The following is a 72,089-nucleotide window of genomic DNA, read 5'->3' on the forward strand; positions in this document are numbered from 1 at the left end:
GTTTTTTATTTATTGTTTATGGTTGAATAGTTTTTTTTCCAGTTTGGGTATAGTTCGTTAAGTTGCTCGGTTAAACGTTCGCTTGGTCAGTCTACACGGTGGGTTTGTTTGCGTGAGTTTCGTTGCTCGCGGTAGCCACTTTGCTTTGTTGATCGAGTTACAGCGGTTGGCTCCGAGTTGGATTTGATGTTGGGTCGATTCGGATTAAGTTTGTTGGGTTGCTTAGTTGAGTTTCTTGTCCGATTGGTTGCGTTCGCCGATTAGTTTCGTCGCTCGGGTTAGTTAGTTGCGCATTGTGTTCGTTAAGTCGCTTGTTTTGATTGCGTGGGCTGCCTGGTGAGGCTATCGTTGCGTCTGCTGTTCGAGTTTGATGATTTGCGATGCCGGGTTCGACGGGGCTGAGTTGATCTGCGTTGGTTGCTTGGGAAGGTTAGTTTGGGTTGGTTATTGGGGTTTATCGATTGGTAAGCTCGGGATAGTTGGTTGCTTTGACAGGCTGCTTGTCTGGAGTAGTTGACTCCGTTAGATTTGATGGTGGATTTGGTTGCTCGGTTAAGTTGCTTGGCTGATATTACTGCCTCGTTGTGTCGGCTCCATTCTGTCGCTTGCTTGCTCAGTTGCTCGGCTGGTGAGGAGACGTCTATCTGGCGTCCTTGATCTGTTAGTTGGGTCGTTGCTTGTCGTTCAGGTTGCCTGCCTCGTTATCTTGCGCCGTCTGGGTTGCTTTGGCTGGTCCGGTCACGTGTTTGTTGGTTAGGTGCAATGTTGAAGCGTGGTTATCATAAGGGGGGGGGGCGGTGTGATATTCATTGAGTGCCCACCCCCCCCCCCATTATCCAATGTCCGCCCTTCCATTTCGTAGCCCGATGCCGTTCCGGCCTGTGGGTCTCAACGCAGTTGCACCGCCTGCGTACCCGAGAGCCGCCCCACTGACTGGGTGGTTGGTTGTGTTGTTTGGTGGTGGTTAGCGATGTGGTTGTTCGTGGTTGAGAGCCATGGAGCAGGTGAGGGGTGGTTGGTGGTGGTTGTGTAGCGGGTGAGGTTGGTGAGTGGTAGTGGTTGTGTAGGGGGCGAGGTTGGTGAGTGGTGGTGGTTGTGTAGGGGGCGCGGTTGGTGAGTGGTGGTGGTTGTGTAGGGGGTGAGGTGAGGTGGTGGTGGTGGCTGTGTAGCGGGCGATGTTGGTGAGTGTACGAGTTGCGGTGTGCACGCGGCTCTCAGCTGCACCTCCTCCTTCCACCCACCCCGCCTGGCGAGCGCAGACATTGTTCGTGGCGTCGCGTACGCTGTAGTCACAACCTTGCAAACCTGCATTGGGGACACGCAAGGTCGTACCTACAGGGTAGGCGAGCCAAAACCACAGCGGGTGGCGGGCGGGGGGCCGGTGGTGGCGAGGAGGAGGAGGACGAGGATGACGAGGAGGAGGGTGTACGCCAGGAAGGAAGCCGAGGGAGGGTGGTGGTGGTTGGGAGGCACGGGGACAGATGGCCACCGTGCGGACCCCCATCACAATCACGTCGCGTCCTGGTTCCTCTCGTACTCACTTCGCCAATGTTTCCGCGACGTCGTCTCACGGACGTTGTCTCACGACGACGACGACGGCGACGATGATGGTGGTGACGATGTTGAGCGCGCTATCGGATTTGCGGCCGGACACACGCGGCCTGCTGGAGTCGGGGACTAATCACGAAGACCCCCACCACCTCCTCGTGAGATGGCTTCTGGGTATCGAGAGATAGAACGGCAAGATGTACTACTGTACACTGTATGTTGAACTTCTTTCGCGCCGTACGTAGCCCACGGTGCTCATCTGAGGCGGCGGGCGAATTTGGTGGGTCACAATACAGATTATTTTTTTTTAATTGCACACAGAGAGACGGCAGCCTCTTAACACTTCAACCGCGAATCGGTTTAGCCACCCCCCCCCCGCCGTCCCGAACGTTCGAAGCTGTGGACAAACACGAAACGCGCTGTCCCGCGCCAGATCCATTTTCTTTGCGGACGGCTGCCTGCTAACCTCGACCCGGCCGTCCTGACGTGCCCGCCACGCATCCACCGAGCTCCTGTACACGTCATTTGTCTTTAGAGAGAGAGAGAGGAAAAAAAATACGTGCGAGCCCGTTTTCTCCCCGTCGTTCGAGAAACACCCCCCCACCCACCCCACCGCCCCACATCTAGACAATCGATTTTCGTTGCTCGATGCACGCGATTTTCTTTCTACAGCGACACGCACCGATATAGAAAGTCGAGTTAAACCCGTGATGACGAAAAAAGATGAGCGTCGCGGTCGTGGCGTGCGGACTGCGAGGGCCACGCAGCAGAGAATTCGTCGCTGCGTGGTGCCCCGGCGGCTTGCGCACAGGCGCGCGCTATTCGGGACTGCGTAGCGGGGAGCCGTACCTCGAGCGACCCCGGATCCCACCGCGCGCGCTTCGGCCACCACCAAATAGCCCCTCCACACCACCACCACCACCAAATCGCCCCTCCACACGACCACCACTACCAGCAACCCTCTAAGCCCCCACCTCCATCTCCACCTCCCCCCCCGGCCCGAAAACCTCCGCACTGCGGAAAAACCACGTCAGTCGCGCCAACCACGTGACCCTTCCCTTTATGCGCGCATTTATTAATTATTTTACGGCGAGTAGCCGGAGGTGAATACATTACATTGTTTAATTGATCCGGCTGAATTTTTTGTGTTAATTTTCCGCAGCTTAACTGCAAGTTTGTCCTTTTAAATAATAATTAAAACTACGACGCCAGACGGTACATTTTTTCTTAATTTCAAGTATCGGTGCCGAACATTTTTTTCAGAAGTTAACAACAAAAAGCAGCATTTTCTTTTGCAATTACTTGTGGCCGGATTTTCAAGGACACGCGATTGCTTAGGGAGGAGGCGTTGTTAACTCACTCAAGCAATACGCAAACATTATTGGCACACACATCCACACTCTCCCAAAATACGTCTGACATTCTTTCTCACCGTTTTTTTCCCCGCTGTAATATTTAATTTCGCCTGATTTGATTGGACCCCTGCCAAACGATGCATCTGAAAAATAAGTGAATACCTCGATGCGCTTCGACTGGTAGGATGGCGATGTTTAAGCGTAATTCGTATGTGTTTGGGCGATGTGTTTGCCTTTGCTGGAATTTGCACGACGATCGCTTTTTTATATTGTTTGTTATTGTAACGGTCTTACCAGCCCCTTACTAAACATCTGTGAAACACAGCTTCACAGCTTATCGGATTCCTCCAGTATAAATATACATTTTAATTCTGATTCAAAGGTATAGAACATGTAACTTCATCATCGCCTTTGCGCGGACCGTAACTTGCATATTTCCTTCAGATGTGACGTGCACTCCTACCGCGAGAGCAAGCGTTCTCGACAGCAAATGAAACCACACGCACAAACGCACGCAAAACGGCACCGATGAAAACTTAATATCCGGGTGAATTATACTCGACTTGGTGAAGATAAGTAATGCGCTCGATAGACAGTAGCAGCAGCAGCATCAGCAGCAACACGACCCGATAGGTTACCGGACACTGACATGAGCAGCGAGCCAACATGACATTCCCAAACGCGCGTCACTCATCGGCGCTGCGCGTCCTCTATTCAGAAAATGGCTCCCGCCGTGTTACACAGCTGATGAATGGCAATAACGGTGGCAAGCATATATCCTACTATATGTGTACAACAAAAATTCCTTTCGTTTCAACACTGCGTATCCGCAAAAGAAGCGACAAGACCACCGATTATTATCTTCACAAACTTTAACAACAACAAACAAACGCAGTCTCAGAGGGCTCTATTTTCGCGCTACAGCGCTTTTACGCGACTCCTCGTGTGGTACGGGGTGTGCTGGTGGTGGTGGGGGGGATGCACCAGTTAACGGATGCCGCATAGGGATGTGTAAATAATTATATAATATCACTTTTGACACACGTGTGGGTGCGTGTGTGCGTGTAGCGGCTAGCGTACTGACGCACCCGGCCACCCGAGTTCGGTTCCCGCTCGCGACCGATAAACTTCGGTAGATATTTGAGCCGATCCTGGGCCTCTCCTAGATCGACACGGCAGTAGATTGAGCAAACAACCCGGCGCGGTGTGTAAATACCAGCACTGGAGAGACAAAGGCGGCCGGGCATGGTGTTGTCCACCCCCCACCCCCTTTCGTAAGTCGCTAACATTTGTCCGTATCTCGAGTGGCAATTGGTCAACAATGCCCAGGTCGCACGTAGTTTTTTTTTGTCGCCCGCAGGCCCCCAACAATTGCCTGGCTAAGTGGCGCGGACGTTTCACGCGATGGATCGTAGGGGGCAAATATGTAGTTCGCGACGAGCGATGGAATTGGCACTCGAACGTGTACGCGCGCGCGTGCGTGTCTGTCTGTCTGGGCTGGCCACCCACACCCCCTCGTGTGCCGTGCCAGCCTTGATAGGTGCTCGCTAACAGCACTTGCCCACCGCTGTCTGATATTTGTCTTACGCGGAGAGGCAGAGAGGCTTGCTAAATCGCGCTTGTTCTACCAGTCTACAAGGTTATTCGGGTGATCCTAGTCTTTGTGAGTAGGTATAGATGCTTGCTAACAGCACTTGCCCGTCTAACAACAGCCTGTGCAGTTGGCTATACGGGGGCATCGTTGTCTTATCTATGTTATACGTGTATGTCTGTAGTAACGTGTACGTAGTAACGTGAACGTAGTAAATTGTATTCAACCTTATTACAACAGCTACACCGCGGTCAATTGCGCGAGGCACGTACACATATAGACTACTTACGTGAGTGTGTCTGCGTGCTGCAGATATAGATTGGCATTCATATCGACAGGCAGCGCAAAGATAAAGCATGAATAGGCTGCTGGGGCCAGTGCTGTTAGCGAGCACCTATGAAGGACCGGAACGGCACACGAGAGGCTGGGTGGCCAGCACCACGTCCGGCCGCCTTTGTCTCCCTCGTGGCAGATGTTTACACATCGCACCAGGTACTCGTTTGAGACTGAGTTGACATAGGGAGCGGGGGGGGGGCAGGACCGGTTCAGATATTCGCCACTGTTATTGGTCGTGAGTGGGAACCAAATTCGGGTTGGCCATGTTCGTAGCGCAGTGCGCAAACCGCTGCGCCACCGCTCCCCACACAGGCAGCGTCACACACAAAGACAAAAGATCCTCCGAATAGCCTGAACCGACTTTTGGGGCAAGTGCTGTTAGCGAGCACCTATGAAGGTCGGCACGGCACACGAAGGGGTGCTTGGCCAGTAGCACACACACAGACAAGACAAGACACAGACAGACACAGACCAGACAATACACAGACGTACACCGAGATTTAATTAAATTCGCGGACGCGAATCTGGTCGAGTCGAGACGTCCTTTGATCGCTCTTCCCCCCTCTCTCTCTCTCGCGTTGGAGCCTCGCTCCGTCCGTCCGTCCGTTCCGCGGCGCCGCGATTCGAGCCTCGCAGTTGGACGCCGCGAGCGGCTCTCCTCGCCCGCCCAAAAACGCGATCACCGCTCCGGTGAGCACCGGGCACGGAGTACCGCATCAACTGCTCCGCGTCTCTCGCGTCCGAGCCGCGGACACGCCGATGTGACTCTGCCGTCACCCGTCTCTCGTCGTCATCATCATCACCGCCACCGCCGCCGCCGGCATCATCACTCATCAACACCATCAATAATAATAATAACATTGAGTGTTAATAATACATCAAATCGGCGCACGCACGGACGTTGCAACTGGCACGCGCGCGGGTGATGTTCTCCGTGGCGTCTTCGCGCGCAGCCGACCGTCTCTTCACCCCCCCCACGTCACTCCACATCATCAACCAACATTTCCACCACCGCCGTCGTTATCAATAATCGCAACGGCAATACATATTTATGAATAACCACAACGATGAATAGGCCTCGCACCCGACGCGCACTGCACGCGCGCAATCAAATAAAGAGCGCGCGCCGGGCGGATTTGAAGGCGGCCCCGGCGGTCGTGGATGGATGATGCATCCCTCCTCCGTGCCGTGCCGTGCGTACGCGCGCGCGTGAGTACACTGCCGTATACACGTGTGCGGTGTTTTTGTGTGCGCGTGCATTGCGTACGCGTGCGTACTTTAACTTACCCCCGGGGGTTTCGCTGCGGTAGGGAAGATCGCCCCACCGGGGGCGGGGGGGGGGACCCCCGAAAAACCCCCTCGGCTGGGCCCCGGTGACACCGCGGGGCTCGGGACGACGGCGGTCGGAAGAGGCTCGTGAGGTCTCTTGGTGGCTGCTGTTGCCTCTCTCGCTCTCTAAGGGAGATCGGATGTCTCTGTCACGGGGCTCCGAGAGACACTCGGCCCAGGCGCCGTTGCCACCTTTCGTTTTGGAGTTTTAAGCTGAAATGTTTTTCTCTTGAGCGCCAACGCGGTCCATTCAACTCGGCAAAACGCCACCTCGCTCCGCCTCCTGTTGCCCCTATAAGCCTCGGCCATTATGAACCGCGCGCGCTAAAACCGTAATGTTTCTGGATTGGGGGGGGGAGAGTGGGTGGTGATGGTGGCGGTGTTGGTGTTAAGCTCAGGGATTGTTCCTACCTAGACGGAGGTTTCGGCTAAAATGCATAAAATAATTGCTGTGAAATTCATAAAAAAAAAGTTCATGTTCATTGCTCCGTTCCACATGGCCGGGCTTGGCCAATGGGAGAAACGCTCGCGTCGTAAAGTTGTTCCACAAAGTTGTAAATTGTCATAAACCATCGTCAAATTTACTGTGTTTCTAGTGACGCGCAGAGAGGACAGAAGGAAGACGCCGCCATTTTGGACCGGGCGAGAGTCGCGGATTTGGCGCTTGCCAAGAGACAGAGGGCGGGGGGGGGGGCGAACATTTAAACGAAAAACATTTAATAAAAAAACACATTTAACAAAAAACTAATAATAAAATGGAATATTATGGCGACTCAAAACTAAACAAAACCCACAAAGTTTGAGCGATTTTTTGCTTCAAACAGGAAAAAAAAAACATATAACCGACCGCGTCGCGAGCAATACCGCCATCAAACAATCAACTACCGCACAGAAATAACAACAACAACAAAGATGATAGCGATCGTGACTTCGGCGTCCGTACCTCTGTGTACATAGCCTGGCACTGCGAGTAACAACACCTGCGCCTGAGCGAGGTGTGTAGATACGAACTGTGATAATGTGACGGCGGACGGCGAGAAACGTACAGAATATAAGTGCACTTTGTGTGTGCGAGATTGTGTGCGTGTGCTTACACATATATACTACGTCTAGTTAATTTGCGATAAATATAACGATGTAAATATATATTTGAATAATAATAATAATGTCGACGAGATAGCGAGATGTTGAGATGTGTTTGCGCAGCGAATATAAACGCCACGCGTCGAGCGCGCGTGTTATGGCCGTGTAATAATACTAACACGAACAACAGAGCCCCTTACGCGATAACAATAAGTCGAGATAAAATTATAAAATATTGATACAATTTTTATTTTCGTGTATATAAATGAAATAGAGTATATTGAAGAGCTAAACTTAAAAATCGTACGAATACACGCTGCTTCCCACGGCCCTATATGACTGTTGTCCATGCGGGTTTTTGTAGCCGTTATGTCTGGTTTCACGATACTGGAAAGGTATACTTATAGATTGTTATAATTGCAATGATCTGATAATTGCAGGGATTATGTTCGTATGCATATATATTTCGTTTGAAAGAAAAGGTCGTTTGCAAATGGATGTTAAAAGATCAGACTACTGAGTCTCAGCTTTCCGCTTTTGTCAAACACTAATAATGTCTGCAATTATTCGGGCGTGTAGTAGTGGTAGTAGTAGAATAGTTCTTCCCTCTTTAACTTGTCGCGCTTAAAACAATTAAATACGGTCGCCTATTCTGGACATCCTCGTGGTTTCACAACAGTGTAAATGTTATATATATATGTGTACATATATCAATTATTAGATGAAATCGTGACCTAAAGCTTTCGTGACTGCAGGAATTCATACTCTTTGGGTCTTTCGGTAAAGTCACGTAGATAGAACAATAATAATACTAAATTAAGTTTGTACGAAGATCCACATATAGGCATATTATCGCGAAATACGTTGTAGAATTACTTTAATTCGTTTATTTATTTAATGATATACACTGTTTATATAAATGCATGGTATTTATGCAACAGCAATTGGTTTATATATATATAATTCAGGATGGTGCGCCGCTGTTTGTAAAATAAATGAGAATATTTAACCGTGGGAGTTTGTCGTTGTATTATATGCGAACGGTCAGAAGATTCAAAACATTTTTGGGGACAAAAAAAAATTCCGTACGATTTTTTTTGAGTCGGCGAAATCGTACCGACAGTTGACCGAGCGACTTCGTGTCCCTCTCCAGGCAACTTGGCAACGAATCGTCCGTTCTGAGTGATGCCCCCCCCCCCTCCATCTCGAGCCATCGGGAATCTGTGCTCAAATTTTTTTTGATAAGTTTTTTTTTGGGATAATTGTCGATTGCGAGACAAATAACTCCTCTGACCCATATTTGGGCTCTCCACGTTCAACCCACCGGGCCAGCGACACGGTCTCTTCGATAAGGCGCCGTCTCGTCAGCTTGTATCAGCAAGTATTGGTTCAACACAAGCAAATAGTAAAAAACAAAACTAAAACTTGCACCGGCTTCTGACGTTCCGTGTCACATCAGCAGTCAGGCTGAGCTCGAACCAATCGGGCGATGCTGCTGATGCATTTGCCCGATGTCGATTTCACCAAACCAAGACGCCGTGCGGATAGAATTGAGACATACATCACGAATATGAGCACGCGATTCATTTTCTCACGACGTGTCTCGTGCCGTTGTCTTCTGCGCGAAGGGATACACGAACATAGACGCGGTGGAGGGGGGGGGGGGTGATGCGGTTGTTCATGCATTGCCTTTGTGCGCTCACCGAGCGTGAAAAGTCCGCGCACCGGCGGCGGAGACTGCCTAATGACGGCACTACTTTATTGCGCGCTCGTAACGTCGTCCTGTTTGCACGTGCTACTAATAATGACAATACACTGAACACACAAAATAATGATGAATGTCATTTTCAAACTAAGAGTGTCTTAATTGGGGTGAGTGTGTTTAATCAGCACAGTGCTATAACCGCTCAAGTCGAGCGATCGTTTGTTCATTGTTACCTGTGGTGTGACGCACAGAGCACGCACGATGTTTTTTTTTTTAAATGTTGTTTGTGAATAATCGCAGTAGTGAAGAATAATAAAATAATCACAGTACATTATCACATGCAATGAAAATAAATAACTACCGCCCGAATTTGGAGTTCACTTAAAATAATCTATTTGCCCAAGTTCGTAGCTACCTATAGACATAGCCTTGCTCAATTCAAGTAAGCGTTTCTGTTTTGTATAACAACTTTAAATCGTGCCGGTTGTCGCGAGCCGTGACACGTGTACATAGCGTATACATATAATGTGTGTATCGATGTTGATGCAGTCGAGATGGCACCACGTCTCAAGAACGCTGTGAAGAAACCGCGGCTAATGTGTCTTGTAGAGTCCAGGGGACGGCAACCTGGGGCACCGCAGCCGCATGCGGCTCTTTAAGGACTGTTCCGTGACATTATACACATTGCATTGAGGCTCTTTAAATATTGAGTTTTTATTTTAACTCGAATTCAATTTAAAAAAACTGGTCTTCTTGGTATTTTGGTTTGCCTTACCCAAGGGTCAGACAGAGGCAGCATCAGTCACAAGCCGTCGAGACAAAACATGTTTTGAATCTGGACTGTTGAAACATATAAGACCCCTCCCTATGTGTAACAATAATTGTGAACATTGTCATATATTTGTAATTTATTTAGGATACGAATGTGAACAATCGGCAAATACGGTGACGTACTTGCCGTTTTTGCGACAAACTAATCCCACTATCGGCTCCATATCACTGCGATGAATAAGTATACAAAAAGAATGCGCGGTACTGATCTTTAAAGACGCGTGTGGGTGATTCAATGAATATTCGATCGACTAAAAGAGATTGCAGGTGGAGCGGTGGGGCAGTGGTTATGCGCACGAAATTGCAAAACACAGCAGAAACACCTCCGTTGAGATCACGAGACCATCACGGCGACCAACGTGATTGCCGTCTCGTCTCCGTACACACGAAACCCGCACCAAACAGTTGCTGTGGAATAAACGCGTGGCCGAACGTCCCCCGAACTCGTGACCCTGTCCTCCAACAGTGGACTTACCAAGGGCTGTGGACATTGGCGTTTTACAAATAAATTATCTTATAATTATTGATATTTTTACGGGCGTAATAAATGTAATTTCATGGCGTCAGTCGCATAGCATACGCGCGCTGTTAAAACGACATTGCAGATCGTGTCCTGTGCATTTAACACAAACACCCACAACTCAACACACTCGTCAGCAACAATGTGGCATGTTCAATAGTAAAATATATTTAATCGGGGACGTTTCGGGCAATGGCCCTTCTTCATGGCACACAAAACCAACTAAAAACCGAACCAAACTGCTTTATGTGCTGTCAGGCAGGGTCATTGCCCGAAACGTCGCCAATTAAATGTATATTTTCTCATTTCAAAGCCACGGCGTTGTTGCTATTGAGCGAGTTGTTGTTGTTGAGTGTATTGTAGTCGACCGCCACTGCCAACGAAGTAGTCAAATACAATCGCATGCGCCGTAATAATATCACGCACGCACACCGCTCGTACTGAATTACAAAAAAACACGTCAACAGTTGCCTTGAAGATGCAGTATATAACTTAGATCGCCGTGAGTGGTGTGGACACATTTTAATCTGAACGCGACAAGCTGTACTTTTTAAGTTTTGCATTCGAGATACGAAACGTTATCATTTGTATTTTGTTTATGCAATGCACGCACTGCGTAACATTACAGCGCCTCTTGATAAGAAACATCATTTTAGAATACAAAATAAAAACATGATTATCAGCTCTGTGTCAATCCACTGCTGGATGAAGGCCTTGTTTACCCATACTTTCACCACGCCGATGATGGTGGCGGCGGAGTTAGGATCGGTTCAGATACGATAGACATTTGTGTTAGGTGTGTTTAATAATGCACGTTCAAGCCGACTATTATCTATCATGCGTCACGATATGATCTGCTAATTCCTATGGCCTACATCTCGTTCTGAACGGAGCTCGTGAACTTACAATGTGTGTTTACGCACACATCTATGCACAGCGCTACCAGTAGCTGTATGGGTTTACCACTATACGCCTTTAACAGACTGTTGGGCCACGCGCTGTTAGCGAGAGGCACCTATGAAGGCCGCCTCGGGACACGATTGGTGGTGCTGTGGTCAGAACCACGCTCGCCAGGCCGTGTCTCCCCAAGTGATGATGCTCAATGCACACCGCACGAGGTACTCGTTTAAAGGCCGCAAGGGAGACAAAGACGGACAGGCTTGACGCGTGACCACACCACCCCGTCGTGTGCCGTGACACCCTCCACAGGTCCTCGCTAACAGCACTTGCCCCAACAGTCTGTTAAACGCTATACGGGGGATCTTCGCTTTTTGGTGATGTGATCGCGCTACGCGAAGCTCGCTGTCTGACCAGTGCTATCGTCCAAACGAGACCGAATACACGACACGGACCCCCATATATGGGAATGCTAATCACGAAAACACCGCAATGGAATATGGCTTTACGCTCGAAGACGCGGTAGAATTTGTTTTTTGTATTATTACTTTATTTTGATAACACTCTTAGCAAAAAAAGGAGGAAAATGATCAAGAAACATGCACACGCACACTCAACTACTTGACATCTTGGGCCACAGCTCTGTCGCGGACGCGTGAGAACAGACACGCCTTGATGATACACACGCAGCAGACAAAGTGGAAGAACAAAAAACCCCAACAACAACAATAACGACGACAACACACATGCCTTGTAAAATCTTGTCAAAAAAGTCACGTATATGTAATAAATATTACAAGCACACGAATTGAATCTGTATCATCTGTTGTAATTTTCACATTTGGGAGTATAATCCTATATACGTCACACTATTGGTAAATCATATAAAGTACAGACACGCAAGGTTATATGGTGGGTGGCTAGCTTACAAGAAGGTAGTGTACACGTGTGTGGGTTATATATATATAAAGGTAATCCCTACGTTTCGAGAGGTAACCATTACTCAGGGTAAGTAAGAAAGACAAACGCTCCGTACACACACACGCGCGCGCAATATATCTACACAACACTAACGTCATAGTTGCTATGTGTATATATTCATATGCGTATCGTTAACCAGATCTGTCAACGGGGATATTGTATTTTTTGTTAAACGAGTCACAGCTGTAACAAAACACCCTTTGCTGTTTAATCACGACGGTGTGTGTGTACACTCTGCACGTGTATATACTGGTAGTAATTCATAGGTAGCATCATTAAAGTACTGGCTTTGCTCGAGTCTAGGTAGTTATTTTCTTGATCTATTTTTGAAAGCTAATACCTCTAAGCAGGCCCAGAGTATTGCTATCATTATTATTCAATAGTTTTGCATGAAACTAATTTATGTAGCCTATCGAGTACAGTACTTATAGTTTACTCCGCGAGGAAACACCTGGAGTGTTAAACATAATTATAATAATATCGTAGTAGTAATTCATGCTCAAATGAGCAGCTTTGAGGCGGTATTTAAAGCCCTGAGCCAGTGGCGGGAAATTCCACATTCCTATGACGGCGGCGGCGACGACTCAATCTATATCCGTAAGACAACCACTGTGGACATCGCCACAAAGTGGTAGTAATTTTATCGACCCCCCCCCACACCACCGACTTGGGAGTCACTCGCTCTACAGCTGAGACACCAGGCTGGTTAAAACATTATTAAAACACAATTAAGACGGCGTATATATTGAACATTCCAGATAGTGGTTCACCGAGCGTGCAAAAACGGGGAGTTAAAATTGCGGTTTATGATTTACAAGAGATTGAAAAAAGCGACTCCGTGTATTGTATGTTATAACATGCCAACACACACACATACACCGGGGTGTGCGTGTCAGGCACGACGCGTGGACGGCTCAGATCACTCAAGAATGCGTTTGATGATCGCTGGGTTATAAAGCATGGCGACTTCCACTCACCGACCCACCAACAATCGTCACCATCGCCGTCATTATCGTCAATCGGTTGAAGAAAAACGGGACGGCGTGGGCCAAGCAAATTACCATAATCATCAGCACCATCGTCGTCACCACCATCATCGTTATCACGAGATGCACTCTTGTACAAGACCTAATAACACCATCATCAGTGGGTTAATGTAAAATGCACGCCATGGGTCGCACAATACAACATCACCACCACCGCCACAATCACCATGAAACCACACCCACCATCACCGTGACCACCGGCATCATCATCATCATCACCACCACCATAATCATCATCTTCACCAATCATCGGTTGAACCTAAAATGCACATCTCGGGATGGACAAAATCATAGCATCATTCTTACGACCGTCGCTCTCATCATTATCATCATCATTCGGCCTTCTTCTCCTCTTCCTCCTCCTCCTCCTCGTCGTCGTCTTCCTCCTCGTGAGCCTCCTCGGGCGATGGGTTCGGACCCCTGTTCTCCTTCTTCCACTTCATGCGCCGGTTCTGGAACCAGATCTTGATCTGTCGCTCGGTGAGGCACAGCGAGTGGGCGATCTCGACGCGGCGCCTCCTCGTCAGGTAGCGGTTGAAGTGGAACTCCTTCTCCAGCTCCAGCGTCTGGTAGCGCGAGTAGGTCTGCCGGCCTCGCTTGCCATCGTGGCCTCCTGCGTGGTGCAAGAGAGAGAGTGTGTGTGTGTGGGGCACACGTTACAACGATAATGATCGTGACGATAAGTACAGCAATCATCGCTCAAAGACGTCAACACGATCTCCTCCGCTTCCAAATGACTGTCGTGCAATTGGCGGCGATCTCCCGTTCAGGGCACTGAGCCAGTTGGTTGACGTTACAGATTCGATTGCCGGGGGCGAGCCGTGGGAGGTGGAGGAAGCTTTCAGAGGCCTTAATGCAGCAGTGGATTGATGCTGCTGCTGCTGCTGATAGTGAGAGTCGAAACGCGACGGCCTCTGGAGTATTACAGCGAGCATCGTTGTTTCACGGAGAGCGAGACGGAAAAAAAAAATGAAACTCGAGCCGGGACGAGAATAGAGGCAGGGCGTCGAGAGCACGGAGGGCTGTCGTAAGGGAATTCCGGCTGATGCGGGGGCAGCGGAGGAGAATGTGCGACCTCCCAGCGGGCGAAGGGTGGGCTGGGAGCCGACAGGACGCCTTGGTTGCCGGAGTGGAGAGAGGGTGCATGGAGAAGGGGAGTAAAGAAACATGAGAGTGTCGGGGGGGGGTGCAGAACAGTGCCTGGAGTGAGATGAGAGAGGAGAGGGAGCTGGGGAACGACGAGGGGGAGGGGAGTACAGCGTGGTCCATATGTATTGTGACCCGCCAATTAAATTACCCCTAACATTATTTTTCCTTTGCATATTTTCTTTTTTATAACAATTAAATGGCGGGGGGGGGGGGGGGACGTCACAAGACATCTGGACCACCCTGCACATGGAGGACCTGTAAGACGGTGCGATCTTGACATTGATCCGCGATTGGATTGGGAGACATTGGACGGATTGGAGTATTGGATGATGTGCCAGGTGATTACTGGTCGGGCGACTTTTGCCAAACTGGAAATTAAACTGGCAAAGCAATTAACAGACAAATAGTCAGATCAAGTAATGAATTAAAACCAGGTGAAAGCCGCTAGCGAGATGTTAACTACCTCGTCTGGTATGCATGAGGTCGTGGGCTCGATCCTGATCCTGACCCTGACGCCTGCTGCTGTATATTTGGGGTTTGCATGTTCTCTCTCCCCATGGATTTTTCTCCCTCCACATTTAGAATGAACATGCGTTTGGAGTATTTGGGCTGCTCTAAATGTCCACGTGATAAGCCACTTCTCGTTGGGCTATACGGCATAGTGGGCCTTAGCTCGAAAAATGTCATAACAAAAGTTTCGTTTTAGTTTCGAGACTGAATGCTACCGGACGTTTAAAGCGAGACGAGAGTGACGAAAGATTATAGTTACACGTAACCCTCATTAAGATACAGGCGCGCAGGCACTCGTGAGATAACACGCTGGCACGGAGCCCAGATTTGTCTCGCGAGTGAGACTCTCTCGGTCTCAGTGGAGACTCTCTCGGTGTGGCCGCACCTCACGGGGTGGGCCGCGTGCGGGTTCCCAATCATTCAGAGCCCTGCTCAAAAAAATCGTCTGGATACACTCGGTGATGCGCTTGCGGAGCAAAACGGTTCGTTGAGAGCGAGATTGGGGAGAATGGTACGTGCGGTTATGGGAAAGAGAGAAACATAATGGAACGGAACACACCGCTGTGCGTACAGAGGGGAGTATTGTCTGTGAGGCCACAAAAACGATCACGGAGGTAAGAAAAAAACAAAACGCCGAAGATTTCGGAACAAAAGCAAAGTAGATCAAACGACGCACTGAGATACAGGAGACGGAAAGGAATGGAATCACAGAACAAACGCAGAGCGTACACAACGACGCATTCACTGGTGAAGGGAAAAGTTCGCGGGCTAAGCGCAGGGACTCGTCACTGGTGGCCGGTGGGCGAGACTGGTGACGGAATGGCAGTCGAAGGAGGGAAACGCCACCGCGGCGATTGAGCCATTCATATCGACTCGTGTGAACAGCGGCTCGTGTGAACAGGGGCTCGTGTGAACAGGGGTTCTCGTGTGAACAGGGGCTCGTGTGAACAGGGGCTCGTGTGAACAGGGGCTCGTGTGAACAGGGGCTCGTGTGAACAGGGGCTCGTGTGAACAGGGGTTCGTGTGAACAGGGGCTCGTGTGAATAGGGGTTCGTGTGAACAGGGGCTCGTGTGAACAGGGGTTCGTGTGAACAGGGCTCTCGCGTGAACAGGGGTTCGTGTGAACAGGGGTTCGTGTGAACAGGGGCTCGTGTGAACAGGGGCTCGCGTGAACAGGGGTTCGTGTGAACAGGGGCTCGCGTGAACAGGGGTTCGTGTGAACAGGGGCTCGTGTGAACAGGGGCTCGCGTGAACAGGGATTCGCGTTAACAGGGGGTCGCGTGAACAGGCTGCTCGCGTAAACAGGGGCTCGCGTGAACAGGGGCTCGTGTGAACAGGAGGTCGTGTGAACAGGGGATCGCGTGAACAGGGGCTTGTGTGAACAGGGGCTCGTGTGAACAGGGGCTCGCGTGAACAGGGGCTCGCGTGAACAGGGGCTCGTGTGAACAGGGGCTCGTGTGAACAGGGCTCGTGTGAACAGGGGCTCGCGTGAACAGGGGCTCGCGTGAACAGGGGCTACACGGCTGAGGATGCTGTTCCTACGCTAAGAGCGGCATCGTGGGGAGGTCTTCATCCAGCAGTTGAGAGACCATGGCTGATGGCAATCACGATGATCTCCATCATTGCTGGAATATTTATACCATGAGTGACGTGGCGGAAGATCGTGAAGGGATGTGCGTACAGTATTGCTAGAGGTCAGGGTGTCCACATGGTTTAGTATATACATTACTGTACGGCACGCACGCACGCATATACGAAGGGGCTGAAGGTGGCTGATGGACCTACATCAATTTTTCGTCTGTTAATAAAATGTTTACGTCGACAGGCAGACACGTGTGTGTTTCATATATTACTGCATGCGTTTAGATACGTAATAACGTTGGCATTCGCTGGTAGAGTAAGACCTATTTTGGAATCGAACGCGTCAGTTAGGCGTGCGAAACGTGGAATGCATGGGGGGGGGCTACCTTATCCGTCTGATTAATTATAAGACGCACCGACACCCCTGTACTTATTTGTAAACAAAATTGGAGGATGCGACTTGTGATCCGGTGTGTGTGTGTGTCCATGTGCGGTCGTGCGTTTGAGAGATGTGGAGCGGTGGCGTAGCGGTCAGCGCTACGCTGCGCTACGAACCCGGCGACCAGAGTTCGATTCCCGCTCACGGCCAACGCCAGTGACGATTATCTGAACCGGTCCTCGGCCTCACCTAGGTCGACTCAGCCTCAAATTAGTACCTGGTGCGGTGCGTAAATAATCGCCACTGGGGAGACAAAGGCGGCCGGGCGTGGTGCTGGCCACCCACCCCCTCGTGTGCCGTTCCGCCCTTCACGGGTGCCGCTAACAGCACTTGCCCCAACAGTCCGTCAAGGCTACACGGGGGGATCTTTGTCTTTGGTTGTGCGTGTGAGAGACCAGTTTTGTACAACTTTATTGACACCAGGTATACGTTTGGGTGCGCGTGTCTTTTTTTCTCTCCCTCCAGAGCATCTTCTAGTCGGGTAAATACGGTCGGTGGAGGCATCGTTAAACGCCAGGCCTTGCGACCCAGCCACGGTTACAGGGCCCTTTTGTCCACGTGTACCGGTTCAAAGACTAAGCTCGCTCCGCACGCTGCACGAACCCGATGATTGGTCAACAATACGTCGAGTCGACTTTGCTGTGCACATTTACAACGCTGAACATGCCGTGGGTTGAATGCGTATCAAGCACGGATAACAAAGACTGCCCCCCCCCCCCCGTAAAGCCTTTGCGTGAGGCACCTATGAAGGCCGGCACTGCACACCATGGGGGTGGGTGGCCAGCACCACTCCCGGCCGCCTTTGTCTCCCCAGTGCTGATGCTTACACACCGCACCAGGTATTCATTTGAGGCCGAGTTGATCTAGGGGAGGCCCGGAACCGGTTCGAGATAATAGATTTTTTTTTTCTTTCTGCACAGCCCCATGTATATGATGTTGTCCACACAACGTAACTTCGCGGCAGAAATATACTCGCGTTGTACAAGTTAGTCGCCCTCCCAAGCAACGGTGGCAAGCTGTTATCTAGCTCGACTGATGCACACAGTTCGTTTACGACCCTAATTCCTGTGTATTTGGAGTTTGCATCTCTTTGTCTCTCCCCGTGGTCGCTTGGATTTTTCTCCGGGCCCTTCAGTTTTTTCCTCCACATTTAGAAACGTGCGTTTAGACTATTGGGCTGTAATACATTTCCACGTGATAAGCCACTTTGTTGAGCTGTAATTTGTGGCCAGGTTGCTTCTGAAAAGGAGATACAATATATAGTTGAGTGGGCCTTACCTCGTAAAATAAAAAAAATGTTTAGTTTTAGTTCAGTCATATAACTAGGCGTAAACCAGCTTAGCTTCCCAAATCTGATTTGAGCACATTAATATTACCACTATTCTATCTCGGATTGACAACGATTTTGTGTTTTTATTAATTTACACCTGTTTACCCGGGAAACCTTTACCGAGTATCAAGATGTATTTGCAGGAGGATCCTCTCAAGTATTCACAGTTTCGGAGGTGCAATGCTGCTGCTTCTGTGTGCGTTCCCAAAATTAGTGATTTTCAGGGTCGCTTTGTTAAGCTTTGGGTTGAAAGATATCAGTTGTTCATCAAGGGAAGAAAAAAAACCTCACTGAGTTTCACGATTGGGATGTTTGGCCCAGTACGATAAACAAGATCGTCAGTAAAATTAAACTATTTAACAAGATATCATCACACACACACTAGACAAATATAAAGATCAACCGATTAGCTTTATGGGTCCCGGGCTTACTGCAGGGCTGTCGGTGAGCACCAATTAAGTCCGTCAGGATACACGAGGGGGTGATGCCACGAAACGTGCCAAGATCGTATAAGGTTGAGTCGACCGAGGAGGAGGCCAAGCACAAGTGAGCCCGATATCGCCAGATGTCGTGAGCCAAAGCAGGGGTGTGTTGACCGTGGCTAGTAGTGGCACTGGGAGACGACTGTCTGGGAGAGACTAATAACAGGTGTTACAGACTTGATTCTGAGACGTAGGCACGAGATGGCAGTCCGGCAATGGGCTGAATCCATCTGTGAGAAGCTTTGAGCGTCAAGTGCTATCACCCTCACATTTATGGGTTTTCTCCGGGCACTCTGAAACGTTCTCTCATCGGCCAAACACACATTCATGGAAATGATCAACCGTGTTAAAGCATGAAACTCATGCGAGTTAGTCGAGAGCAGTGTTCTTCACGAACTTTCAGAGGAGAGGCCACTTCTGCCGATAAGACATCAGCGTCATGGCGGTCACACATTTGACACCACTGTTGGGCTTGACGGCACGTGATGTGTGACGTCACGTGTCGTGTGTTGTCACGTGCTGTGTGTTGTCACGTGCTATGTGTTGTCAGTCACGTGTTGTGTTGTCACGTGTTGTGTGACGTCACGTATTGTGTGTTGTCAGTCACGTGTTGTGTTGTCACGTGTTGTGTGACGTCACATGCTGTGTGACGTCACGTGCTGTGTGACGTCACGTGCTGTGTGTTGTCACGTGCTGTGTGTTGTCACGTGCCGCACGTCAGGGGCCGCACTGAAGGCCGTGGGTCCTGAAATTGAGAACACTGGCCCAGAGACTCAGCGAGGCTGTCTGATAAATGTATGCATTCTAATCATCGGTCACATTGCCGGCAATTGAACCCAGGTGGCTGGCAACTGAGCGTAGAGCACGAACCACAGCACGGCCACTCCCAACTCGGTATACATACAAACACTGTACACACACAAAGACTGTAGGGACAAGTGCTGTTAACGAGGTCCTATGAAGGCCGGCACGGCACACGAGGGCGTGGGTGGCCAATACCATCCCCATTCGCCTTTGTATCCCCAGTGCTGTTTGCTACACACTGCCCCAGGTGCGCATTTAAGGCTGAATTGACCTAGGGGAGGCCCAGGACCGATTCAAATATTCGCTGTTATTGGTCGTGAGCGGGATTTGAACTCGGGTCGCCTGGTGTGTAGCGCAGTGCACTAACCCCTACTCTACCGCTCCCTACACATACACAACATACTCTACACTCAGCAGCATGCACACCCACACACACAGGCATGCGTGCATACACGCACCCACAAAACGCACTCTAATATTAAAGTAAACATGCCAAATGTTTTACACACTGTACATACAAAGACAAAGATCCCTCGAATAGCCTTCACGTACTGTTGGGGCAAGTGCTGTTAACGTTGACCTATGAAGGCCAACACGGCACACGGAGGGGAGGTGTGACCAGCACCACGCCGGGTCGCCTTTGTCTCCCCAGTTGCGATGTTTACACATCACATCGCACCAGGCACTCATTTGAGGCCGAGTCGACCTGGCAGAGGGCTCAGGACCGGTTTCAGATCATCGTCCCTGGTGTTGGTGACCGTGAGCGGGCATCGAACTGGGGACGGGTGGGTGAGGGGGTGCTGGTGATGGGGGGGGGTCGTAGCACAATGGTTCAGCGCTAAGCGCTGCGCCACCGCTCTCCGTACGCACGCAACGCCCTCACACAGACAGAGACGCACGCGCCCATTGCCCAGCAGCAGCGAGAGAGAGAGGGGGGCGGGGCGGGCGGGGGGTGAAGAGTTCGTGACATCGCGAGTGGAGCTGGCCGCCGTGTGGCCAAGTCGAGCGCTGCGCGAAGCGCTCGCGCCGTATTCACGGGAAACTCTGCGCGTCGCGTTACGCCGCGAGGCGTTTTCCTCGTGGCGATTCAAGGTGGGGGGGGGGGAATAACAAAAAATAGACGAAAGGGAAATGGAGATTTTTTTTTACTCGGGAACGCATTTTAGTGGAAATACCTCTCCCCTACATCACCCCGCCGCCCTCCCCTAAAAAACACCGCTGGTGGTCTATGAGTAGGCGAGTGAATTCTGCGTGGCGTAATGTCATCGCCGTTGAAGCCAGATCTCCATTGGCCTGCGGGTTGCTGCTCAACGTTGTGGGGCGCAGGCTGCGGCACGGATACCGTGCAGGTAGACGTTGTCGAATGTGGGAAATGTCAGCGTGCCACGTTGCAAAACAAGATGGGGGGGTGGAGGGGTTGGGGATAGTGCACACACACACACAACATGAAACGAATGGCCTGCTCTAACACCGCGGTGACTGGAGGCGTGAGCACGCGATCTCTCTCGGTAACGTGGCCTTAGTAACCTCACTTGTGCTTGTGGGGCGGGCGGGGGAGAGATGGGGGAGGGATGCCGCCATAACAAAACCACTGTCATGGGTCTATACCAGTCCGCAACACTGTTGCTGGGGGAATTATGTAACCCCCCCCCCCCCACATCTATAATGCCATATAGAATATGGGGTATAATAGTATTGAAGAATATTACACACAAGTAGAGAGCACTCAGCCAGGCACATGGGAGAATCACCGTTGGCAAAGTACGGTGCGAAAGAAGCTCGACATCCATAACACATGCGTACCGAAGACTCCAGTGGTAGTGCCTTACGCCGACATCGACGCGTAAAACGATCGAGACCCCCCGCACCGGAGCACGCGATAGGAGATGGATACAGCCAGTGGCTTGCTACGTAACACCGGCCATCATCATATCGCCGCGCTAACGCAACTCAAATGATGCTAGAGCCGTCAATTATTGATGCTGCGCGTAACATTCGGAGGCGACGGGGCCTGGGCGAACATTACGGGACATCGTCGCATTTGACGTTGGTTGGTTGCGTTGTGTTCGTGGCACGGAGTGTCCCAGTTAACTCGAGTAAAAGCGTACACCGAATTCAGTTCAATCGCGAGAATGAAACGTCAACGGGTCCACACTTTATCGCCGACGGTCGTTCTCGATCGCTCATTGTGGTACACCAGGAACGAGGGCAGAGAGTGGAGCGGCCGCATTAAATACCGCGCAGGGATTTTGTGTTTAGTTTGTAACAAAAGCGGCTGCCTCTCTTTGTGGTCAGCACAGACTGTTGGGGGGGAGGGGGGTGGTCAGGTGATGTAACAAAAAACGCGACGACCTTATTAAGGCCGGACAACCACGAGGCCGCCTTTGTCTCTCCACTCGTAGTTCGGGTTCACAACAATCTCGTCGCTGGTGTTTTGGAACGCCGTGAGCGGGAATCGAACTCCCGGGAGACGCCGGGTTCGCAGCACAATGCGCGCTCAACCACGGCGCCACCAACTTCCTCGCATCGAAATCGATACGCAGCTTGTGTTGTGGATGTACTCACAGCACACACAGCACACACACTCACGCACACACACTCACGCACACACACTCACGCACACACACTCACGCACACACACACACTCACGCACACACACACACTCACGCACACACACACACACAGCACACACACACAGCACACACACTCACGCACACACACTCGCACACACTCACGCACACACAGCACACACTCACACACAGCACACACACACACAGCACACACACACAGCACACACACACAGCACACACACACAGCACACACACACAGCACACACACACAGCACACACACACAGCACACACACACAGCACACACAGCACACACACACACAGCGCACACACACAGCGCACACACACAGCGCACACACACACAGCACACACACACAGCACACACACACAGCACACACACACAGCACACACACACAGCACACACACACAGCACACACACACAGCACACACACACAGCACACACACACAGCACACACACACAGCACACACACACAGCACACACACACAGCACACACACACAGCACACACACTCACGCACACACAGCACACACTCACGCACACACAGCACACACTCACGCACACACACGCACACACTCACACACGCACACACAGCACACGTCCATACACCGTCGAGTCTGATAGACCTTTTGGGACAAGCGCTATTAGCGTGCGCTTTATTGCAGCCGGCACGGCACACGAGAGGGGGGGGGGGCGGTGGCCAAAACAACGCCCGGCCGCCTTTGTCTCCCTTTGTGGGGATGTGTACACACCGCGATAGGTACTCGTTTGAGGCTGAGTCGACCTAGGAGACGCTCAGCACGGGTTCAGATAATTGTCACTGGTGGTGGCCGACACAAAGACATACACATACACGCGCGCGCATGACAAAATCCTTCATGTCGTCTTCGACTACTGAAACTAATAATCGCACTTCCTATTAGCACGGTTGGCTACGTACGGTGCGAAAGAAGTTCAACATGCAAATACTGTTGCCAATCAGCTACAACGCACACAGTATAGACTTGTTATATACTGCACTGTAGACAAAGTCCTCTCGTGCAGACCGCACATCGTCAGTGACGGCCTATTGCTGCTACAAAAACACACACCAACCACCAACACCACCATACCAACCACCACAACCACGACACCAACCACCAACACCAGCATACCAACCACCACAACCACCACACCATCCACCACAACCACCACACCAACCACCACCAGCAGCAATGTTCGCTCGTCCTCTAGCGGGTGCCGATGCACCAACAACGTCGTCTCCCTGTCGCGTCGACGACGTGAACACAAATCGCAGGCGGACGTCTCCCGCACAGATGTCGCACTGCCTGCGCTTCCGCTAACAATGGCCATAGACGCGCGGCGAGAGAGGGGAGAACGCGGGGAGTAGGGGGACAAGCTGGGGAGGGAGACGCGGGGAGGGAGACGCGGGGAGGGAGACGCGGGGAGGGGAGCCGGCGGCGCGCAAGGCAAAACAAAGGCGAACGACGGCGCGGCCTCCCCCGCCCGGTCTCTCGGCCTCCCCCCGGGACGGTCTCTCGGTCTCTCGATCTGCCCCCCGACCGGTCGCTCGACTCGGGTCTCTCGCTGCCGCTTGTAGCCGGAATCACAACAACAAAAGCAAACACAAACAATAACAACAAATACCTGTACTGCGCATCCACGGGTAAATGGGCACTCCGCTGGGCAGCCCAGCATGGTGCTGGTGCAGCTGCAGATGCTGCTGCTGCTGCTGGTGGAGCTGCTGGTGGTGCTTGCCCGCCACCGGGGTCCCCACCACCTCGACGTCGCCGCGTTTTGCCGCCGGGTCCCCCCCGTAGGCGGCGGCCGCGGCGTGGAGAGCCCCGTGCTCGTAGGCGAACTGCAAGCCGTGCAGCGAGGCGGCGGCCGCCGCTCCCAGACGCTCGAGACCGAAGCCCGACGACGCGTACAGGGAGGCTGGGTGGTGATGGTGATGTGGCTGTTGCGGATGATGATGATGATGTTGCTGCTGCTGCTGCTGTTGGTGGTGGTGGTAGAGCGCGCTGGCTGCTGCGTAAGGAGAGGTAGAGGATGAGGACGAGGATGATGATGATGACGAGGAGGAGGTGGTGGTGGATGAGGCGGCTGAGGGTGCCGAGATGGCGTTCGCAGTCGGGCAGCTCTCGCCCGGGTAGGCTCCTCCGCAGGGCGCTTCGGGTAAACCTCCGGCGGACAAATACGCGGAGTTTTCCGACGCATATTTAGAAAACAGAGCGTTCATGTAATATGCAGAATTCATATTTTGGCCCTAATGATTTGCATGCAGAAACGTTTTTTTTTATTTCTCGGGAAAAAACTCGGGAGAAATCCGTGAATTACGACGACATAAATCCACAGATTTACAACTGCACGGCTCTCTCGCTGGTACGGCGAGGTCACGTGGCAGCGCCATGTGGTATGCGGTTAGCCAATACACGCGGGCAAAGCGAAAGGCGCATCAGTCATCTCGACTCTGTTAAAGCCATTTAAATAGGGGGCCTTTTTGTGCTGTTGTTAAACAATGGTCAAGCGGGAGCGTTTTCTACCAAAACGAGTTCATATTGTTGTTGTTGTTATTATTAGTAAGCGACCCGCCTTTTTTATTTATTTCGTGGGCAAACGGAACGAATACAATAATTTGAAGACGGGTACGACGGATCTATTATCCGGTCTTTATTAATCGAGCGGACGTCGCTTTTTGTTTAATGTTTGTTGGTTCGGCCGTGTTTTGTGGGGGCGGGGGGGTTTGCGTGGGGCTACGACGAGAGGTGGCGTGGTTGGTTTATCGCGCTATCATACATATGCAGTGCGTACGTACCTGGCCCGTATCGCACGCACGCACGCACACATGATTATTATTATTTCCACGGACGATTTCAAGAGAGAGAGAGGACAGACAGAAAGGGGAATTATTCGGGCGGCCTGTCTGCCTGCCGAAGCATTTTCATTACAGACGTCGCAGTTTACGATCGAGTGAGAGAGTGCGTGGTCGTGCGCGTGTGTGTGTGTGTCTGAGTGTGTGTGTGTCTGAGTGCGCGTGTGTCTGAGTGAGTGTGTGTGTCTGAGTGAGTGTGTGTCTGAGTGAGTGTGTGTCTGAGTAAGTGTGTGTGTGTCTGAGTGAGTGAGTGTGTGTCTGAGTGAGTGTGTATCTGAGCGCGCGTGTGTCTGAGTGAGTGTGTGTGTCTGAGTGTGTGTCTGAGTGCGCGTGTGTGTCTGAGTGAGTGTGTGTCTGAGTGAGTGTGTCTGAGTGCGTGTGTGTCTGAGCGCGCGTGTGTGTCTGAGTGAGTGTGTGTCTGAGTGAGTGTGTGTCTGAGTTTGTGTGTCTGAGTGAGTGTGTGTCTGAGCGCGCGTGTGTCTGAGTGAGTGTGTGTGTCTGAGTGAGTGTGTGTGTCTGAGTGAGTGTGTGTGTGTCTGAGTGAGTGTGTATCTGAGCGCGCGTGTGTCTGAGTGAGTGTGTGTGTCTGAGTGAGTGTGTGTCTGAGTGCGCGTGTGTGTCTGAGTGAGTGTGTGTCTGAGTGAGTGTGTCTGAGTGCGTGTGTGTCTGAGTGAGTGTGTGTGTCTGAGTGAGTGTGTGTCTGAGTGCGTGTGTGTCTGAGTGAGTGTGTGTGTCTGAGCGCGCGTGTGTGTCTGAGTGAGTGTGTGTCTGAGTGAGTGTGTGTCTGAGTTTGTGTGTCTGAGTGAGTGTGTGTCTGAGTGTGTGTCTGAGTGAGTGTGTGTCTGAGTGCGTGTGTGTGTCTGAGTGAGTGAGTGTCTGAGTGAGTGTGTGTGTCTGAGTGAGTGTGTGTCTGAGTGTGTGTCTGAGTGAGTGTGTGTCTGAGTGAGTGTGTGTCTGAGTTTGTGTGTCTGAGTTTGTGTGTCTGAGTGAGTGTGTGTCTGAGTGTGTGTCTGAGTGAGTGTGTGTCTGAGTGAGTGTGTGTCTGAGTGCGCGTGTGTGTCTGAGTGCGCGTGTGTGTGTGTCTGAGTGAGTGCGTGTGTGTCTGAGTGAGTGTGTCTGAGTGAGTGTGTCTGAGTGAGTGTGTGTCTGAGTGCGTGTGTCTGAGTGAGTGTGTGTCTGAGTGAGTGTGTGTCTGAGTGAGTGTGTGTGTCTGAGCGCGCGTGTGTGTCTGAGTAAGTGTGTGTCTGAGTGAGTGTGTGTCTGAGTGAGTGTGTGTGTCTGAGTGCGTGTGTTTGTCTGAGTGAGTGTGTGTCTGAGTGCGTGTGTGTCTGAGTGTGTGTGTGTGTCTGAGCGCGCATGTGTGTCTGAGTGAGTGTGTGTCTGAGTGAGTGTGTGTGTCTGAGTGCGCGTGTGAGTCTGAGTGAGTGTGTGTCTGAGTGAGTGTGTGTCTGAGTTTGTGTGTCTGAGTGAGTGTGTGTCTGAGTGAGTGTGTGTCTGAGTGTGTGTGTCTGAGTGAGTGTGTGTCTGAGTGTGTGTCTGAGTGAGTGTGTGTCTGAGTGCGTGTGTGTGTCTGAGTGCGTGTGTCTGAGTGAGTGTGTGTCTGAGTGAGTGTGTGTGTCTGAGTGCGCGTGTGAGTCTGAGTGAGTGTGTGTCTGAGTGAGTGTGTGTCTGAGTGTGTGTCTGAGTGAGTGTGTGTCTGAGTGCGTGTGTGTGTCTGAGTGCGTGTGTCTGAGTGAGTGTGTGTCTGAGTGTGTGTCTGAGGGCGCGTGTGTGTCTGAGTGCACGTTTGTGTCTGAGTGAGTGTGTGTCTGAGTGCGCGTGTGTGTCTGAGTGCGTGTGTCTGAGTGAGTGTGTGTGTGTGAGTAAGCGCGTGTGTGTCTGAGTGAGTGTGTGTCTGAGTGCGCGCGTGTGTCTGAACGTCTTCCCCGTCAATAACAACATCGGCGGGCGGGGTAGCTGGCCATGTGTTGGGAGCGGGACAAGCGTGACACTCGGTGGAGATTTCGACGTCCCAGACGACGCTCTCGCTCGACCATGAGCGGGTGCCATTTGTGCACCCCCCCCCCCCACTTTATATTACGCAGAGAGCAAATCTGATATCATTCACGAGCCAACCACTGGCCGAGTCTGTTATGGCTCTGGTGGTCGTACGCACAAAGCAATCGCGATACGAATTATCCACGGTATTCAATTGCATGCCCCCCCCCACGTCAAGCCAGCCCCTCCCCTCGTCTAAAAACCAGCCGGGGGTGGGGGGTTGCAGACGGTGGGGGTGAGCCTAGACTTGACACAAAAGGGCAGTGGGAATGTGTCGCATTGTATACACACGAGGGCGGTGAACGCGCCTTAAGAACAACAACAACAACACGTGAATTAAAAGAACGAGCAACATACACATTTAGGATTTTATTTTTTTCTCAATTGTCGTCATATCCCCCCCCCCCCCAGCCTTCCCCAACCTTGACATCAACGCGCCTGTAAAATGTCCTTGTTCGTCTGTTTGCGATTGAATACATTTGGTGAAGTATGGTCACATACATCTCCACGACCCGCAATGACGTTGTAGATGGAATCCCCTGTCGTGCAGTCTCAGCGGGTGCGACTGACGATCTGGAGCGTGCGTGTACTGTATAGATGGATGTGCTGGATATGAATGGATATTCGTCGCTTCGTCGTAATCGTTACATGGGCAAGCTGTTGGCTCTGCTGTTGTCGTTGCTTCGGCTGTCTTAGTTCTCAAGACGTTCGCTTGACCGCCTCTTGACTCGATTTCGTCGTGTATGTTGAACTTCTTTCGTACGTGTTCAGCCGTGCTCACCGGAGGTGCGGAATACATTTGATTCGGTGGTGGTGGTGATGCTGATGGCGTTGTTGGTGCGTTGGTAGTATTGCTGTGCGCAAGCACACTTAACAACAATACCGGCAACGAGAAACACAACACATTCGTTAACAACACCGTTGGCCTTAAAGTATATACAAATATATGATAGGCGACGTTTTGGGCAATGGTCCTTTTTCATGGCACATGAAAGAAGAAGGGAACATTTCCTGAAACGTTGCCTATTGTGTACAGTGGATGTGTATATATAGTACATATATTTATTTTAAGGCCACAATGTTGTCATTGAGAAATGCGTTTAGATGTTTGTTGTAATATTGTGCGTTTGCATGGGCGCAAACACCACGTGAGAGTGGAGGAATTTTGCATCTGTGCGGTGTTGTCATTTAATATATTTCGTCCTTTCACGGTTACATAAGTAACTTAAATACCCTCTTCTGTTGCACCACGCGTGACACAAAATATAATGGGACAGCGACGCGTCTTTTTGTTGTTATCCTCCTTGCTGAAAAACGAAACGCGAAATAATTTCATACAAAAGCAAACCGACAGCGTGTGTTGGTGTGTGTGAGAGATATAATACGCGAAAAATACGAAGATTTCACTTTTAGAACGCACCACGAATGCATCTCACTAAACATTACATAGTCACGCGCGCGCGCGCACGCGTTTTAACACGGGTATAATCGTACACAACATAGCGTAATCACACATGCATTTCAATACGCTGTTGCTTTAATATAAAATACCAATATACACGTATAAGTGAAGAATGACAAGGTAGCTCATGTTGTTGGGCAATACTGCACCCTTATTATTATTATTCTTCCGTAGTTGCTCCTTCGACCCGTGATATTTGTTGACTGCAACTCCACACGGACATCATCACATGCACTGTGTTTCTCGTGGTCGACTCGACAACCCCCCCCCCCCACACACACACAAAAATACACGAATCTCGAGTGAAGCTTAAATCGCGCGGGTCAGGCTAAGACTTCTGTTCCAACTAATCTGCGGTGACTGACGGAGGCAATAATGCCGCTGAACTGGCAACGCAAGCAGTGTCGCAGTCGACTACTTGTCGACTTACTTGTTAACTTAACTTTACCCCGTATAGCCCTGCTGTCACCTGGTCAACTAACTTGTTAACCTCACCCCGTATAGCCCTGGTATCTACTGGTTGACTTACTTGTTAACCTCACCCCCTCTAGCCCTGCTATCTGCTGGTCAACTTGTTAACCTCACCCCCTCTACCCCTGTTGCCTACTGGTTTACTTACTTGTTAATCTTACCCCCTCTACCCCTATTGCCTACTGGTTTACTTACTTGTTAATCTCACCCCCTCTAGCCCTACTGACTACTGGTCGACTTGTTAACCTCACCCCCTCTAGCCCTGCTATGTACTTGTGGGTGGTCGGGGGGGGGGGCTGAACTACTTTTTGTTGATTCACCGCAGCAGCACCACCAACCACCACCGCCCCCCCTCTCGTTCATATCATCATCATCATCATCTCCATCATTACCATCACTACCACCATCATCATCATCATCTCCATCATTACCATCACTACCACCATCATCATCATCCCACTTCCTCCATTCTTCCCTCTGCCTCCCAAAATCCTTTCTCCACTCTCGCCTCCGCCTGGCTCCTCGCCCGCATTGCAAGATAGTGAACAAGATAGTGAACAAGATGGTGAACAGAATAAAACGTGGACGTTTTCGGGGAGATGTGGGGGGTGGGGGTGCGGAGGCGGCGGAATTCGTAACTGGAGGGATCAGCGGGAGGGGCGACCCTCTGTGGGTCCTTCACAAGCCACAGACAACACCTCGCGCCCTCGTAAACAAATCCATTCGCTCATCGCAGAGACCCCCCCACTCCGCTTCCCCTTTCTGGCGGGCGGCGCTCGGAGCGAGAGAGAAGAGCAAGGTTGAGCTGAACCTTGCTCAAACATTTCCATCCGGAGAGAAGTTATCCTGACGCATCGGATCGTCTCGCTCACGGAACATTACTGGAACCATGTTTTTTTTTGTTGAAATTCATCCCGACACACACACACCATCCCCTTTCTCCCTCCCGTCTCCCCCCTTCGCATCCCTTCCCCCCCCCCCCAGCAATCACATCCCGACAGACCATCTTAGCGTTTAGGCGTTCGAAAACTCCCCCGTGTCTTTTTTTTTTGGCCTTCAAACGCGTTGTTCGCGTTTACTCAGATCAACAACAAAAAAACGTCGCCTTGTTCTATTAGTGCACGGGTGCAAGTTTTGACATTTATATAGGACGCGGCAACCACCGCCTCATCCTCTTAAATCCTCTCCGGCACTTGGCACCACCCCCCCCTCCTCCTCCTCCTCTCGCTCCTGATCTCTTTTCCGTGTCCCTTGCGGTGTCCTCCCCCCGCCCCTCCCCGCACCGCCCCCCCCCCGGCGCCCCCTTCACTCCTTGGAGGTGCCTTGCGACTCCTCGTCGCCCGAGTTTTCTTCCGCCTTCTTCGCGGGCTCTTCAATGTCCTCCTTCCTGGCCGGGAACTTGTCTTTGTTGTTTTCCTTCTTCCACTTCATGCGCCGGTTCTGGAACCAGATTTTGACCTGGCGCTCGGTGAGGCCCAGCGCGTGCGACACCTCGATGCGCCGCTTGCGCGTCAGGTACGGGTTGAAGAGGAACTCCTTCTCCAGCTCCAGCGTCTGGAAGCGCGAGTAGGTCTGCCGGCCCCGTCGCCTGCCCGGCCCCACTGGGAGCAGCAAAACAACAACAACAACAGAGAACACGTCACGACAACAGCAGCAAAAAAGACAACAGCAATGAACAAAAAAAATGCAACACGAGGTCATCATCGTAGCGCGTGAGCTACAGCATAGCGTGTGTTGGCCGCAGTATCGATTGCGAGCTATATCATAGCGTGCAGTGTGTAATAACGTGTGGGCCACATCATAGCATGTGGACTGCATCATCGCGTGCAGGTTACATCATGACGTGCGGGTTACATCATAGCGTGTGGGCGAGTGGCTAGCGCAACACAAGAGCACGTGCACAAACAAAGATCCCCCGTATAGCCTTAACAGACTGTAGGGGCAAGTGCTGTTAGGGAGCACCTATGAAGGCCGGAACGGTACACGAGGGGGTGGGTGTGGCCAGCACCACGCCCGATCGCCTTTGTCTCCCCAGTGGCAATGTTTACACACCGCACCAGGTACTCATTTGAGGCTGAGTCGACCTAGGGGAGGCCCGGGACCGGTTCAGATAATCGTCACTGGTGGTGGCCGTGAGCGGGAGTCGAACCCGTGTCGCCGGGTTCATAGCGCAGCGCGCTGACCGCTACACTACCGCACAAACACACACACGCACACACGTGTCCTAAAGACAATACCATGACCTTACCAAAGAGCAAACACGGATCGTAGTCCAGGTATTTGCTATGACAACCCATACGTACAATGTGTACACGTCACAATGCAATTTGTCCATGTCATCGTCTGGATGCGACCCCATCTAGAAACGCTGTACACGCACAAAGGCACACATATGGAAGACAAAGGAGACGTCACCCCCTTGTGGACCCTTTAACAGACTGTTGGGGGCAAGTGTTGTCAGCGAGCACCTATTGAAGCCGGCCTGGCGCGTGTGGGAGTCGGGCCTTGACGGAACCATTCCCGGACGCCTTTGTCTCCCCGTTGGAGAACTTTAAAAGCCGTGCGCCAGCTACTAATTCAATATCAGGTCGACGTAGTGAAGGCCCGGACTAGTAATGATACTACCGTCTTCTTGGTTATTTCGGTAAAGTCACGTAGAAGGGATAGAATAAAATAATAAAAATAAAACATAATAAAATAATTCTCACGACGTTTCGGCTACAACAGGTGAAGACGGCTGCTTGCGTTGTAGCCGAAACGTCGTGAGAATTATTTTATTGTGTTTTATTTTTATTATTTTATTACTTCCCTTCTACGTGACTTTACCGAAAGAACCAAGAAGATGAATCCCTGCAGTCACGAAAGCTTTAAATCGAAAAATACTACCGTCTCCCAATGATATACAAAGACACACACACAAACAATCACGCATGCACTTGAATCCATCTGTGCGGAGCTTCGTTGTATTGTGTGGATGAAATCTCATCCGGATACTTCGGTGTCAGAGACTCATTAATGGAATTATCCAAACATCCCGCGAAAATTTTAAAATGCAGGGCCCTCCTGAGAACCAGTCTTGAAACTCTATTAGACGTTACTTGGTAAATGAAGGGGAATCGTGAGTAATATGGTGACGAACACATACGCGCACATTCAATTAAAGACAAATATCCCCCGCATAGCCTTAACAGACTGTTGGGGCAAGTGCTGTTAGCGAGCACCTATGAAGGCCGGCACGGCGCATGAGAGGGTGGGTGGCCAACACCACGCCCGGCCGCCTTTGTCTCCCCAGTGGCGATGTTTACACACCGGACCAGGCACTCACTCGAGGCTGAGTCGACACACATCACACGACATATGAACACGTGCAATGAGCATTCGCAAGCGCACGTACACACAATGACTCGTGCAAACATACACACAACGTACACAATATACACACGCACGTGCGTACACATAATTACTCGTACAAACATACACGCAACGTACACGATACACACACAGAATCTGTATTTATGCTGGACTAATCCGATGAGCTAATAAGCTCTTTTTCACAGATGTCCACACACGATCTGCTACAAAACCAGACGCCCCCCCCCCCCCCACTATCGCCCCATTTTTTTTACTGTGGACAAGCTTACTTGTTAGCGATTGAATTACCGTCTAATATTATTCACAATTGCACACATACAAACACACACACACACGCACTCGAATACATCCGTGAGTGTATTGATTGGTATGCTATACTAAATAAGCGTAATACACATCGTAAACACGCGCACATATCGATACCACTTCACCTATCTATCGAGTATCAGTATATGTATACACACATTACGTAACACGTATACACCTGATAAGTTTGCAATCCTCGGACACGTAGACAGAAGACAGTGTCAATTGCTGAGCAATCTCCATCATAAGTCAGCGCGTGTGCGGCGCTACTCGAATAACGCCACGTGCTGTTAATCTCGGAGTGTGCTGACAACTAGGCCATTAAATGCAAAAATTATAAATCATTAGAAAAGCCCCTCCCCCCCTCTCTCTCTCTCTTCATTCACTGCAAACAAGACTGCGCTTAAAAGTGCTGGCGACAGATCCCCACTCTCTATTCTCGTCCGGGTAACAACTCCTCTCGCCTCCAACATTCTGCTGCCAAATCGTCGAGCGCGCGCGCACGCGCACGCACGCGCGCCGTCTAACGGATGCGCTACTCGCACATGAATCACGGGGGCTCTCTCCCTGTGTGTGTGTAGGTGTGTATGTAGGTGTGTGTAGGTGTGTGTAGGTGTGTGTAGGTGTGGGGAGGTGTGGGGAGGTGTGGGGAGCGGTAGTGTAGCGGTTAGCGCGTTGCGCTACGAACCCTGCGACCCGAGTTCGATTCCCGCTCAAGGCCCACAACGCCAATGACGAATATCTGAACCGGTCCTGGGCCTCCCGTAGGTCGACTCAGCCTTAAATTAGTACCTGGTGCTGTGCGTAAACATCGTCACTGGGGAAACAAAGGCGGTCGGGCGTGGTGGTGGCCACCGACCCCCTCGTGTGCCGTTCCGGCCTTCATAGGTGCTCGCTAACAGCATTTTCCCCAATAGTCTGTTAAGTCTATACGGGGGTCTTTGTCCTTTGTATGCGTGTGGCGAGCGGTAGTGCAGTATGGTTAGGGCGATGCGTTACCACCCACAGCCACCCGAGTTCAATTTCCACCCACCACCAATAGTGGCGAATACCTCAACTGGTTCTGGGCCTCCCTTAGGTGGAATCAGCCGTAAATAAGTTACCTGGTGCGGTGTGTAAACATCAGCACTGGGGAGACAAAGGTGGCCGGGGCGATGTTGTCCAAACCCCCCCCCCCCAGCCGTTACCGGCCTTCATAGGTGCTCGCTAACAGAACTTGCCCCCAACAGTATGTCAGGGCTATACGGGGGAGCTCTACCTTTGTACGTGCGCACGCGAGCACCTACGTGCGTACAAGCGCACTGCACTGTGGGTGACATAGCGCCCTGACTGAGGTTGTCCTGGCTGACTTTGCTGCGTGTTTCCCTGCGGCAGTTTGGCCCACGGGTGTTCGTGAAACCGCGACAGTTTTAGTTCAGTTCCGTGTCGTGCGTGCCATCTTAAACTTAACGCTGCACCAGACAAGACAAAGACCCCCCCCCTCCCCGTATACCCTTCAACTGTTGGGGCAAGTGCTGTTAGCGAGCACCTAGTGAACGCCGGCACGGCACACGAGGGGGGGTTGGTGGCCAGCACCACGCCCGGCCGCCTTTGTCTCCCCAGTGCCGATGTTTTTTCTTACAAATCGCACCAGGTACTCGTTTGAGGCTGAGTCGACCTATGGAACAGGGCTCGGGACCGGTTCAGGTAATCGCCACCGGTGTTGGCCGTGAGCGGGAATCAAACTCGGGCACCGGGTTCGTAGCGCAGCGCGCTGACCGCCACACTACCGATCCCCCTGCACCAGACAAAGATCCCCCATATAGCCTTAACAGACTGTAGCGGCAAGTGCTGTTAGCGAGCACCTATGAAGGCCGGAACGGTACATGAGGCGGTGGGTGGCCTGCACCACGCCCGACCGTCTTTGTCTCCCCAGTGGCGATGTTTACACACCGAATCAGGTACTCATTTCAGGTTGAGTAGACCTAGGGGAGGCCCAGGACCGGTTCAGATATTCGTCACTGGTGTTGGCCGTGAGCGGGAATCGAACCTGGGTCGCCAGGTTCGTATCGCAGCGCGCTAACCACTACACTGCCGCTCCCCCTGCACCAGACACACACACACGCGCATTCCTCACACGTATTCAACAAAGGGAATTGTCGGTGGGATTTGCTCTATGAACCTGGGGTTTTTTTCTCTCCCTGAGTTCGATTTTGCTGCCACGGCTAACATCAGTGGCGCGTGAAATCTGAACGGATCCCCCACGCCCCCCCCCCTCACCTCTTGACCGAATTCAGCAGTGCATTGACAGAGGCCGGTACATTTCTATTGGCAGTATAATAATAAAATAATGATGATGATGATTATGGCCACCATCATTATTACACAGAGGTCACCGGCGGCCTGCTAGCGGAGGCCCGTTCACTCCGTGGCTGTTGTGGACACACGAGGCGCGGAGGATATTTACACACGCGCAATAAGCATTTACAGCAGGTGGTGTTATTTTTTTAGTTTAAACCGGGTCATTTCCAGTTTATCGGCAGCACATTGATTGGCCTTGCGTGCCATCGTTGCTCGCGCGCACGCACGCACGCGCGTTCAGCTAACGCGGTCTCTTAAACGCTTACTTGTAAACGAATCCGTGAGCTGCCGTGGAACAACGTGCACGGGAAGCGTACTTGATACAAACATGCCCTCTCCCCCACCACCCCCAACGAAAAAAATACTTTCGCAACGTTCGCCGTACGTGTCTTTCTCTTTATACGGTACGTGTAGCGCGCTATTAACATTTTTACGTTTGGAAACACTTCGTGGGGTTAATGGAGCATTGAGTGACTTGACGACGTGGAATATTTTTTTTTATTTGGCCGTGACTGTAAACACGGAGGGTGGGGTGGTGGCGGCGGCCAGGGGGGGGGTAGGCGAGGTTCAGGGCAGACCCTGCGAGCGTTTGAGCCACCACGATTGTCCTTACTTAATGAACCGTGGCCGCGCTCTGCTTTGCTCGAGATTTTTGTAATAAAGCCACCCCCCCCCCTTTTTTTCTTTCGCCGCGGCATTTAGAAGAAACCGCCCCGTATCGGCCCAGCGACCCCACGCGGTTAGATGGAAACGGGCGAGAGAGCAGCACAGGGGCCACGCACGGGGCAAAATTAAAAAAGAAGTCAACGCGTCAATGATTTGCGAAGGTAATACTAATAATTGTAATAATTTAAACATTGCACAATGCCACCACGAGCAATGCCAATCGCCACACAACGCACGCACACACATTTGCCCCCGAGATAATGTTCCGTCCAGATAACGCAACGTATGTGATGCCAAATATATAAACTAATGGTGGTAACGTGGCACTTGAGCTTATTGCGCCTATAAAGATTGTTCGTCTTGAACGTTTACCCACGCAATTCGTATAGAATACACACACACAGAGCAGTGGCAGCATCTCTAGACATAGGTATACACGCTGACATAATTTCAAAAAGTGTGGTGGTGGGTGTAAAATTCCGTAAAAGTAAAAACTAAATGTTAAAGTGTGTTACGAGTAGGGTGATCAAACCAATGGACAAGTTAATGCGCTCAACACAATAACACGACTGGCGCAATATTTGGTCGCATTGGTTTCAAAAACAACAACCAATGTCTTCGCAAGAGGTCCAATGGACACTATTAATAGACATACACAGAGACTGTTCAAGAAATGATCCAACAAACTGGTGAATTTCAACACAATATCCAAGAGAGACAGGCAGCTGCTTGTATTGTTACCCACCCCGGCTATAGCACTACCGTAATTATGAGCTAGCGCAAACGTTGTCGATTATTTAAGCGCGTAACTGCGTGCGCATTACAAAAGACGCAACTTTCACGTCATCCATATCAACCCATATGAAATACGCACTTTGCAACCGTTTCACGAGATAGCACGGTCTATATACTGCATATATATTGATGCGTGCTCACCGGTTACGTCACTATCCTTCCGACATGCGCCCATGAAATGTAGCCAGCGTACAGTTGAGGACAATTACGCGCGCGCCTAAATAGGTTACGTGAAAACGAGAAGAATCGACAACAAAAAAACTATCCGGCGATAAGGACCCCCAGAGGCCCGCTATCGGCTTCTCATCTCCGAGTTGATTGCACGCAGTGGCCGCTCGTTTCCTTTAGCTGCGGCGTTCGTTATCGACGGGCCCTGGCCACGATGTAGCCCGCAGACGACGGCTCCGATCCTATGACGGCTGCGCTATTGTGGTTCCCGCCCGTACGCCAGGCGCGTCAGTCTGCCTTTTGTGTGCGCACGACACAATGGACGCATCCATAAATAAGCAAACAATAACAACAACAAACGACCGGCAGTAGCAACGGACACAAAAAAATAATGAAAGCAACAGCAGCTGTTAGGCAAGGTACGGAATGATGAATGGGACAGTAATCAGAGAGCACAATAATTTGTAATTATAACAAGAACATGAATAATAAACATTGCATAGCAACAACGCAGCAATCAACGATGAACGGGGAACGTTGCCCGAAACGTCATCTTGCTCGACAATCGTTCTGCTCCGTAAGACGTTATCAACGAGGAAGGAAAAGCGCAATTGCCATCCCCATACACAGATCATCGACAGGACAACACAAGGGGATGGCCAGACGCACGATTGTGAGCGCACACAAAGAGAGACAGAGGCACGCGTGCAGAGAGACGACAAGGGCCATCGAGGGGACAGAGACGACCCGAGCCAGCCACCCCCACACAACCACCACCACCACCACAACCACCACCACCACCACAACCACCCACGCACCTTGAGACCTCATCCAGGGGAAGAGCTGCGCCGACGAGGAGCCCTGACCCGGGTACTCGGCCTCCTCCTCGGCGCCGGGCCCGAACGACTTGAAGTCGGGTCCCGGGTACTGCACCACACCGCCGCACTCCTGCTGCAGGGCGAACACGGGCTGCCTCGGGAAGGCCGGGTACCCGTAGAAGTTACCCGCCGCGTCCAGCGCGCACGAACCGGCCGCTTGGTACGCGGCAGCCGCCGCCGCCGCTGCCGAACTTCCGTTGTGGTAGAACTCCTGGTGGTGGACTCCCGCCGTTCCGCCCGTGCCCGCGCCGGTACCGGCCGGGTGCTCGAATGCCGGGGGTCCTCCTCCTCCTCCTCCGGCTCCGGTACCGGCACCCGCACCGTAGAAGACGGCCTGGCGGCCACTCATGGCGTCCGGCGCGAGGCGGCAGTCATAGTAGCTCGGGCGCAGCGCATCGCCGGCCTTGTACTTCGCGAAGAGAGGGTTCGCGAAGTACGAATTCATCGGGAGTCGGCGAGGGGGTCGCGGCGGCGGCGGTGATGCGACTGGCAGGAGGACGCGCGCTCTGCGTAGACTCGCGCGGGCTGGTCGCGGTTGCGCCCGCGTTGCACGCGAGCGGTGCGCACGATCGGGGGGGTTGTTACCGCTGCATGCCAATTAAGAGGGGCGAGCGGGGAGAGTGACACCCCTGCCGCGGACGCACATGTTGAGAGCAAGCCAGAGGGGGGAGACGAAGCGTCTCGGAGCTCCGTCGTGGTTGTTAGGTAAACGCGGCCATTCAGCGAAGCGGAGGGGGTTGGTTGGGTTTGTTCGAGTTTTTATTTAGAATAAGATTATAATTTTTTTTTTTTAAAGGCTTGCCGAGCCCCGCAAAAAATTTGGGCTGCTCACCTCGAGAACGCGGCGATCAAATGTATTTTCGCTCAAAGTCTGCGCGAACATGTGGAATTTATTGCTTCCCAGCCCTCCCCACTCACTATATATGTCCCCTTCCACTGCCTGCTCCTGCCACACGGTGGGGCGGAATATTGGGCGGATTAATATGTTGAAGCAAATGATAGAATAACACGCAGCGTGGAAATGGATGTACATGCGCGATAAAATAAAATCCCGCCAGGAGAAGCCGATTAACCCGCGATGTGAATTATTTATACGCACCTAAAAAAAAAACCCGTCTATATTTTTGACGCTTTTTTTTTCTTGCACGGCTACTGACAACTCTGGCCTCGGTGTTGAAAGTTCTTGCGCTCTCCCTTTAATTTTGGGGGGGGGGGGGGGGTTCCTAAAGAGACATCTTCTCCGTGCCCGCACGGACTGTAAATTGCGCAAAGAGCTCTGTGCGTGGGGGTGCCGTTACCCCCCCTCACCACCCACCCCCCCTATTTTTGGGGTTCCTGTCACTGCTTCACTTCCCGTTGCTCCGGCTTGCAGGAAAGGCCTTTTCTCTGTTTTATAGCTTTAGAGCGCCCCCCCCCCTCTCTCTCTCTGCTTTATAAACGACCGCTTTGCAAGTGTCTCACATAACAAGGCGAAGGGAGCGCGGGCCTCACAGCTCTTTATGATCCGAGGAAGACGCGTAAGTTATCAAACGCCATTACATCATTTATATATACAGCGTTGCGAGCGGCTCATTAACAAAGCGATACGTTATTTTATATTGGGACCCCCCCCCCACACACACACATATACCCCTCCCTCTGCCCATCCTCCCCACACACACAACCCGCTATAACCCCCCCCCCCCCTTTACCATTGGCAGTCAACACCGCTATGCAATTTGTTTAATATATAGGCGGGTCGTGACCGGCGACATACAGTACAGATGATACTAAAAAACGAATTTATACATATATCTCAAGATGGATATATGGGGGTGGGGGGGGGGGTCCTTCTAATTGTAACAATGTCGAGAATTTTATTCGCGGACAGCGCACCGCATGTACACGCGGTGATTAGGCCAATAATGTCACCGCCTGGACACCCCCCCCCATTTCTTTAGACGAAGTTTCTATTTCTGCGCGATGTTAGCCGACCACTCTCTGCGTCCGCTTTCACTTTCACTCAAACAGACGCCAAACGAACGCTCAATTGCACGCGCAGAGATAAACCGCAGACGTCAACATTTCCGTGGCTATCCAAAGTTCAACCTTTAAATATGTATATATGTATCGAAGGCATGGCTAACACACACACACGCGCGCGCACACAACAAAACCAAAGACCCCCCACCCCGGATACCCTTAACAGATTGTATATGGGCAAGGGCTGTTAGCGAGCACCTGTAAAGGCCTGCACGATACACGAGGGGGTGGGTGACCAACACCACGCGCGGCCGCACACGGACACACACGGACACACACACACGGACACACGGACAAAGACAAAGATCCCCCGTATAGCCTTAACAAACTGTAGGGGCAAGTGCTGTTAGCGAGCACCTATAAAGGCCGGCACGGCACACGAGGGGTTGGGTGGCCAACACCACGCCCAGCCGCCTTTGTCTCCCTAGTGGCGATGTTTACACATCGGACACACACATACACGGACACACACACGCGGACACACACACACGGACACACACAAGCGAAGCAATTTCAGAACTCGCGCACCGAGCGTACGCGGTGGAGCAAAAATTACTCAAAAACAAAACAATAAAAAAATCCCAATAAATAATAAAACGAAATATAACGAGAGCTACGAATACAACAATATCTGTCTCGGGCCGTGCAGGGTCCACATGGCGAGGTGGTCGGTAGAGAACGAGAGCTGTTGGCGAGCGAGGGGCCTAAAGACGACCACAAAATAAAACATTGGCGGTGTCCAAGACCACGAACCGGTGTCCACTCTCCTCCTGTTATCTCTCCTTTCCTCTCCCCACCCCCCTACCTCTCTCTCTCTCTCTCTCTCTCCGTCCCTCTGTGCGTGCGTAAATTTTGTCGCGTTTCCAAAACCGCCGCTCGGACCATAAAATAAAAGCCGCGAACGGTCGCGGACGCGCAGTATTCGCGGGTTTAAGGGGTCGCTGTGGATGTGTGGGGGTGGTGGTGGGTGGGTGGGTGGGGGGGTGTTTTTTTGTGTGTCTGGGGTCGAGACGAGTGGAGTTTTAATTTGGAAACAGATTATCGCGCATTTCCCACCGCGCGTATGTAGTGAGCGTGAGCAATGAGGATATATATTGTAGTGCGATATATTGGTCGAATATATATATAGTCCGATATGGTGGAATATAGTGCGATATATCGGTGGAATATACAGTAGCGTGATATATGGGTGGAAAATTTGTATATGTGGTGCGATATATGGGTTGAATATATGGCGATATGTGAATGGAATGTGCGATGCTTCGATGGAATATAGTGCGATAATTGGTGAAATATTACGTGATGTTTCGTGAAATATAGTTCAATATTCTTTTGGAATATAGCGGGCTATTTGGTTGAATATAACCCGATATTTCCTGAATATAACGCGATATTTAGATGGAATATCGCATGCGCTATGTTTGAGAGCCATTGCGTAGTAATATTATTGTTTATATGTTTTCCTCGGGCTCTCTATGTGTGTCCCGTATGCGTGCACCCACTAGTTTAGTTTCGCCGCGTTATAATAAGTGAACATATATAATGCATTTCACATTACATATTATACAATCTTTTCTCACGGTTTGTTCTACTCGCGTTATTACTGTCCGCAACACACAATATTAAAATCCACATTATGCACGCATTTCCCGTAACGTAGACACTCCGCGTTGCGTATATAATTGCGCGTGATACGACCCGCGCGCGGCAATAACGTTAACGACAACGATTCCAGCAAGTTAGAGCCTTCGGGTCAATCCACTGCTGCATGAAGATGTTCCCCGATACGCCGCGGCGGCTGTGGTCATTCAACCCCGCAGGTGAAGGGGGTTCCAGCGCCGAATCCGATATTATTGTTGTGTTATTTCGTTCACCGATGCTCATCGTGATGGGGCATGTAACTCGGGCTCGCCGGCGTACACGTCGCAATGCCCTAACCACTGCACTGCCGCTCCTCAATAATTTGGGCACCTTCTTCTGTATAAAGAAGGCCCATTGCCCAAACCGTCGCCTATAATATATGTTATGTTTTCTTTACTTGTAATGGCACAGTGTTAATGACGAATTAATTTTGAATTTAACGTTACAATCTGACTCGCTCTCAATCGCGTAATTGATCAAATGTTTAACTAATTCCGCGACGCGCGCGACCCATTGCATCGGTCAGGATGACCCGAGCGTCGTTGCATTCGAACACTAGCTCTGTGTGAGCAACTTTATTTGGTGCCATCAAAACTCGATGTTTTTTTTTTTAACCGACGCTCGTTGGCGTGACACGACCGATGCGAAACCATATCGAGTTGAACGCGACCTCAGATTGTCGGCGGAAAAGGGGGCAGTGTTAGCGAGCACCTATTAAAAACCGAAACCGCACACAAGGGGGCAGTATTGGCAGTGGCACGCTCGCTCGGTCGCCTTTGTTGAGTCCAATGGTGATTTTGAACAACGCCACAGCCGTCGAACTCCCTTGTTATGCTGAGTCGACGTAGGGGAAGCGGATGTCAGGTTCGCGACGTTATATATATAGTATATACATTTACATTTTATTAAATGTGCTTTGTTCTTTAAGTCGCTATGGTTACCGGACTTTTTAAATCTTCGTTTCCAAGAGCAGCGACTGATCCACTATAGCACCGCCAATCACGATACATACATTCACAGACAAAGATCTCCCCGTATCACACGACGGCTATAGCGACCAATATCATCCATAATACAGTTATTTTTGGGCTTAGATCGCGTAAATATACGTGTCGTTAAACCCGCCACCACCCGACAAAGCCAATCAGTAAGGGTTGGCATGTTCTGTTTACGTGACAACCCTTACTAATTGGCTGTGTCCGGTGCTGGTAGGTTTAACGACACATATTTACGCGATTTAACCCAAAACATTTTTTTATTATGTATCCCTCGTATAGCCTTAACAGATTATTTTCGGTAAGTGCTGTAAGCGAGCACATATGAAGGCCGATGCGGCACGCACACACACACACGTGTTGGCCTGCATATGTGCTCACAGTATACACATACATACACGAACACAGATCCCCCGTATTGTCTTTACAGACTTGGAGTAAGTGCTCTGTGGAGGTTTGCATTGGCCGGCATGTATACTTACGTAAAAAGTCAACCATATTTACTCCCAAATGCGCGCACACTCATACTTATATACAGCACACAATATGACAAAGATCCCCCGTATAGCCTTAAGAGACTGTTGGGGACAAGTGCTGTTAGCGAGCACCTCTGAAGGCCAGTAATGCACACAAGGGAGTGGGTGGCCAGCACCACTCATTTGAGGCTGAGTCGATCCAGGGTAGGCCCAGGACTAGTTCAGTCAATAGCTCGTCAATAGTGTTAGCCGTGAGCGGAAATCGAACTCGCGCTAACCACCGCGCCACCGCTCCCCACTCAATACATTCATGCAAAGACGAAGATACATGCACGCTCGAGCACGAATTATAGAAACGTCGAGACCGGCGTGAATTCCACTCTAGAGTTAGCACGAGTCTATAGCCACCAGTCCCATAGCCTATACGTCTGGCCGATACTCGCCTAATCAGCTATTGTCCGAAGAGGCGAGCGCGCCCAGCGTTACGCAATTGACATTTCTCAAGCCTCGATATTCGAGGACTATACTGATGAAGACAATTGAGATTAAATAGTTTTTTTTCATAATTGGAACAACAAAAACAACCTGGCTGTGTTGTGTGTTCGTGGTTGTAAGTTGAGTATAATATGAACAGAAATTAATTTCACTGTATGCCTATGCGTTACGAATGATAATGACGGGACGGAAACGCGTGCACAAAGTCATACATGGGATAGGGAGAGATGTCTCGCTGAGTTTGAACTGCATATTCATTACAACCGAGATCAAACCTGTACAATTCCCCGTGTCTGAGTTATATGAACGATGCTATATGGATATGATACGTTTTGTTCTTGTAATGTAATAACAACGACCAGGGCACTACGGACCATTCGCATTGTACATTAATTTAGAACCATTCGCATTGTACATTAATTTAGAACCGTTCATATTGTACATGAATTTAGAACCGTTCGCATTGTACATGAATTTAGAACCATTCGCATTGTACATTAATTTAGAACCGTTCACATGGTACACGGAGAAGCGTTCACGTTATTTATTGAGAAGCGTTCATGTTACACATACAGAACCATTCACGTTGTACACACATCGAGTCGAATTGTTTACATTCTGGGCAAAATGAAAAAGCGAAAAGTATGTTTGATCGTTGTAGTAATACATAGGTAGAGTATAAACTGAGTCTCAAGACCTCATTTTCAGGAAGGTTGGTGCTTTAAATGTTTGGACAATTTATGAACGGACGATTCCACTTCCTGGACGCGTTTGGAAAGCAGACTTTATAAAGAAAGACCCACCCATGGATATGCTACATAAATAAGTAACGTTTTAATATAATTCTACTGTACAGTAATAGCTATTATATTAAACTATTTACGTGCGTATCTAAAACGTATAAATGTATGTATCTGTTCATTCAGAAATGAATTGCATCGCTCATTTATAGCTCAGCATTTACAGACCGTGTTAATATTCAAATGTGCGCGGTTGCATCGAGCGGTGAGGCTTGTACGTTGAGCCAAGTGCGTTCACTACAACCGAAAGCACGTGTCTCCGTCTCTCCGTCTTGCGTGTCTCTCTATCGCCGCATCTCTCTGTTGTATCTGTCGTCCGTGTGCCTGATGACATAGCGACAGACAGACATATTTGGGTCCCGTCTCGCGTGTTGTTATTTTCGTCCGTAATATCACGGGCGTTATATTTTGTGTGCGTTCGTATTTCTCCTCTCGACAAGCGTACAGGCTTCTTGGCATCGCCTTGTATCAGTGACAGAATTATGTAGGTTTGCGCTCGGCTAACGATCGACAGTAAAATTTTATAGCCATTTTATGTGACTACACAGATTTCTAAAGGAGCTTAACGGTCGAAGAAGGGCAGTAAGTTTTACACACCTGTTTTAAATGTTACGCTTGCGGTCTCTGGAAATTAAATAAAATTATTAGCTCGGAAAATATCGGAGCACAAAAAAAAGGAAAAGAATGCTTTTGTGTGGGGGGGCAAACCCCGCGTCGCGTCTCGCGGGTTCTGAAGGCCCCCGTTCAACACATGCGCATGAACAGCGGTGCATCAACGGTAGAAACCCATGCAGAGTCTCGCATGAACGGTAATTAGTGGGCAGAGTTGGGATAATAATTGTGGTTATTGTGTGGTCTGAATATTTATTGTATTATAGATACATCATTTGTTGTTTGCGTACAGTTATACTACAAGCCACAGTGGACGTTCAACAACGAGGGTTGTTATTTTATTTATTAGCAATATATTTCCCCCTGGACGCTAACAATGTAGACTATGGTAATTATTGGCAACTTTCAGCATGTTACCACGGTGACTACAGTATATACAGTATATACAGAACAAATATGTACGTGAGCTATAGTTAATTAGCCAAAACGTAATTACGCAAATGTGATGGGTTAAAAAAAACTGTTTAAATTTATTGAATACAGAATTCGACGGATTTCTCGTGTGTGGGGTAAATCGTGGGTAGCTTAAATGATCCTCGTGCAGCTTCTACGGCGGTGTCGAAACACACACACGGAATACACACACACAGACAGATAGTCACGCACGAAATACACACACAGACAGTCACACACGAAGCACATACGAAAGATACACACACACGGAATATACGCACACGAAATACACACAAAGGAAACACACACATCGAAACACACGAAACACACACACGGAGCGCATACGAAAATACACGCACATCAAATATACACAAACGAACACACACACGAAACACATACGAAAGATACACACACGAAGTACACACAAACGAAACACACAGTCGGAACACTCACACACGAAATATACATACGAAATACACACGAAATATATATACACATAAACAAACACACGAAACAAAACAAAGATCCCCCGTGTAGCCTTAACAGACTGTTGGGGCAAGTGCTTTTAGCGAGCACCTATTGAAGGCCGGCTCGGTACACGAGGGGGTGGAAGGCGAGAAACACACCCGGGCTCCTTTGTCTTTCCAGTGGCGATGTTTACACATCGCAGCCGGTACCCATTTTAGGCTGAGTTGACCTAGGAGAGGGCCCAGGACCGGTTCAGAAAATCGTCACCAGTGTTGGCCCTGAGCGGGAATCAAACTCGGGTCGCCGGGTTCGTAGCGCAGCGCGCTAACTGCTACACTACCGCCACCCCCCCATACACACATATACACACACACACCTACACACACCTACACACGTCCATACACACACACACACCCACACACGCCTAACCCAAATTGTGACCACAAGAGCACACAAAATACGACCCGTGCCAGACACACTATTTTTTTTTAGTTCACGTATCATCTCTTGCTTTCGTCTTTTATAGATATTATAAATATTTTTTCAAAACCCATACACAACAATGTGCGAATGATGAATTGCCTATTAACACAATGGGCACACTTATAACTGCGTGTACTTTAGCGCACAATGTGTTGCGACTTGATGTACTGCTTTGTCAGCGCCCGCAGGTGATGGCTTTCTGGCAGTATAGACCGACATCGCACGCTACGTGACATCACCTTTTGTGCCCTTCGAGTTGATAATCGACTTGATATTCGACATCGTCACGATCATCATCGGGACAGTTTTAATGTGTTAGCGATATTAATCACGCATTCCCCCCCCCCCCGCCAATGCATTCTTACTCAGAACACAAATTATGCTACACTTTCTCTGAAACTATTTCGGAAACGGTGTGTCTGTATGCGTGTATGTGTGTATGTGTTTGTCTCTGTGTGTGTGTTTGTCTCTGTGAGTGTGTTTGCTTATAGGGGAGCGGTGGCGCAGTGGCTAGCGCGCTGCGCTACGATCCTGGCGACCCGAGTTCGATTCCCGCTCACGGCCACCAACACCAATGACGATTATCTGAACCGATCCTGGGCCTCCCCGAGGTCGACTCAGCCTCAGATTAGTCCCTGCTGCGATGTGTAAACATCGCCACTGGGGAGACAAAGGCGGTCGGGCGTGATGCTGGCGACCCACCCGGTCATGTGCCGTGCCGGCCTTCATAGATGTTCGCTCACAGCACTTGCCCCAAAAGTCTGTTAAGGCTACACGGGGGATATTTATCTTGGCGTGTTTGTTTGACGCGATGCATGTCTTTATTATTGTGCGCATTTCAAGAGCCGACAATTTGTGTGCGGGTTGTTCGTGCACTGCCCACTTCACTCGACAACCGAGGGTTCGATTTCCCACCGCGGCGAACATCAGTGGCGAGTGATCATCTGAACACGAAGCTGGGCCGCCCCCACCTCACTTGACCGAGGCGCTCTTACCAGCGTGGTGAAGTCTGGCCAAACTCCCCCTAAGAAACCAGCAAAGAAGTGGATTGGGCAAATGATCTTCATCATGTCCATATTATAGGACTCTGGGGACACTAATACACACTCTGGTGGTGGTGGTGATAGCTCATCGAAGTTCCTACCGGATTCACAGAAGTCCCCCAAACTTTGCTTTAAAACTCATGGGGAGGGACAGGGTAGTGGGTCCTGCGCGGCTTAGGGGCGGGGGGTCTTATAATCGGGAGAATACGGTAATCTTAATTTAATTATTATCGTGACTCGATGGGTTATAAGTGTATCTCTCTCGTGACATTACGCCACCTCGCACGCTCCTCCAGCCACGGCATTCACGGCAGCGGACGTAACCCGAGATGGAGCGACCGGCCCGTTACACCCGCAAATTCGCACAGGGCACGCGGACTCGAACTCTGTACACGCACACACACACACCGAACACACACACACACCGAACACACACACACACACCGAACACACACACACACACACACACCGAACACACACACACACCGTACACACACACACACACCGAACACACACACACACCGTACACACACACACACCGAACACACACACACACACCGAACACACACACACACACACCGTACACACACACACACACACCGAACACACACACACACACCGAACACACACACACCGAACACACACACACACACCGTACACACACACACACATCGAACACACACACACACACACCGAACACACACACACACCGTACACACACACACACCGTACACACACACACACACCGAACACACACACACCGTACACACACACACACCGTACACACACACACACACCGAACACACACACACACCGTACACACACACACACACACCGTACACACACATCATACACCGAACACACACACACCGTACACGCACATCGTACACGCGAACACATACACCGTACACGCGGGCACACACATACGCTACTTGCACACACGATACACGCGCGCACACACACTCGGTATATTTACAGCCGCCTGTACGTGTGTATATATATTTATATATATAAACAGTGACTGTAGTGTAGGGGTCAGCACCCTGTCCTCCGAACCCCGCGATCCGATTATCTGAACCGGTCATGGATCTCGCCGAGGTCGACTTAGCCTCAAATGAGTATACCTGTTGCGATGTTTAAACATCGCCTTTAGGGAGACAAAGGCGGCCGGGCGTGGTTGTGCTGGCCACCCACCCCGTCGTGTGCCTGTGCCAACCCTCTTAGGTTGCTAATCGCTAAAAGCACTTGCCCCAAATTGTCTGCTAAGGCTTTAGGGGGCATTTGTGACTCATCTTTGTCTAAACTGTATATATATGTGTGTGTGCGTGTGAGATTACATCTATTAAAAAACAAGTATGTACTGGATATTTCAAGAGGCGTCATAAATTGACACTTTGTTATCTGCCCTGGCATACGAAAATAAACAAAGTTTGTTTTTTAATTTCTGTCTGCTGGTGTTATATATTGTCGATTGCGCTACGAAAGTTGATGCGCTACGTTTAAAATATTTATCCACACATACGCACTCGCACGCATCTATGTTTAAGCGTGTGTGAGTGTGTGCATACAGACACCCACACACAGCACGCGCGTGTGTGTGTGTGTGGGAGAGGACCTTTCATAGGTACTCGCTGACAGTACTTGCCCCCAAATGTATGTGGGGGCTATACGGGGGATCTTTGTAGCGGTGAGCGCGCCGGGCTACGAACCCGGCCACCCGAGTTCGATCACGGCCATTAACACCCTAAACCAGCCATGGGTCTTCCCTGGGTCGACTTAGTTCCTCCCCTAGGTCGACTCAGCCTAAAATGAGTACTCGGTGCGGTGTGTCAAACCTCGACCACTGGGGAGACAAATTCGGTCTGGTGTTGTGTTGGCCTCCCACACTCCTCGTGCGCCATTCCGGCCTTCATAGGTGCTGCTCACTGACAGCACGTGCCCCAACAGTCGGTTAAGGCTACACGGGGGATATTTGTCTTTGTTCCCACAGCGGCGATGTTTACACGCCACACCCAGTTACTCATTTTAGGCTGACTCGACCTAGGGGAGGTCCAGGACCGCTTCAGATAATCGTCACCGGTGTTGACCGTGAGTGGGAATCGAACTCGGGTGGCCGGGTTCGTACCGCAGGACTCTACACAACACAATGCCCGCACGGCTTCTTACGCATCTTAAGACAGCAGTACACAGCGCGTCCTTTGGACATCTTACTACGTAAGTGTACAATGTACCTTATTTGGCCGTGTTAACGATTCTATGTTAAAAGTCAATCCACTGCTGGATGAAGGCCTCCCCAAGCGAGCTAACAATTTACCCAGCAGCTAAACACGCCCAGAATTAAGATGCGTGTACCTTTCTATATATTAACGGTAGGCGTCATCATCAGCCGAATATACATTGCAATGCGTTAGCAGTATGCGTCATCATTAGCCAATCATCCTTTCACGGTGGTTAAAATTCGTACAATTTTGGTCGAAGCTACCAGCGGGCACACGAGAGACGCAGTTAATCCTCGCCATAGGAATGTGGAACGTCCGCCACTGGCTCTGTACCGCGAATAGAAACGGGCACATCCACAAACTCTCGTCGATGCCTTGAGTATGGAGGATGCATGTTGACACACACTCGAGCGAGGGACGCCACGGACAATGCGTTTGAAATAACTTTCGACGACGAAAAAACAAAAGCAATCACACGCTGCAGGTGATGACTCGTGCGCGTGTTGCAGTGTTTGTGTCGTTGGCTGGAGAGCCTTGCCCATTGGACCGACGATAGCACGGTTGGGGTCCCATCAGCTCTTTCCTTGAAGAATGTTGCGGTACGTTTCAACAACGATGGACACCGTAGGAGCAGGACGCCTGAGCGCTTCGCTTTCTCTGGCGAGCCACGAGGCGTTGGGTGCACACCTCGGGTTTACAGCGCGGAGCCAATTGTGGAAATTCCACATTACCCTCGGCGGGGGCAGGGGGCGGGGCAATGTCCCACCGAGGTGCGGTGATGGCGTGAGCGGGTTTTCGAAATCTCGATCGTCCAAGGACACTCGTGGGTTGGACCTCATCGACCGCATGAGGACATCGTCGAAAGGCCAATGATGCGCATATCTCATTCGGAAATGGAAAAAAGCTAAAGACACGAGCCACAACAGCTTGCACTGCGCTTGTGATCATGCAGCCCAGGCTATGGGCCGTTTGGTAAACACACAGACACACAGAGAGGTGCATTAAGGACAAGCAATAGCAATGCGACTGTGGCTATGTAAGCCGAAACTATGAATCGTACAGTAAACAAGTGTTCTGGCTGTCGCCTGATGAGACTGGTTGTAATTACCGGCGAAACGTTGTACTCGAATTGCAAATGTTGTGGGTTTACTCTCCAACACACAAGCGGCGTGCTGAACTAGTAACTAAATGGCACGTTCTGTTTACGTGACAAACCTTACTAATTGCCTGTGTCGGGTGGGTGGTGGCGGGTTATAACGACACATTCATATGTATGCGGTCTAACCCCAAAAAACCCTCAATTATGGATAAACCACTGTAGCCTGCTCTCCTTCAACAGAGGAGGAGGAGGCGCAAAACGACACGAACCTCCTCTCGCCCCTGAAACCCTCTCGTCGTGACCAGTAGCAGCAGCAGATTTCGACATTGGCACCGAGCTCCTGAACAAATTGCTGCTGCCATCGAGCGCATGACGGATAGGGGAGAGGTGTCAATCAATCTCCAGGACTGGCACAATGCAGACGCCGGGCTGCAGATCGGCACACAGGACTGACATTTACAACCGCAGGTGGAGGGGGGTGACACAGGCCTGTGTATTAGAAGTCGTATTTAACGCGACAGCACGCGAGGGCCCATTCAGATGGCAATACGGGGAGCGACAGTCCAGTGTGGGTGTGCATGAAGACGCTTTGTGAGTTCACTGTAGTTTACAGAGAGGCGGTCAGCCGCAGTCGGAGGGAGAAAGGACGGTCCCCTGCCGGAACGTGTGCAGAGGCAAGAGAGTCGTCAGCACGGATGGCCCCGTTCGTGAAGAGAGTTCCAGACAACGCGGGCAGCAGAAAGCAGTTGTAGGCATCATACACAAGGACAAAGATCCCCCGTAATAGCCTTAACGGACTGTAGGGGCAAGTGCTGTTAGCGCGGAACACCTATGAACGCCGGCACGGCACACGAGGGGATGGATGGCCAGAACCACGCGCGGCCGCCTTTGTCTCCCCAGTGGCGATGTTGATCGCAGTAGGTATTTATTTGAGGCTGAGTTTACCTAGGCGAGGCCCAGTACCGGTTCAGATAATCGCCACTGGTGTTGGTGAGCGTGAATCGAATTTGGGTCGCCAGGTTTGTAGCGCTGCGCGCCAATCTACTGCATCAAACGCACACGCGCGTCAAATCATCCCGATGCCAACGCGTACCTGGCACGCGAAGACGAAGACTCTCACTCCACATTCCTACGGCAGGGCGTGGGGATCGACGAGCCTACTACCCATAAGGAACCAGCATTTACAACTGCATACACAAGCAGGAGTAGTTCAGGCGCGTTGCATTCCAGCAGCTCTTCGTAACAACTTAAACACACCGCACGGAAAAACGAAGAAAAAAACCACACAAACACACAACAGCGGCCGGGTCTCGCGCCGTTCTTTTTCGTACGCCGAACTTCTTTCGCACCGCACGCCTGCCAACCGGTTCGTAAATGCATCGGCTAGCGCGCGCGACCACGTGGCGCGCGCGCGAGCCGCGGTTGGGCACGGCGGTGATCGCGGCCGGCCTGGCCAGAGTCGGTCTCGCGCATCATCCATCACCGTGATTTGGCGCCGTAATCCCCCGCACGCACCCCCCCCCCACCACCACTCCCCCGGCACAATAAACGATCCGAAGGGCGCGCGCGCGCACGCGCCCGCTTATCGAGCACGACCGCAGCACCCGCGCGGGCGTGCGGCATCGCACTCAATTCGTATGATGCCATGAGTGTGTGTGTGTCTGTTAGTCGGCGTGTCCCCCTTGTGTGTGTGTCTGTTAGTCGGCGTGTCCCCCTTGTGTGTGTGTCTGTTAGTCGGCGTGTCCCCCTTGTGTGTGTGTGTGTCTGTCTGTTAGTCGGCGTGTCCCCCTTGTGTGTGTGTCTGTTAGTCGGCGTGTCCCCCTTGTGTGTGTCTGTTAGTCGACGTGTCCCCCTTGTGTGTGTGTCTGTTAGTCGGCGTGTCCCCCTTGTGTGTGTGTCTGTTAGTCGGCGTGTCCCCCTTGTGTGTGTGTCTGTTAGTCGGCGTGTCCCCCTTGTGTGTGTGTGTGTCTGTCTGTTAGTCGGCGTGTCCCCCTTGTGTGTGTGTCTGTTAGTCGGCGTGTCCCCCTTGTGTGTGTCTGTTAGTCGACGTGTCCCCCTTGTGTGTGTGTCTGTTAGTCGGCGTGTCCCCCTTGTGTGTGTGTCTGTTAGTCGGCGTGTCCCCCTTGTGTGTGTGTCTGTTAGTCGGCGTGTCCCCCTTGTGTGTGTGTCTGTTAGTCGGCGTGTCCCCCTTGTGTGTGTGTCTGTTAGTCGGCGTGTCCCCCTTGTGTGTGTCTGTTAGTCGACGTGTCCCCCTTGTGTGTGTGTCTGTTAGTCGGCGTGTCCCCCTTGTGTGTGTGTCTGTTAGTCGGCGTGTCCCCCTTGTGTGTGTGTCTGTTAGTCGGCGTGTCCCCCTTGTGTGTGTGTCTGTTAGTCGGCGTGTCCCCCTTGTGTGTGTCTGTTAGTTGGCGTGTCCCCCTTGTGTGTGTGTGCGCGTGTGTCCACGGGCAGCGGTGGCGCAGCGGTCGGCGCGTTGCGCTACCAACCCGATTATTTTAACCGCTCCTGCGCCTCCCCCTAGGTCGACTGAGCCTCAAATGAGTACCTGGTGCGGTGCGTAAAAATCGCCGCTAGGGAGACAAAGGCGGCCGGGCGTGGTGTTGGCCACCCACCCACCCCCTCGTGTGCCGTGCCGGCCTTCATAGGTGCTCTCCAACAGCACTTGCCCCAACAGTCTCTCCGGGAGGTCTTTGTCTTTGTTTTAGCACGTGTGTTTGGGGAACGGTGGTGCAGTGGTTAGAGCACTGCGCTACGAGGTCGGCGAAACGAGTCAGATTCTCCTTCACCGCAGACATCGTTTGGGAATATTTTCAGCGGTCGTGGGCCTCCCCTAGGTCGACTCAGAATTACACGGGCATCTGGTGCGGCGTCTTAAACATCAGCATACACGCACGCACGCACGCAAATACTGTTTTTGCTAAAGAGTTTCCATTGCATGATGTTTCTGCTGTTATTACTGTTGTTGTCATCATTGTCATTATGAGTGCGAATAAAACCCGGCGAGCAACGGATTCCGAGGCACGGGCGACATGACGGTGGCGTGAGACGTCGGGGGGGAGAATTGACCCCGAGCCCGGAGGTTCCTGCTCGACATCGATCCCATCCATGTGCACATACCGGCTGCGTGTAAAAAAAGTTCGCCAGGTCGCATTCATTAGAAGCAACCATTGTTGCACTTCGAGGGGACGTCCGGGCTTGCGCAACGGTGTGCTCAGGTTGGCACGGGGCAATGGGCACGCGCAACTAGCGGTGTTGAAATCTTACAACTTGCGCTGTATCACAAAAGTGACGTACGGCAAGGACTGCGGCTTCAAAGCGGAACGCATGGACGTCTCACCGCGTGGGCGATGGGCGTCCGATGCACGATCGCGTGCAGAGCTCACGCGGCACGGACGCACGGACAATGCGGTTGGTCATTTGTTTTTGTTCGGAGGAAGGCCGCACGGAACACCGGGACGCAACGGTCAGCTGCATTTTGCGGCGCGAAGGCAAGTTCCCCCCCCCCCCCCCCCCCTTTGACGGCGCTGCAGTGAAAGCTGCAACACGACGCGAAAGGGGAGACGCGAATGGATGAAACGGGCACACAGGCGAGTGACAGACACCCGTCGCAAAATGTCTGTCTCGCCGCAATGTGTATCAGTAATATCAAACAAACATCATCATCATCATCAACAATAACAACGGTAAGAACATAAATCATCCTTCATAATAGTACATATTTACGCGATCTAACCCAAAAAACCTCTATTATGGATGATAATGTTGATGATATTGGTCGCGAAAGCCTACGTGTTAAACTGACAAATTAACCTCTGAATGCGATCTAATCAGCAAGTGCATTGAATGCAAGTGATGCTGAAAATAACTAAATAAATCCAGCCTCTTGAATGCAACACGCGGCACTGAGATGAAGAAGCGTTGCAGCGTGCAGCACACAAACGCGATTTCATCTGCAAATTACGGACAGGGTTGCGTCTTGGTGTTCTCAAGACCGACACCCATGGCAAGGGGTCGGAGATCATGCTGCACTGTGCAGGTTCAATGAACACGGAGTCTCAAGACTCATTTCCAAGGTGGGTCCTGCATTGAATTGTTTGGCCATCTCCCGGATGAGCGTTTGTTTGGCACGCGAGATCAAAGCTCACTGCGTACGTACACGAGGAAATAAACACTCGAATCTCGAGCACAGACAGATCCAGGAATCTATTGCTGTGCTGCCACCTTCCGGTCACCTTGTGGCCAAATGATGACTTGAAGATGGAGAACGCGTGCAGTGAAAACGTTGCATTGCCTAGTAAAGATAAAGACCCCCCACCCCCGTATAGCCTGTAACAGAATGTTGGGGCAAGTGCCGTTAGTGAGCACCTATTAAGACACACAAAGGCACAGATGCACCATGTAGCCCACGCAGACTGTTGGGGCAAGTGCCTATGATGACCGGCACATCACACGAAGGGAGTTCTCATTTAAGGATGAATTCGACCTCGGGTGGAGACCCAGGAGCGGTTAAAATATTGGCCACTGTTATTGATCGTGAGCAGCAAATCGAATTCGGATCGCAACGGTTGTAGCGCAGTGCGCTAACCACTGCACCTCCGCTCTCCATTGCGTCGCCTCTCACCACCTTAACCACACACGCGCGGTTAGACCCCCATACAAGGAAATGTTGGGCCCCAACAAAGAGCGTCGGTACGTACACAGCAAGTCGCGTGCGGTGGGGTAAAATGCGAGTACTCCCAATATCTTCCAAGACATCTACGGAGCGTGCTTCGAGTAAGACGAATCACCGTTCTACAGTGCCTCCGTAAAGAGATGTATATATAGATATATAGTGAGAGAGAGAGAGAGTTCACTGCAGTGGAGTCCATTCCTCGATCTCCAGCAGTGGCTTGAAAAACGCAATTGCATGGGTGCGCCTTTATCTTCACCCAGCATGGAAACATTTCCTTCAGGCCTGCCACCTGGATCCTCAAGACAGACTCCCCCCCCGCCACTCCCCCCCCCCCCGGCACGTCACCCTCGCTCACCTGCGTTTGCCATAAAAACGACAAAGGAACGCAGGCGAATTTGGTGTTCCGCTCTGTAAATTCCATCCATTACCGAACGCAGTGGGAGGGATGCACATTTCAATGCCGCTGTGGGTGACCGTAAACCTATGCAGAGCGCTGGGAATGGAAAAAAACATGCGCTTAGTGGGAGAATGCGGTGGATGTTACGACCAATTCGAGTTGCATTACGATTTCTTTTTTAATATCTCGCAACTGCTTCAATGTTGGCTCCTTCGTCGGCCGTGGATGCGGAGGCACGCGAACGCACCGCCGATTTTCCGCACCTCCGATTGGCATGGTTGGCTACGTACGGTGCGAAAGAATGTCAACGTGTATACAGTACACGCAATTGTACAGCTACAGCGTGGATCGGTGAGGTGCGTTAGTCATAACGTGGCTTAATTATAACGTGGATTCATATCGCGGATTCATGACGTGGATTTATGACCGTGGGATTCACGGCGTGAATTTCTCATAACGTGGATTGATCATAACGTGGATCCATGACGTTGATGAATCATAAAGTAGATTCATTTAAACCGCGGCCTCATCTCACGACGCTGCTATATGTCTACTGCACACGTTGGAGTGCGGGGGGGGGGGTCACGTGCCCCCGTAGGGAATTATGGATCCGATTGTGAGAGGTGGGGGCGGCTGTGGAGAGGCGTGTTAATCCATCAGCGGATTGACTGTGGGCCAGAGCCGTCCCTAGGGCGACCGCCCAGGGCCCCGCGCTTTGGGGGGGGGGGGGGGCTTGCTTCGACGTCACGGTGTCAGATGTAACACCACTTCCGCTTTAGTTTGAAGACGGTGAGATTTTCCCCAGCCCCCCCCCCCGCACGCCGTTATGGGAGGCCCTGACCACTGGCTGCTGCTGCTGATGAGGATACTAATTCTGGACGACGCGTATATTATGTATGTATGATGAACTTCTTTCGCACCGTGTGTAGGCCAACCGTGATAATCGGAGATAGTGAGGGAGTAGGAGGCCACAGGAACCAACACTCGAGACGAGTTTCTGAAAGAGTTCCGTTGACGACACAAGTGGGTGCGTGAAGAAAATGTTTCTGTCTCGTGGTGCTCGCTAACAGCACTTGCCCCAATAGTCTGTAAAGGCTATACGGGTGGGGGGGTCTTTATCTTTGTGTTCGTGCGTGATTCTGACCAAACTCACCCCGTCTTGAGCCGCCACTGTCCTTAATAGGTGCTCGCTAACAGCACCTGCTCCGATGGAATCAGAGCGAACAGCATGGGATGTAAATTCATCCCCTGGCCGAGTGTTTTAGTCAGAGACGCATCGGCAAGTTTGCGATGCCCCTTTTTTATAGTGAGATACTGCCATCTTCTGTCGGAAAATGGAAATTACTTCATAACTTCGATAATTTCCCAACTTGGACGCCTCTGAGAGACTGCGTGATCCGAACGGGCACAGATGATATTAGAGGCTGTTGTAAAAAAAAAATATCTTCTGCTTCTCGAAATATTTTGTTACTAAATATAACAATGATGTTGTGACTATATTAAGTGATAGCATACCTACAATGTGTTCAAACTGCGATTCACTTAATGTCAAACTAATATATTCTATCACAGACACAAAAAAAACCACACGCACACTATCCTAAACATAATTAAAGTGTGTGCTTAATTAGCAAACAACACTCCGTTAAAAACTTACAAATGTGTAAATATGACGATCCGTGCAATGACCCTTGGTCACATCATTGCTTGTTTTTTTTTCTTATATATAAAAACAACTTGTCACAATCAAACGCACGCCACGGGCGATTTAATCGCGCGAGCTGATCCACGCCTGCGGAGTCGCCCTGCCGCGCCCGCGAGCTCCTGCGGCACTGGTCTCGTTCACGTCGAGAAATGTCGGTGGACGCGAGAGAGTCACACTCGTTCATTCATTCGTGCAACTCTGTCCTTCGGGCGCGAGCGAGGGGTTCAGGAGGAGGAGGGAGCGCTTGGGAGTCGTCGAAAATGGCCGGTTGCGTGCTGCGTGAGAATGAGCCGTCAGCGATTCGCTTTGAAAGATTAAAGTCAATTTCTGCCTCCAGACTGCAAAGCTGCGGGCTTGCTCGCCGCACACGCTGGCAAGAGAGCGGATGCCATTTCACAGATGAGTTTTTTCGAGACAAAACAAGGCGGGAGAGTGCTAGGGAACAAGATTGATTAGGAACCCTTGCAGTGCCATAAAGCCATTAACTCCAGACGTCTAGCCGACCTGATGGCTTTATTGCACCTCTCTGTCCCTCTTTCTTCTTTCGCTTAAAGTCGCATCCGCTAATGCATCACCACCACCACCACCGCCACCACCACCATCACCAACAGCACCCCGAGAAGTCCCGACACCCACAACAGAGCACTCCCACCCAGAACACCAGCGCGTTCCGACAACATCAATACCACCACCACGACCAATAACAACATTACTGCCGCCAACATAAATACCACCACACCATCCATAAATAATAATAACACGACCACCATAACCTCAACCACCACCACCACCAACAACAATAACAACATCACCACAGACACCAACGACATCACAAACACCACAGCGCCACCACTAACTACTCGAAACAACAGCACAACCGCCACTATCATCGTCAGCAGCAGCAGCACCACGACCACACTCGGGCGCACACAAAAACGAAGACAAATGCCCCACAACAGGTGGCGTTATCTCCAGCGTCAAAAATCTGTGCCCTCGGCGCTGTATTTCCTCGCAGGCTCCGCGCAATAGATTTGATTTACAACCCGCGACAATAATAAATAAATAACGGCAAATAAATAACAACAGCAGCAGCAGCGGCGGCGGCAACAATAACCATAGGGTGGATGGGTTTGGGGGGGAGAGGTGGGGAGGGAGGGGGGGAGAGGTAGGGAGGTGGGGAGGAGGGGGGGGGCCTGGGGGTGTGGGGTAGCGGGCAGGGATGGGAGGGGAGTGGGTGGCGATGGCGTCTCTCGAAAGCCAGCGGTGGGGTGGTGATGATCGCGCCCTGATGCTTCGGGGTGCGTCGTGAGACGCGGTCGCGGAATAGCCGCGGCGCACAAAACTCGAGGCCCCCCCCCCCCAGCACTCCACCCCTTCCCATCCCAAGGCCATCACCGCTTTTTTTTGCGAGCTTCCCCCCCCCCTCCGTTCTCCACGTCGTCGTCGTCTATCCCCGCGCACCACTTTTATATGCAATAAATGTTTACAGCAGGCAATTTTGCTTTACAACATTTTGTGGCTCCGGACGTTCTAGAGGCCGATGCCTTGCTCGTTTCCTCGAGTCAAACAGATCGTCAATAAAAGGGAATTCCCCCCCCCCTACCACCACACCCCACAGTTCCAATGAGTTGCGTTGTTCTTCTGGCTCTGCGGCTTTCTCCCCCTCTTCCTGGCCTAACGGCCCGTGAAGCCTGGGATTTTACTGCCTGCGACTCCCTCCCGTCTCACACGGCGCATTGTGTTTGCGGCGGGGGGCGGGGGTCGTATAGAGGCCCCCACTCCACTTCCATCACCCCCCCCCCGCCTTCCTAGCCATCACCACCACCCCCGCATCCGTCCGCACCACCACCACACCCTCTACCACTATCCACCACCCACCCAACCTACCTCGCTCACTACCCTACCACCGCTTCTCAACTGCCATCCTCCAACCACATCCCACATCCTCTCCATTTATCTCCCCCGCCCCCCGTGCTCCCCCTCCACCAAGACCAGCTCCATCCTCTACCACCCGTACCATCAGCCCCACCGCTGCACCACCGCTCTACCACCACCACCACCACAGCCCCACCACCCAACACCTGCCGGCGAGTCTCGCTGTCCCGCACCAAAGCGGGTTTCTTCCGCTTAGTATGCGATTCCCGTGTTATTTATTTGTTGTTTCAATTACAATAATAATAACATCCGATTTGGGAATTACCCTTAAATTCAATCTGTATGCAGGCGGCTCTCTCTGCATTTTAAGGGCGATGTGGCCAGCCGTGATTATTATACACGGTATATTATCACGACTATAAATTGCGTTATCGGTATGAATAATAATAATATCACTACTACTGTCATAATTGATTTCCGAGTTGGACATAATTGGTATATTTCTCGCGTCGATTATCTGCAGTGCAATATAACACACACACGGTAACCCTAGCCTTATTATCCACAAGACAGCGGAGAGGCGGAAACTTACCTCCAAATCAAAACACGTCCGTTCCCCACGGGCTGCTTACGATGCAATTGCTGCATTTATATTTTTATTATATTTTTTTCTTCATTTTTTTAACTGCCTCCGCCTTAAATCCACCTCCCCCTCTCTCTCTCTCGTTCGGCCTATCACAATCTTCTTCCCAGATAGCACAACAACGTTACGCGGGTGTTAAGTTTACTTTATAGTCTGGCAGATTGAACAAGTTTTGGGTACACGTGGGAGGTTCGTGGAGATTATGTCAGAACTTATCATGGCGAGTCAGTTGGACAGTTTGCTTAGAGAGGATAAACGCATTGTACACTACACGACATTTATTTGGTGTCATACTTTACAGTTGTGGATATTTCAACTTTTTTAAACGACCGCCTTTAGTTAGTAACACGGCACTTTTCTTTCGCGTAAGGTGGTGTTAATGAGGATTGTTGTGAGTTACAAAATATATTTTGTGTTTGTGGACGGCTGTCAACGCAGCCTTGTGTAATGTGTGTGTGTCAGTATATCCACGTGTATTAAACACACATAGGTTCTGTGTTTTAAATAGTAAATATAATGAATAAACAATTAAAATAAACACCACAATGTTATATATTATAGATATATAATTCGTTCAGATTTAAGAGTATTAATTGGAATTAATATAATTTCTACCTATTCTTTTTACTTGTAACAAATACTCAACACGTTCGTGAATAACACCACCTTAAACGTTGCTCCTTCAGAGCAACGTTTACTCTGATCGCTATGTCGCTGTGTTCGAAGTTGCACCATACCTTACGCAAATCTGTTGTAACGTGATCGCGTTATATCAGGAGCGATCTGCGCGTTGTATCGTTATACGGGTGGTATTGTAGAGTTACACACATTGCGCAGAGACAACCTTGCGTTGGCAAATGTAGCTGGAATATATTTTTACATTATTGCAGCTAAGATCTCCGCTGTGTGTAACATTTGTACCGTTGCAGGACGCCCACGAAATCGAGCCGATAGCAGCTCATTGGGACTTTCTCGCTGAATCAAATAACATCTACAAACCTAACAAAAATAATGACGAAGGCAAAGGTCCCCTATCATAGCCTTGCCAGACTTTTTGGGGGCAAGCGCTGTTCGCGAGCACCTACAAAGGTCGGCACGGGCACACGAGGTGGCGGGTGACCAGCACCACGCCCAGGTAGGCGTTTGAGGCTGAGTCGACCTCGAGAAGGACCGGTCCAATAAAAAATATGCACTGGTGTTGGCCGTGAGCGGTAATTGAACTCGGGTAGCCGGGTTCGTAGCGTATCGCGCTAACCGCTGCACCACCGCTCCCCACTATACTATAATACGCGCACTACCAACGCGAATGTATATTTATTGGCAGTGGGTGGTGTCATCTCATAGCATTCAAACTACTTATTTGACCATACACAACGCAATACAGTCATATGCACGCAACATAATTGCGTACACACACAAAGACACACGCATACATATATACACAAAGACGATGATATACCGTATCCTAAAACTTTAAACAGACTTTTGGAGAGGTCATACAGACGCACACAAAAATTTAAATAGGTACACACACATTCATACATACACGCAACAAAGACAAGCACACACGTACACAAACACACAAACACGTGTTCTCAACATATAGGATACACACACAAATATACGGACGCGCAGACACACACCTCTACATACATACACAAACACATTAATTGTACAGAAACACACGCATACACACATACATATATACATAAACACAGCGTACGCAATAGCATTGTGGGTAAGAACTTTGTCTAACACAGGTTGTTACGGAACACCTTTTAAGACATTAATATTAGCACCCACACACACACACATCAGATCCCCCGTATAGCCTTCACAGAGTTTTGGGGCAAGTGCTGTTAGCGAGCACCTATGAATGCCGGCACGGCACACGAGGGGTTGGCTGACCAGGACCACCACGACCGACCGCCTTTGTCTCCCTAGTGGCGATATTTACGACACACCGCACCAGGCACTCATCTGAGGCTGAGTCGACCTACGTACATCCAATTGTGTGTTGTCCCGAAATCGCTACGCGCCCCGTGATTCTGTTCGTTTCCGACAGACAGGTAACTTGAGTCCCGGCAGGTGAGTGACCGAGGTGCCACCACTCACTCCATCGTCCAAGGCAACTCGCTTACCAATATTAAATACTCGTTATGACAACTGCAACTGCAATGAGCACGCTGTCAATATTACACACGGTACAGCCAATTAGTACGCCACGCGTTAAGTTCACGTTGGTCGCAACTGAACACAAAAAGGTAAAAAGAACACCACAACAACAACAACCGCTGCAGCCGTTCGCCACTAAGTGGCGGTGACGTCACCACCAGCGCTTGTGCCAGGCTAGGTGCACTTTGAGGTTCGTCGCGTGAAGTGTCGAAAGCTCGCTGGCAGGAGGTCAATGGGAGAGACAAGAACACAAACGACAGAGACAACTATCCACCGTATAGCCTTAACAGACTGTTGGGCCAAGTGCTGTTTTAGTGAGCACCTTTGAAGGCCGGGGCAGCACACGAGGGGGTGGGTGGCCAGCCACCAGGACGGGACAGACTTGAGGGGCCAGGCAACACACGCGGACGCACGCAAACTTGTAAAGCGACAACAATGTTCGGATCTGTTCCCTGTGAACCGTGCGCCAAATTGGATTTCAGTGAGCGAAGCCGCAGATGTATACTGTACACTCCACCACTCCATAGACAGAGATGCATCGTGTGAGCGCGTGGACCCATCACCTCGTCTTCATATGTGCTGCTCGCGAACAAAACTTGTCTCAAAAGTCCGTGAAGGGTTATAAGGGGGATCTTTGCCTTTGTATAATTGTATATTTGTTGATTTATGGACTCGTCAATAGAACTCAACTTTGCCACCCTATATTTTGAGAATGATGTCTAAGTAATTCGCAGTTATCGTTTGATGATGATTGTTTGACGATTATTGTTATGGATAAACATACCCAGCGTTGAATGTTGTAGTTGGTAGCAGTATATTTGAAGCGCTTTGTGTGTGTGTACGTAAAAAATTGCGTAATTTGAATAATATCTGCTTATTGTGCCATAATGATCGTGTTCGTGAGAATGGGTTTATATAATATTATCAACAATGTATTGTATATTATAATATCGATGATATATACTTGATGGTGATTGTGGTGTTACATTTTTCTAGGAAAGCCTCACGGGATGCTTTAATATAACATTATACGAGCTGTCTTTACATTTTTATTAGGTTATATTTCACACGTGTCGTGCATACCTCTACTTCTCTTTTCATTGTAAATCGCGTGCGCGAATGTCCACATTCGCCACCGACTGATAATAAACGCGCGACAATTCACTAAACTTTGAATCGAATTCGACTTAGCGATGGTTTAGGCGCGTGCTGCATCGAACGCGCGTTATACGGAGGAGCGACGCTCGGATTAAAAACGTTTCCCCAATCGTTGTGGTGACCGACACGATTCACGGGGGGGGGGGCATGGCCACACGGGACAGAGCAAGCGCCGTTAGCGAGCACCTATTAAGACGCGCACAGCCATTGTCACGAATGAAACAAGTTGCAGCCATACATACCCTGGCTGCAAGTCATACATCTGTGAATGCACTATACAGTACACGGTTTGTTTAGCCGCGTCTGCCCATGTGTAGGATCGGTTTGGGTTCCGCAATCACCGTATTTAATTCAAATGACTTAATGGCGACTTTCAAAGCGTTCGAACGCAAACGCTGTCGAGAAATACGTTGTTGCCATTCGTTATTATCGCATAACTTGAGACGCAGTTTATACTTAACATGATCTTAATATGAATATTATGTACGCGTGTTTCAGTCTGTGCCGCAGGGTGGACGTTGCATGTGTCTGTGTATCCGTGTCGTTTGTGTGTCTGTGGGTTCTCGCTAAAAGCGCTTTCTGCATGAGTTATGTTAAGGCTATGTGGGGGGTTATGTCCTTTTTGGCCTGTGTTTCTGTGCGTGTTTGCTCGTGTGTGTGTATAGTGTTTGTGTTTATGTACGTGCGTGTTTGTATGCATGCATGTATGTTGTGTGTTTGTCTGTGTTACCATTTATGTTGCAGTGACATCTTTGCCGCGTGATATTTGAACCGGTCCCGGGCCTCTTCTCGGTAGGCACAACACTTAAACGAGTTCCTGGGAGAGACAAAGGCGGCCGGGCGTAGTACTCCACAAGCCCCTGACTCGCGTGGCGTACGCGCCTAACAACACTTAGCCTAAAATATATATATAAATTATGTGTGTAATTGCGTGTATCCTGTGTGATTGCGTGTTTGTGTGTATTTGATTGTGGGTGTGTGCCAATGTGATTGTGTGTCTGTATGTATGTATCTATGTGCACTTGCCCCAACAGTCTGCTAAGGTTATACGGGAGATTTTTTTTCTGCGCTTGTGCATGCGTGTCTGCACATGCCACGTCTCTGTGTATATTATAGTGTCTGTTTGCATATGATGGACAGTGTCTTTGTGCACGCGATTGTGTGTTTGTATGTATGTATGTTCGTGCAGTGTGTATGATTATGTGTGTCTGTGATTAGCTATGTCTGTCTATGCGATTGTGTATGGGCTCGCATTTGTGTTGATACGATTGTGTGTCTGCGCGTGATTGTTTTTCATAGGTGCTCACCAACAGCACTTGCCCCGACACTTTGCCGAAGGGCACACGGGATATCAAGCCGCACACAATCAGTGCGGGCGCGCTGTGAGTTGATTAGACAGGCGATCATCAACACACCCCTTACAACGCTCACACCTGAAGTGTCATTTTCCTTTATTTTAATTACCTTTATTTACACAACATAAAGGGGGGGGGGGGTGTGGTTGGCGGGTGGGGTGGGGTGAGCGATAGGGGCCACGGGTAAATATTAATATAATATATTTTACAATAAAAACTTTACCATACCAGGAAGGCAATAGTCACAGTACTGCGAATATATATACATACACACATACATACAACTACCACGACGAGCGAACAACATGGGAGGAGAACACGGAGAGAGAGAGAGCGAGATTTGCTTGCAACCCTGTCGGATGTGCGTTCAAATTGGCTCCAACGTGCTCTGTGTGTCTCTCTCTCTCGTGCCTACAGATCGACCGATTGCATGCAACGAAAGCAACCGATGAACAAACCCGCAGGGGCGAGCGATGGGCAGTCGAGTAGGGGTTTCTTTTTTCATTCCAAAAGGGAAGGTGGGGAGGGGGAGGATGGAGAGTTGCTGTATATAACGCTACGTACACACACGCACACACCTACACATATATAACGTCGCGATCCAGATTAAGTATCGAGTATAAATCCTGACATTACACAGCAGTCACAAAACACGATTTTCAAGTACGCGGGCGGCAGCGATGAGGGCCGGGTGTAACACTGTACAGTCGCGTTCGGGAACCCACGTGTACATTATCTTTTTTTAAAGTCTCTTAAATAAAAGGAACTCTTTTTTTTTGTTGTAATTTTTTTTTTAATTTGCGCGCATTTCTACATTTACAAAGTGTCAGCTTCTTCTATGTAGGTAGCCCAAATATCGTGTGAATAACTCCTCCCCTTTTTCTTTAATAATTGTAATATATAATTATTATATAAAATTACTTCGATTTTTTTGTTTGTTTTGTAAACGGTTTAAATAAATGTACATCGGTTAAATGTAATTAATACAACAGTGCTCTATAATATTTATGATATAATAATAATAAACACTCAGCAGTCACCTCCCCTCTTTCAGTCTGCCGTCCAAAACAATTGTACTTATTCCAAAATAATGAAACGTAATTATTGGAATTGCTTCCAAGGTAGTTGGGACTGCACGCGTCTTGAGCCACGGAAACCCCTCTTCTTTAGAAATGAAAAGGGGAAGAGCCATTGATTAAATAGTTGTAAATTCCGAACAGCTTAACCGCAATGCCTAAACCTTAATAAAGATATTACCGATTTGTGCAAGGTACAACCGTTCTGAAAAATAGCTGCACTCCGGCATGGTGTATTTATTAATATATATACTATATATATATAACGTGAGACCTTCATTATCAGTGTATCCTTTCCTTTCTGTTGTTTTAATATACGATGCAAAGTCGAACGCGCACTTCCATTGCGTTCACCGGGGAGCTGTATCAATTGCTGTTGTTCACATTTGAAAGTTGTTGACTGTCGACGTCTTCACCACCACCACCACCAACAACAACAACCACCCACCACCACCAACCACCACCATCGTCAACACCAATCCCTCTCGTCTCGTGCTTCCGGGCGCTTCTCTACAAACACGGCGCTTCCGACGACCTCATTGCGGATCTTTGTTTCTGTCCTTGTTCATCTTTTTCATCTTCATGCGCCGGTTCTGGAACCAGATCTTCACCTGGCGCTCGGTGAGGCTGAGCACGCGGGCGACCTCGTAGCGCCGGTCCCGCGTCAGGTACATGTTGAAGAGGAACTCCTTCTCCAGCTCCAGCGTCTGGAACTTGGTGTAGGGGCAGCGCTTCTTGCGAGAGGGTCGCGCGTGGATCCAGTTGGCGGTGGGGTTGTCTGCGGGGCGACATCGGGGGAAGGAACACACGGCAAAGGCTCAGAGACACGAGCGCGTAACAAAGACACGAGACTACGGTTCAAAGACAACGATCCCACTCGCACCCCCCCCCCCCCCAATTGCCTTTTAACAGACTGTTGGGGCGAGTGTTGTTCGCGAGCACCTATGAAGGCCAGCACAGCACACACCACGCCCGACCTCCTTTGTCTCCCCAGTGACGTGTTACATGCCGCACCAAGGTACTCATTTGCGTCCGAGTCGACCACGGGGAGGCCCAGGACCGGTTCAGATAATTGTCAGATATTTGTGTCGACCGTGGGCGTCAATCGAACTCGGTTGGTCGACTTCGCTGACCGCTACACCACAGCCCCCCACACACACAGACAGTCCCCCCCCCCTCCTTACCAAACCTCCAAGACAAACACCCCCCCCCACGCCTCCCCCATTACTGTATAGCCCATCTTCGTATGCCAAAGGTTGATGTAGGGCAGCAGCTATAATTTTACAACGCGGCTGGTGAGCCAGATGATTGCGTCCAGACTAGCGAAGGATTATCGCCTCGTGTTCAAATCTAAGTCATGGCTTTCGCTCCACGGCCTGGGAGAATGTTCAGGATTGAAGCTCTCGGCACGTGGGGCGAAACGTCGGACATCATGGCGAACAACACGCCGGTGACAACTCAGCGAGACAACCTGCATCGGCCTATCGGGGGGAGGGGGTGAATCCTGTGTCGAGCAACCTACGATGGCTGTATCTGCGCTCGAGTTGGATGGAGGTGGTGGTGGTCGTGATGGTCGTGATGGTGGTGATGGTCGTGATGGTCGTGATGGTGGTGATGATGGTGATGGTCGTGATGGTCGTGATGGTGGTGGTCGTGATGGTCGTGATGGTCGTGATAGCGATGGTCGTGATGGTCGTGATGATGGTGATGGTCGTGATGGTCGTGATGGTGGTGATGGTCGTGATGGTCGTGATGGTGGTGGTCGTGATGGTCGTGATGGTGGTGGTCGTGATGGTCGTGATGGTCGTGATGGTCGTGATGGTGATGGTCGTGATGGTGGTGGTCGTGATGGTCGTGATGATGGTGATGGTGATGGTCGTGATGGTCGTGATGGTGGTGATGGTGGTGGTCGTGATGGTCGTGATGGTGGTGGTCGTGATGGTCGTGATGGTGGTGATGGTCGTGATGGTCGTGATGGTGATTGTGTGGCCACTGCCACTCCCGGGTGGATGTCTTTGTTCCAACGGTGCTGATGTTTACACATCGCACCGGGTCAACTCGAAAAAGGCCGAGCCGGCCCAGACCTGCAGGAGGCCTCAACAGAGGTTCACGTATTCACGACTCTTGTGTTGTTGTTGTTGTTTAGCCCTGGCACGGAACATCACTCGGTGTTCGCTGTGTTTGTGTGAAGAGCAGCGTGCGCAAACCGCTCGGCCACCGCTCCCACGGACACTTATTTGTTTGCATGCCGAGATGCACACAAGGGAACACACGCATTGTCATTGCATTGTGTACGTGCTCCATAATTTATTATGTACACATGGGTACTGTGTGTGCAGACACGGACAAAGACCCAATTATATTTTGAATTACAACCTACACGAACAACAACAACAAACCACAGCAGCACCAACAACAACAACGGCGTCGTATCGCGTACCCACTGCAATTAGCGTTAAGAGGGCGTGCGGCTACATCTTCGCATGATTTACGATCCGCATGCCTACTGTACGTATCGAATAATATTACACAATCCACGCAGATGCAGCATGGGCCCGGAAGGATGTGTTGACGATGCCGATCACGGCCCCTTTGCACACATCATCAGTGACGAGGCCCCCGGTTCGTACACGTGTCAAAGACAAAGATCCCTCCCCTACGCATAGCCGACACGGGCTGTTGGTGCAAGTGGTTTTAGCGAGCACCCTATGAAGGCCGGCACGCCACGCGACGGGGTGGGGGTGGCCAGCAAAGCCAAACGAATGGCGATGCCATGAACGTTGCCTTCGTCGTACACGCAGAGAACATACACCACTCTCGCCTCCTCCCTGCCACCCCCCCCCCCTTCGATTCCTCCCCCCCCTCATTCCCCCGTGCACACCCGACACCCATGCACACACGCCGTGGGTACACGCCGGCAAGGTGGGCGTACCGACTCGCTGCATTAGTGGGCATTGATTGTACAGCGGCCGGATGGGATAGCGATTAAAGCGCAGGCCCGGACCCAAAGAGCACCCCCCCCACTCCAGTATAGCCTTGAACAGAACGTTGGGGCAAGTGCTGCCAGCGAGCAATGATGAAGGCCGGCACGTCACACGCCAGGATGGGTGACCAGCACCACGCTCGGCCGCATTTGTCTCCCCAGTAGTGATGTTTGCGTACGCATTTGAGGCCGAGCCTACCTAGGGGAGGCCCAGCACGGGTTCAGATAATCGTTACTGGTGTTTGCTGTGAGCGGCATTCGAACTCGGCTCGCCGGGTTCGTTGCGCAGCGCGCTAACAGCTGCACCACCGCTCCCCCACTGTAGGCGCACGCTCTTGTTTAACGGCGAGTGGACTACGCCAATAATCCGCATTGACCGGCGTGGTGAAGTATGGTTAAATAACCCCCCCCCCTTCACCCCCCACCCTCACAACCCGCAAACGAGCGTGGCGAGAGCCTTCATCCAGCAGCGGATTGACACGACGCGATTCGGTGCACGTGTACAGACAGGTGCACGTGTACAGACAGGTGCACGTGTACAGACAGGTGCACGTGTACAGACAGGTACACGCACGAGACTGTGAGCGAACATAAATTAAACACAAACATGACGCGCCACCGCGTTTCGTCGAGATTTAGTAGATCTCAGGGCGAGAGCCCTTGCGAAGGGAACTGCGATTACCATTCACGCCGTATCATTCAGAGCACTCTCGTGTGTGCGCGTGTGTGATTCTCCGTGTTCTTTGTCTGTCTCCGAGTGTACAGACGCGACTATGGCTTCTCCCTTTCGCCTCTCCCCGCCATCGACAGCACGCCACTTGTCACGAGCAGCTAACCGCTGCACGGTTAGCTGCTGTTGTTGTTCGTCGTTGTTGTTGTTGTTGTTGTACACATTTTGTTGTTGTTGTTGTTGTATACGACCTCGCCTGTTTTTGTTTAGCTTGTAAGCGAGAGAAATCGCAAAACGCACGCTCTCACATCCTTTTTTGCGAGCGCCATCTCAAACGCGAATAACGCGCTGACGCTGTGCCCGTGCGTGTGGCCGACACATTAACAATGGGCTCCTCCTGTGTTCGAATTTATATTTTTGGTTTTGTTGTTGTTGTTGTTGTTGTTTAAACGCAACGCAATACACCGACGACGACGGACACGGGCTTAACGTCGTGGGTGAAGCTGTGAATTGTCTAACGCGCCGCGCCAGCCGTGTGTGTGTCTGTGTGTGCCGAGCTGCGAGCAATGTGCGCGTACCCCGACTCACGTCACCGGAGCCACACCACAGGCCTCGGCTGCCATCCACGCTTCGTTCGGCGCTTTGTCTGCAGCGAACCGCTTTGTTTCCTATTATTATTATCGCAGTCTACAATTCATCATATTCTCTCTATACGTGTGTGTGTGTGTGCTTGGGTTCACGGCTGCGTTGTTGACTAGCGGCAGTGCATCGCGCTGAGCCCGGTAGCCCGACGAACCCCCACGAGCCGAGTTCGATTCCCGCTCACGGCCACCAACACCAAGGTGACGATAATGATCTGAACCGGTCCTGGGCCCCCTCCCCGAGGTCAACTCGGCCTCAAACGAGTACCTGGCGCGGTGCGGAGTAAAACATCGCCACTCGCGAGACAAAGGCGGCCGGGCGTGGTGCTGGGACCCATCCACTTCCTCGTGTGCTGTTGCCGGCCTTCAGAGGTGCTACTCGCTGAAAGCACTTGCCCCCAAAAGGCTGTTAAGGCTACACGGGGGATCTTTGTCTTGTTTACGAGCAGGAGACAACAACAATAACAACAGCGTCACTTCAAAGGAGGGGAGGGCATGGTGGTGGTGGTGGGGGGTGGACAGCGGACTCTTTGCCTATCACCTTTGTTCGACTGGCCCCGGTTGGTGTCTGTAGCTGAATCATTGGGACACACCACGCGCGCAATAAGCAAGCTGCCGTGCGGGCAAGCCACGTGGGCTCACACTCCTCACAGAGAAGCAAGCCGTAGCCTTTTACAGCGCGTAATGAGACACTCCCCGTGTCATATATACAACTCGCACGTTACGACACAATGCGATTAGGAAGCGGCGATGTGAACTCGTGAGGTTTTTTTTAATGGTGCAGTGTGCAAGTTATAGCGGCATTTAATGGATAATATCCACGATGTAAAAGTAACGGAAATCTTTTTTTTACGTCGGGGATGTATCTCTTGGGATTATGCGACATCCTCTTAAAAGTGTGACATCGTGTGGAAAAATATAATAAACATGGCGATACGTAATTTATTATTAGTATTATTATCATCAAGGGTGATATTTGTTGTTACTATTATTAGCGAAATGTTTAAAGGCTTGCTGCATGCGTAAAGCTGTCAGCTCGTCAATGAAGCCACTACCAGGGGCGCGCGAAGTTATCTCAATTAACGCGCCTATAAAAACATTATTGAAGGTGGGGGGGGGAGGAACACACACACACACAACCCCCCTGGCCTAGCTATTCAATCACTTTATGGTGGGAAGAGAAGGGGAGGTTTCATTTAAGACTGAAAGGTACACCAAGCGCACAGCTTGCTGTCGATGACACGACCGTTGTAAACAACAACAACAACAGACTGGGGCGAGGCGACGAGGCTACACAACAAACAGAAAATCTGACGACTACACGCACGGGGCGTGGATGCAATGACGGGGAGGTCCCGTGGGAGGGGGGGGGTGTGTTCACGGGGTGTGTGTTGTGTGTGTGTGTAGGTGTGCATGGTTGTGTGTGTGTGCGTACGTCGGGGAGTGTGTGTACGTGGGGGTGTGTTTGTGAGAGTGCGTACGTGGAGGTAGTAGTGGTGGGCGTACATACGCGGGGTGTTGTGTTGTGTGTGTGTGTAGGTGTGCATGGTTGTGTGTGTGTGCGTACGTCGGGGAGTGTGTGTACGTGGGAGTGTGTGTGTGAGAGTGCGTAGGTGGGGGTAGTAGGGGTGGGCGTACGTACGCGGGGTGTTGTGTTGTGTGTATAGGTTTGCATGGTTGTGTATGTGTGCATACGTGGGGGGGGGGGTGTGCATACGTGGGGGTGTTTATGAGAGTGCGTACGTGGAGGTAGTAGAGGTGGGCGTACATACGCGGGGTGTGTGTTGTACGTGTGTATAGGTGTGCATGGTTGTGTCTGTGTGCGTACGTGGGGGGCGGGGTGTGCGAAAGTGGTGTGTGTGTAAGAAATGGCCGCGTGTGTACGTGTGTGTGCACGGAGTGTGATACACAACATAGTATATTCGCGCGCCTGTCTAGGATGTGTGTAAAGGAAGGTATGACACACACACAGGAATGTGAGTGTGCACGTCTGCACACACCACCACGTATGTGAGTGTGTGCGTGTGTAATACGTGGGTGTACACACGGTATGCGTACACACAGACGATATATGTACACACACACACTGCACGTTACGTGTGTACACGGTGTGCATTGAACGTAGGTGTATGTGTGTACACAATGTGATTGCAACTATGTGCACGTACATAGAAATATATGTACATGTGTACACGGCATGGGAAGTAGGAGTACGCGTGTACACGTGTGCACTATGTGCATGGGACGTGTGTGTACACGGTGTGTCTGGGACGTGTGTGTACACGGTGTGGGTCGTGTGTGTGCACGGTGTGTGTGGGACGTGTGTGTACACGGTGTGTGTGGGTCGTGTGTGTACACGGTGTGGGTCGTGTGTGTGCACGGTGTGTGTGGGTCGTGTGTGTACACGGTGTGTGTGGGTCGTGTGTGTACACGGTGTGTGTGGGTCGTGTGTGTACACGGTGT

At 50.7% G+C, this 72,089-nt stretch overlaps 3 protein-coding genes across 3 annotated transcripts in view; all 3 read right to left on the minus strand.

Annotated features, from left to right (window-relative positions):
- Positions 1–11,779: 11,779 nt before the first annotated feature.
- On the minus strand, positions 11,780–24,480 carry LOC144934322 (uncharacterized). Its single transcript, XM_078860005.1, has 2 exons — positions 23,751–24,480; positions 11,780–13,835 (listed from the first exon to the last, which is right to left on the minus strand). Exons 1-2 carry the CDS (start codon positions 24,361–24,363, stop codon positions 13,555–13,557), a joined length of 894 nt encoding a protein of 297 aa, XP_078716131.1. The 5' UTR covers positions 24,364–24,480; the 3' UTR covers positions 11,780–13,554.
- Positions 24,481–30,253: 5,773 nt separating this feature from the next.
- LOC144934323 (homeobox protein Hox-D8-like) lies at positions 30,254–38,378 on the minus strand. Its single transcript, XM_078860006.1, has 2 exons — positions 37,414–38,378; positions 30,254–30,549 (listed from the first exon to the last, which is right to left on the minus strand). The coding sequence occupies exons 1-2, from the start codon at positions 37,916–37,918 to the stop codon at positions 30,254–30,256; spliced, it is 801 nt and encodes a 266-aa protein (XP_078716132.1). The 5' UTR covers positions 37,919–38,378.
- A 27,490-nt stretch (positions 38,379–65,868) lies between these two features.
- Positions 65,869–72,089, minus strand: part of LOC144934324 (homeobox protein Hox-A9-like) — a 7,396-nt gene continuing 1,175 nt past the window's right edge. Inside the window, exon 2 of the mRNA XM_078860007.1 lies at positions 65,869–66,110. Within this exon, the coding sequence (XP_078716133.1) occupies positions 65,869–66,110 (242 nt within the window). The remainder of the gene's footprint in view (positions 66,111–72,089) is intronic.

The sequence above is a fragment of the Lampetra fluviatilis genome, chromosome 10 (assembly GCF_964198595.1).
Source record: "Lampetra fluviatilis chromosome 10, kcLamFluv1.1, whole genome shotgun sequence".
NCBI classification, from domain to species: Eukaryota; Metazoa; Chordata; class Hyperoartia; order Petromyzontiformes; family Petromyzontidae; genus Lampetra; species Lampetra fluviatilis.

What these genes read in the sequence shown, in the direction of transcription:
- LOC144934322 (XM_078860005.1), bottom strand. Translation starts at nt 24,363, where the DNA reads ATGAATTCTGCATATTACATGAACGCTCTGTTTTCTAAATATGCGTCG. An exon ending in CCCGTGGATGCGCAGTACAG is followed by an intron (nt 13,836 to 23,750) that starts GTATTTGTTGTT and finishes TGCACCACGCAG; the next exon opens with GAGGCCACGATGGCAAGCGA.
- LOC144934323 (XM_078860006.1), bottom strand. Translation starts at nt 37,918, where the DNA reads ATGAATTCGTACTTCGCGAACCCTCTCTTCGCGAAGTACAAGGCCGGC. An exon ending in CCCCTGGATGAGGTCTCAAG is followed by an intron (nt 30,550 to 37,413) that starts GTGCGTGGGTGG and finishes TGCTGCTCCCAG; the next exon opens with TGGGGCCGGGCAGGCGACGG.